This window comes from Pyrus communis, chromosome 12, assembly GCF_963583255.1.
Source record: "Pyrus communis chromosome 12, drPyrComm1.1, whole genome shotgun sequence".
Classification (NCBI taxonomy): domain Eukaryota; kingdom Viridiplantae; phylum Streptophyta; class Magnoliopsida; order Rosales; family Rosaceae; genus Pyrus; species Pyrus communis.
The window spans coordinates 2,559,222-2,629,279 of record NC_084814.1 but is presented as its reverse complement, the minus strand read 5'-3'; the positions used below and the strand labels follow the sequence as shown (position 1 = coordinate 2,629,279).

The following is a 70,058-nucleotide window of genomic DNA, read 5'->3' as shown; positions in this document are numbered from 1 at the left end:
TATTGACGTAATCAAGCCACATTGATCCGGCTATGTGGTCTCTAACATCATTCATAAAATTGTCGTCATTCAAATGCATGTTTTCCCCTTCTGAACTTGAACCATCCAAATCAGATGATCAATCACTTTCTGAACTTGAACCAGTGTTGTCCACTTCATTTGAATCCATCCTATATAGACAAACCAATAATTATATTCACTTATGAATGTACAAAGCTAAAAGCTACATTCACTTATGAATGTACAAAACACATATATACTCAGTTCTATGTAGTATGTACTATGTACTCAATTTTCACGAACTAGATGATAAATAAAAAGGCATTTTATGCATGCGAATATCAAATAAAATAAGAGCAGTGTGACCTAAGAGTAACTCATTTACCTCTTCCAAAGACACAGGCATGATAATACGACTCCACGCAAGTCCACAGTTGAAAAGACAAGGTTAAAGGAAATCCCAAAAGAAAGGGGACATAGTTTTTGTATTGCAAAAGTCATACAAATTTACCAGAAAAATGAAAGATCAAAACTTAAGTAGCATTCAGTTCTAATTAGCTAAATATGTAATGAACAAGAAGAATAAGGGCAACCCTAAACCAACAAGTCTCCCGCTTTGCGAGGAACATAAACCCCCATGAATAACAAAAAAGATTGGAACTTTGCCTTCCTATTCATTGTTCTTCATTCACCAAATTAACCCTTAATTTGTAACAGATTAACAAATTTAAAAACAAGATATTCACAAAGGCTCCTATTGAAATTTGTAGGTAAGTAGATGCTATTTGTACCAAAGAATCCAATGTATCTAATGAATAAAAACAAGATATTCACAAAGGCTCCTATTGAAATTTGTCAAGTTCGGTTAGATGGGAAGTGCTTCGACCACTGCACTCATCCCGTCTTTCCAGCCTTTGAACATGATGAATCAAATGGAGAATCAAAGCAAATCAAGGGTTCCAAAAAACAGAAGGGTACATGAGAACACAACTGAAAATCACTACCCTTGTTGAATTCCAAGGGTTAAAATCCAAATTGCACAATTTTCGACACCAAAATGAAAACGAGACTTCTCTTATTAAATCCAAACAGGAACTGTCGCTAAAAAACACAATGTAATTCAAAGACCAAGTCTGTCATTAAAGCATTCACAGAGAAAATATGAAAAATTCATTTTTGAACTCAAACATTTGACATTTTGGCTACTCCAAAGACCCATCCAATGAAACAAGTATATCACATAATATTACTTGCTACATACATGTAGCAAATGTCAGAAATCCATTCTATGAAACAAGCAACCATATGAATTTTGTAACCAACCACATATTTACCATGTCAGCATAAAAAAAGGATATGAACCCATCAGCTAATTCGTGCCATCTATCAATTCAAGATAGCAAAAATCCAGCTTAAAAAGATGATTTTCAAGCACGTAGCCATCTAATAAACAAACCCCACTTCCAAAAACTCCTCAAAAGTTGAGTTTGAATGGAAAAATGGATAGCAAATTATGACCATCAGACTAACAAAGAATGGATTTTTTAATACACTTTTCATGTAAATTAATCACAACCAGATGGTGGTTCCCAATCCTTTTCTGAAACTAACTACGTAAAATGCGAGTGATGAACAATCAAAGCATTAAAGCATGGTTTTTTTTTTTTTTTTTTTTAATATATATATATATCTATATATCAAAGAACAGAGAAGATGAGGAGGAGGACCTTGTTCGATGATCGGATTCTTGAGCTAATAAGGCTTGTCCAGAACGCTCTCCATCGAGAACGAAAACGACCGAGTCCGATTTGATGTCCTTGTGAACAAAAGCTTGTATTTGTTCTTCCTGGAACCGAAATCGATCAATTTGGATTGCGATTTGCAATGCCACACTGTCTCTGCTCCGCTGCTAGGAACATATATACAGTACACAAATGAATCGCACCAATTAGATAGATAAACTCAATTTCTCACAACCCAACACATAAATCCAACTTTCTGATCATTTTCTCCATTCCAAGGAACCAAACAAAATAGTAAGAGAAAGACCCATTACCTTGATTGTTCCTGACAGTGAAGAGAATGACCTAGTCTCATCCCCAATCAACCACTCAGAGATTCAAAGCTTAAAGCTATTCGCCGGAACCTTCACCCTACTGGCCGAAATCTCTTGGTCGTTCATGGTTGGTGAGGCGGAAGGCTTGTTCGTGGTCTGCGCGGCGCAGGTCACTCAGACCTCCATTGCGATCTGAATCTGTGAAAAAGAAAATACTAAAACCTGACTTTTGTTGTTTTCAAATTATAATGGGCTGTTCTTAAATTTTTTTGAGTCCAGTTTTGCAAAATGGGCTTACCAAACGGGTTTTTTTACTTTAAAACTTAAAATTTGTTTTTGAGTTAAAAACTTTGGACTCAAATCCAATACCAAACAGGCCCTTTTAGCTCCTGTCCAGATTATAGCCCTACAAAAAATTATTTTTTAATGCAATGTCAAGTCATATTTATATATCATCTCCAACCGAAAGAGGCTATTTTTTAGCCCCTCAATAATTTATTGTTTTTTAAGTTTGTTCTTTAACTTTATTGGTTAATTGAATTAAACTATCATATTTATAAATGAGTAACTCTTCATATTTTTTTATCTTTATTTATGTAATCTTACTAATTTTTCAGAATGCTATGTTTGTTTTGCTTGAAAAAAATAAAAAATAAAAAATAAAAAAATTGGATAGGAGTTTACAGAATGCAAAAAATTGAAATAAAGTGAGGTAAGATACTATGGAAGGGTGAAAAGGATGTGAGAAATGGCTTAGATATTTATAGGAAAAAAAAATAGATTTTTAATTTCATCTTAAAAAAAATCTCAAATCTAACTGCTAGTTGACGTCAGCTAGCATGTGTGCTACTGACAACTAGACCCAACTTTCGGGCTGGCTAGTTGGCTTCAAACGTCCAGCCTGATGACCATGGGCTAGAGTTTGGCCCAGTGGGTCCCCTTTTTTCTTTGCCTTGAACCTCTGGTAGAGAGGGTTTTTTCTTCATTTCGCGCTATAAAAGAGCCTATAGCCCTATGGCATGATCCATTTGAGATGACCTAACATTTTAAACTTGGAGCCATGTAAAGGGCAATCAAAACCTAACTTGGACCGCAATGCAACTACAGGAAACAACTTTTCTAGTGGCTTTTTATTCAAAATAGTCTATGAGATTGTCCACTGTCAATCATTTTGGTCATTATGTGAAAAACTCAGTTACATTGAAGATCACCAATTCAAGCAGAGGGGTTGATTTGACAAAAATACCTTCAATTTAATGGAGTTTTTTTACAGAATGACTAAAATAATTGACAATGAATAATCTCAAAAACCAAATTCAGAAGTTTTGAAATTTCAGGACAATTTTGTTTAAAACCTCCTTTGTAGGAGTGATGGATGAGATCTCCACCACCATCTGAGAGCCTATGACTTGGCAAAACCCAATTATAGAAAAACCAACCGTTGGATCACTTGAGAAGTTGAATTGAGGGTCGACAGCCACTCACGTTTTACGATCAATTTCTCAAGTCAAACAAAGTATGCAAGTTGATCATCTCTTGTCTCCGTATCCCGATATAGTATTAGGCATCTGGTTGTATCTTGAAACTCGATTTTCCAAACTCTGAACCATCGCCGCCGCTGCCACAAGTGGCAGCAGTACATAGGGCCCACAACTATGACCTATTTTTCGAAAAAAGAAATCCATGTATTTTTTGAAAGATTTATTAATGTGTCGGTAATATGTTTGTTACACCAAGTGTAATAATATAATCAGTTTGAATTCTAAAAAATTTCTAACAAATTATATTATGACATTTTGTGTACTGAGTTGTGTTTTCAGCTATCTTAGCTTAGTTTTTGGAGATGTGATTGATTGATTGTTAAAATGTATTTAGCTGACACCTAATTTGTGAGTAGTGAATATCCAACTATTGGTTCGATGTTAAATTGTTTGAGTTATGACCTATAAGTCAAATTTGTAACATTAGTCAATGTAACAACTCCATTTTATGTAATTAATAAAAAGAAAAAGTTTTAATAATCACGAGTTTAGCTTCATATTATGTCGATAATATCCTATGAATGAGTTAATCGGACTTAAATGTGTGGAAACAAGGTCTTAAACGATGGTAGGGCAATGAAACTTGTATTTCATAGATATTTAGTCTTTACACAGTTTTTTTTACTCTCATTACGAAGTCGATTGGACAATAATTGTCTGAAAAGGTATACTGCACCAAGGTTAGTATGACCTCATGCTACCATTCTGGGGCGGTGCCACCAACGAATTAGGGTAGTCTCAAGCCCATCCTGACTTCTGTGAAAGGTGTATGAAATCAACCAATGACCTCAAGTTTTTATTTGCAGAGGTGTGAACCTCATGGAAGAAGATGAAGCAAACGACATCATTAGGTTGCTTTGGTTTTGAATTTATTTGACTGTTTAATGAAACGATGAGTTTGGTAGGGGAGTTTTTAGAAGAGAGGTGCAATTTCATTTTAAATGGAAAAATCAACCCCACTACTGGTTTGATTCTCTTAGCTAACGGTACTATACACCCTATAATTTTCTAAAGCAACCCCCCTTTCTCCTTACTTGCAGACCTCTTCCCCTAATCCTTATTTTTCTACTTCTTTGTATTTTCTTTAGCCTTCCACAGTCTACCTCTTACTTGGTTATCTAGGTTTGTACATATTTTTCTTCTTAGTATTGAATTTAATAGAGGTTTTCGGTTTTGTGAAGATTACACAAATTGCATGTATTAACATGTTATGAATTCAACTTTTACACACATGCATATATATATATATATATATATATATGTATATATATATATATATATTTGTGAAAGGCTCATCCTCACTCAGAATTCTAGCTCCGCCGCTACTATTATTTTGTAAAAATGTATTATACCATTCACTCAATAAGTTATAGATGGAAACAAGGATACTTGAGCTTCAACTCCCATTTATGCTTACTCTTTATAAAGGAGTCTAATGAGATGGAAATAATACTCTAATTTGTCTTCACTATCTCTCTTTTTCTCTCTCGATTTTATACTTTATTTTCAAAAATTTTGACAATTTTATGTTTTTTGCGTTTTTGATAGGTAAAGAACAGTCACAAAGAAAATGCCCGGAAGGGAGGGCAAGCAAAACCACAAAAAAAATTCAAAGTCAAGAGAAACACACCACAACGCGAACAGTTCGCCACAAGACCCAGCTCTCAAGGAAGACAAACTGACAATGGCAAGAACATCCTCCACGAAATTTACTTTACAATAATTGTGACGGAAATAGATAGTCCTGAAATTTGCAAGCCAATTTTGAATATTTTCTGCTGGTTTTTTAGGAGTGAGGACCCTTGCAGGTTTCTCTTTGTGAGGATTTTTGGGATTCTCAAATCACATCTGTTCATCATACATCATAGGATAAGAAATCATTGTAAATTTTTTTATTTAAAATTAAATATAACCAGTACTTAACGAAAACTAATCGCACAATACACGATGAACGAATGTGATTAGAGGATCTCCATAATCCTGACAAAGAGGATCTGAAGAGGATCCTCTCTCTCTCTTTTGGGAGTTTACCATTAAACGCTTTGACTACTTTGGACTGATTTTTTTTTTCCACCATGAAAACAAAGAACTTTGTTTTTGGGCCTATTTGGTGGGCTGGGTAGGATTAGGTAATAGGGATAAAATTGGATTGACATGATTTGTAAGACAAACTTGTAACTCATCATGTCCGGTCATATTTATCTTATAGAAAAACCAACCGTTGGATCACTTGAGAAGCTGAATTGAGGGTCAACAGCCACCTCGCGTTTTATGGTCAATTTCTCAAATCAAACCACGTGTGCAAGTTGATCCTCTCGTCTCCGTATCTCGATAATAATATTAGGCATCTGGTTGTATCTTGAAAATCGATTTTCCACACTCTGAACCATCGCAGCCGCTACCGCAAGTGGCAGCAGTACGTAGGGCCCACAACTATGACCTATTTTTCGAAAAAAGAAATCCATGTATTTTTTGAAAGATTTATTAATGTGTCGGGAATATGTTTGTTACACCAAGTGTAATAATATAATTTGTTTGAATCTTAAAAAATTTCTAACAAATTATATTATGACATTTGGTGTATTGAGTTGTGTTTTTAGCTGTCCTAGCTTAGTTTTTAGAGATGTGATTGATTGATTGTTAAAATGTATTTGGCTGACACCTAATTTGTGAGTAGTGAAGATCCAACTGGTGGTTGGTTGTTAAATTGTTTGAGTTATGACCTATAAGTCAATTTTGTAACATTGGTCAATGTAACAACTCCATTTTATTTAATTAATAAAAAGAAAAGTTTTAATAATCACGAGTTTAGCTTCATATTATGTCGATAATATCCTATGAATGAGTTAATCAGACTTAAATGTGTGGAAACAAGGTCTTAAACGATGGTAGGGCAATGAAACTTGTATTTCATAGATATTTAGTCTTTACACAGTTTTTCTACTCTCATTAGGAAGTCAATTGGACATTAATTGTTTGAAAAGGTATATTGCACCAAGGTTAGTATGACCTCGTGCTACCATTTTGTAAAAATGTTTTATACCATTCACTCAATAAGTTATAGATGTAAACAAGGATACTTGAGCTTCAACTCCCATTTTGTACAAATTTTATTTTTTTTTTCGTTTTTGATAGGTAAAGAACAGTCACAAAGAAAATGCCCGGAAGGGAGGGCAAGCAAAACTACAAAAAAAAATTCAAAGTCAAGAGAAACACACCTCAACAGGAACAGTTTGCCACAAGACCCAGCTGTCCAAGGAAGACACACTGACAATAGCAAGAACATCCTCCACGAAATTTACTTTACAGTAGTTGTGACGGAAATAGATAGTCTTGAAATTTGCAAGCCAATTTTGAATATTTTCTGCTGCTTTTAGGAGTGAGGATTCTCGTTGGATCCTCTTTGTGAAGATTTTTGGGATTCTCAAATAAATCCGTTCATTATACATTATGCGATCAGAAATCATTATAATTTTTTTTTATATTTAAAATTGAATATAAACAGTACTTGACGAAAACTAATCTCACAATACACGATGAACGGATGTGAGTAGAGGATCCCCGGAATCGAGGATCCTCTCTCTTTTGGGAGTTTACCATTAAACGCTTTGACTACTTTGGACTGATTTTTTTTCCACCATTGAAAAAAGAACTTTGTTTTTGGGCCCATTTGGTGGGCTGGGTAGGATTAGGTAATAGAAATAAGATTGGATTGACATGATTTGTAAGATAAATTTGTAACTCATCATGTCCGGTCATGTCTATTTTATATTTTAACACAATAAATACAGACTAGATTCAAATGTATTTTAATTGATTATAACCTACTCCATTTAGCCAATCAAACAAGGCATTTGGTGAATAAGATTCCATTTTAGTTGGCAAAAGATAGAAACTAGTAACAAAATTCTAGCCACCCAAGACAAAACTATCACCAGTCACTCAGTACTACGGTATGATGGTATTTCTTTTCGCCTAGAAGTGAGAGGTCTTAGGTTTGAATCTCGTGGATGACAAATTTAATACCAAATTTGGCTACCCATTGTGTGGCTTAACCAAAATTTTCCTTCGTTTAGTATAAAAATATCGATTTACTCAAAAACAAAAATATAGAAACAAAAACAAAAACAAAACGTACCACATTTTTCATACCAAAAAGGCAAGAGTTGTGTCCTTTTAAAAAAATTAAAAAAAAAAAAGGAAATTGTGTGTGTGAATAGGAGAAAAAACATAAAGGGAAAACAAAATATGAAAACATTAAAGTACATGGAATTGGGACTTGAATCGATTGCCGTTCATCCATTCAAGATTCCCGGCGTCTCACTTCACTTGGATTCGCTGGCCCCATCTCCCTTTGGATAACGACAAAACCTACCCTCAGCCACTCAAAACGGTGTCGTATTCTTATTCCGTGTTCCCACCGTTTATATCTTAAGAGAAAAAAAAACATGAAAAATCCGAAATTCGTGGAAAACAGAGACCCCCGCCATAGATAAACAGCCACCGAGTTCTTAAAGTACACAGAGAGGCAGGCTCCTTCTCCTCTTTTCCAAAACCCTAACCCTAACCCTAATTGTTGGATTGATACAGGAATGGCTGCCTCATCGTCTTCAATGTCCTCGTCGTTTTCGTCTCTCTTCTCTCGCTGCTCCGTCAGCCATAGAACTCTGCTGCCCAATGACTCTGCCTCTCGAATCTACGCTCCTAATAGCGTCGTAAGCAAGCTCATAATTTTATGTTCTTATTCGGCTTTAAATTCCTGTTTATTATTTTCTGCTTTACTTGTTTGGTTTTAGGCTTACAGCAAATATTTTTATTTTGTTTTTAAAAAGTAAATTTCTTTTAGGTGTTGGATTTCTCCATTTTTAATACGAATTTTGTGCAAATTTTGTGAGTTTTTGACATGTTGGGTGAAATGCTGGTAGTGGGTATTGGGGTGCAGCTAAAGAAATTTGTTGTCTTCGTTTTCATTTTCTACATAAAATTCTAATGAGGTATATGAATTCCTTTTCAAATTTTACTAATTTGTGTGTGTATATAATTGTGGTAGAAATGTGGTATGCCGGAACCAATTAAATACGGAAATGGGAAGCCAATCATTCCGATTGTTAACGAACCAACACTGCCTAAGTTCTTGGAATCGGCACGCTTGGAGAAATCGGTGAACAGAGATAGTTCCCGGCTCAAACTGTTTTCTGGAACAGCAAATCCTGCTCTCTCTCAGGTAATCAAAATTTCGTTTATAGTTTAGTGTATGTATGCTTTCAATGAGCATTTCCGCTTTCCCCGTTGGCATATAGAGCAAAAAATGTTTAGTGTTTTAATGACGATGATATACTTAAGTAACTAGCACTCTTACTGAATTCTTGCTACACATAGAACCAATATTTATTAATTTTCCAGAAATTGTTTTACGTTCTTTCCTGCATTTTCTGCCTGTTCAGAGTATACCCGGTTGAGAATATAAACTATTATGCCTTGTGTTGTAGAATATAATGTCTTGGACCTTCCACTTAGTAGTTTCAGAATGTGCCCTTAAGGCTTCCAGTCCAGCCCCTTAGTGGTTAATTGTCGTCGTTCTTGCTACTGTACATACTTGATGTTCTTTGCACAAGAAAGAAGCTTATCTGAGTTTGATGCACTATTTCAAACCTTCATTACAAATACAAGACTGAACTTCAACATTATCTGCCATCTTAAATTTATGAAGCTGTTTTTGACATTGAATTACAGCAATACAGAAAGTCTTTGTATATGTATATGTGTGCACACGTTGCGTGGGCATGTGTGTTTTTGTTTGTGTTTGCTTATTGCTGCATATACTCGGTACTGTTCTCTTACCAGATGTCTCGCATGTTAAGAATCTGGACCACATCCTTAGGCATGATTTGATATAATCAATGGTTTTGATTCGAAATGTAGCACCATAACACATTCTTAGGCATGTGTACGAGAGGCTAAAATGGTGCGTGTTTATCATTTCCATATTTATATCTTGAAAAGATAAGGATGAGCCATGCATTGTATGTCTTTTGTTTTTGAACTATTGTGTATTGTTTCAAATATTTGTTAAGTTTGTCATTTCAACACAATAAATCTCTTATAGCTCTTGAGGCCTTTTTCATATGATTTCTAACTCTGAGATGATGCGCAGGAAATTGCTTGGTACATGGGATTGGAGCTTGGTAAGATCAACATAAAGCGATTTGCTGATGGTGAAGTTTATGTTCAATTGGGAGAGAGTGTTAGAGGATGTGATGTATTCTTACTGCAGCCAACCTGCCCTCCTGTAAATGAGAACTTCATGGAGCTACAGATAGTAATTGATGCTTGCCGGAGGGCATCGGCCAAAAACATTACTGCAGTAATTCCATATTTTGGATATGCCAGAGCTGATAGAAAGGCAAGTTTATATTCATCTGTGTTGTACATGAACTTGTCTTGGATATCTATCTGTCGGAAATATATGGAGATCAAAGATTACAAACAAAACTTGGGAAGTGTTGCAGTCTCAGTGGTTTTATTCATGCTTTATCAATGGGAGGGGATATCAATTAAGTTTGCGACCAGAGCAAAGTTTCATATTTACAGTTATTCACATCTATTTTAATTGAGGCATGGCTTGTCTGTCATTTGAACTGAATTATACTTATAGAGACGGATAAAGTATTATTTCTTAATTTGTATTCTTCTATTTTTCTCTAGACTCAAGGGCGTGAATCCATTGCAGCCAAACTGGTTGCTAACCTCATAACCATAGCAGGTGCAGATCGCGTTCTTGCTTGTGACATTCATTCTGGGCAGTCAATAGGTTACTTTGATATACCAGTGGATCATGTATATTGTGAGGTATTCAGCTCAAGGATTTTTTTTCTTCACTTGTAATAGTTTCGTGTTCTGTAAAACTTACGGTGTTTGTCTCGTGCAATGAAGCATGTGATCCTTGATTATCTTGCAAGCAAGACAATTTGTTCAGATGATTTGGTAGTGGTGTCCCCTGATGTTGGGGGAGTTGCAAGAGCACGTGCTTTTGCAAAAAAGTTATCTGATGCACCTTTAGCCATTGTAGACAAAAGGCGTCACGGCCATAATGTTGCTGAGGTAATCTCTTCACCATAACCCTGCTTAGATCTTTGTATAGCGTATAATGCTTGACATGCAACATTATATTAGGAGATAGATATAATAAATTGTGTGCAGTCGTTCTCACAGAAGTTTTTATTCTCATCAATTGACTTCAAGATATAAATCATGTTACTTGTCACATTTCTCTGCCGTTACCCATCCTCTTAAAAGTAGTTTCCACACCCATGACTTTCTATGAGGTACATAGTTATTTTGGGATATTACAAAATGTGAGGACAATCTATTGGTGCACAATGGCATGATTGTCAAAGTTATAGCTCCTAGTGTAACTCACAATTCATAAATAAATGTCTTGGATATTTAACTCAAGTGTCTTACAGAGTGTGAAACTGACTGATGTTAACAGCCAGATGTAGCGTGTCTGTGAACTAGTGAATATTGTCAACGCCCTTCTTCTTACTTGTATGAATAAACATCTCCCAATCTTTCCTCCCAAGTAGTTTAGCAGGAAGCGAGGGAACATTTTCTATTTTGACATATCAGAAAATGTATGACTAGTATGGTTCAAAACTGCTAATGAGCGAAGAATTGTTGCATTTTAATATTTACCTTTATAGGTGATGAACCTGATTGGCGATGTAAAAGGAAAAGTTGCGGTTATGGTGGATGATATGATTGACACTGCTGGTGAGTCAAGTGACCTCTCTTGAACCATTTCATGTGGCATATATCATTCAAAAGTGCTGGCAATTCTCACTTTCTAAACGAGTTATACGTTGTAGGGACAATTTCAAAAGGTGCAGCTCTATTACATCAGGAGGGGGCAAGAGAAGTCTATGCTTGCAGTACCCATGCTGTGTTTAGGTACCAACTTCCTTTGTAGTGTTTTATCTTCTTAATCTATTTCACTAAATAACCTTCGTTGTTATTACTTCTTTCTAGAGGTAACCTTCGTCCCCTCATTTGACTGGTATAACTTGGATTTTGGTTTTCCTTTTTAAGTTGATAAAATGGCTTGTAATTCTAGCTGGCAGTTACTGATCCAAGTTCCACCTATACTAAATAAGAATTGATAATCTACCTTATCTACTAGCACCTGTTAATTTTCAATGTGATATCGATATGAATCAACAACTGAGTTTATTTTGCTAGTTTTTTAATCATTGTGTAACGTGGTGGTGTTACCGTGTCAATCATAAGATAATGATCTTGTTGGTTTTTCTTCACAGCCCTCCTGCAATCGAAAGGTTGTCAAATGGCCTGTTTCAAGAGGTGATTGTGACAAACACAATCCCTGTTGCAGAGAAGAATTACTTTCCCCAGTTGACGGTCCTTTCAGTAGCAAACCTTTTGGGCGAAACTATATGGCGCGTGCATGATGATTGTTCTGTGAGTAGCATATTTCAGTGACCGACACCCTTTTGGGCAGAACCATATGGCGCATGGACGATGATAGGCAATGCCAGTGACTGACTCCTTTTAAAATCTATATTATGCTGTTTTCTATATTTCGATCCACATTGGTTTACCCATCCAAGGTTTCTGATTTATTAGTTCTCCACAGATTTTTCGGGTGGGGGTGGGGGGAGGAGCTAATGTCCCCAAGTAGGTCTCAGAATATAGGTTGCGTTAAGAATTGTAAGAGTTGGAAGATTTGGAATGGACTAATGTAGAAAGAAATGTCAATTCCAGGAGGTGGGCTCCTAAAGGACATCCTGCTTTCAAACCCAAATTTTGACCTAGTTCAGTGAGCTTATAGCTTATACAGCCCTGGAACTTTCAGCTGTTAGGGTTGATGGAAAATCATAATTTGTTATCAGGTGTGTATCCTATACAGAGTGGTTGTTGGCCATTAGATCTCGGGCATTGGATCCTTAACCAAGAATTTTAATGGTCAAAATCCTATTGTACCATATTTCGAAGAAAAGAAATTGTACAATGCTCTGGTGTATCTTATACATCGAGATTTTTGACCAATAGATCTTGATTATTGGAACCTAACCAAGAATTTGACTTTGCAAAATTTGGTGTATGGGTTACTACGGAGCATATTAGAAACTCTTACGAATTTGATATGTGATGGAAGTTGCACTTATTAGTACAAGATGACTATTTTGAAGTGGTGATGAATTTATTTAAATATAGCAACATTAAGGACATAATTCAATTTGTAATTGAAAACAAACACACAACATGGTTGCTAAAATAAAAAAGAAAAAGCACAAAACATTTTGAAAGAGAGAGACGGTAGGGGATAGGCTAAGCTTGGAGCCTTTGAGCCTTTGAACATGGAAATCAAATTCCGCAATATTCCTTGACAGAATACCCTACTCCAACATTACGATGATTGTCCAGAAAAAATTGAACGTAATCCAACATATGCAATGGCTTGTACTTCAGGGGGTGGTCCTCGGCGGTAAGCTCGTCCGGTGCGCGTATCACCCCTTCCAAGTACGAAAATAGTCCAAAAGAGGATCTTACCTCATTCCTGTTCAAACTGACTTTATGTTTACAAAATGATATTCTGTCGTTGCTCCAAACCTAGGTAATAAAAAACATAGATTATTTACGAGATTTGAACTTAAGATCACTCATATAGGTGAAGAGGGAAGTTAATCCATATAGAAATAGAGCCCCTTTTAGCCTATGACATAGCCGCGTTTATATCCATGAAACAGAAAGATTACTGGAAGTGTATGGTGGCATACCTGAAATCCTTCGCACGCCATGACCAGGAAAGATGAAGGCAAAGGATCAAAACCAATCCATTTGTTATCTTTTGTACATAGTTCAAGACCCTTGACATGATTTTGGTGGAGTATGGTAGTAAAAGTCTTGTCTGCATGCGCGGGTAGACCCTGTCCAGTTCCGGTTTTCTGGGGTTTCTTATATTTCATAAAGCGGAGAGCGGATACAATCGATTGGACGTGATCATCATGGTATTTTTCTACATTATAGTTTTCGAATACCATTCTTGTCACCACTTGATGTAGTTCCGCCAACACTTTTGTATACGCATCAGCACTCTCACTAGACAAAACAACAATGTAAATGGTGAATCGATATATTCCGAACTCAATCATTTAACAAATGTAAACAAAACCATACCGATATTGATCATTTCCATTAGGCCAAAAGTGATGTTCGAATGTGCGTGGCTTTTCACTGTCTGTACCAGCTGTCAAGCTTTCATGGAAAGGCGTAGATGTATAACCATCAGTTACAGGTTTTTCCTGCGGAGTTTGAGCTTTAGTTTCAATTGGGAAATCAAACAGCTCTTTTAATGTCCCAAACATGCTGTCCTGAAGCTCAGGTGAAACTTTGTTGGGCAGGACTGCCATGAAACAGCCAAACTCTTCGAGTGCGCGGCAAACATTCCCACGTACTGAGAGCCAAGAACTTGTCCCTGGCTTCAAGCAACCCTCTTGGGAGAAATCTACTACTGGAATTTTGGGTACCGTTTGAGTAACACTTGTGACACTCCTCTTTTTTCTTTTCACAAGTTAAGAGGTTTTGAGGGCTCTAAGGATATTGAACTGGAAGCTGTAAGTTCTCAACCGATTAAACTGATATTTACAGAGTAGCTAAGTTGTGTGTTTCTGATTTTTTTGTGAACTATGGTTATCTGTTTGCTCACAACTTAATTTAGAACTTCAACATCTGCGCCAATGCCAAATTAGGGTTTGATACCAATTGTTGTGTCAGAGCTTCATGAGCGTAGGATTTTATCTTAAAAGACCTCGGTTTAATCAAAAGCGAACCACCTACATTGTCGTAATTTGTACTTCTTCGATGTTGGATTCTCTTGAAATCCATGTTGCCGCCAACTTAACACCAACATGAACATCAAAACATGTGATTTATGTCGAATATTATTAACTAGCTACCTACTTTCCTTTATAAGTCAACTTGTGTTCTAATATAGGGAGTTATTTTTGGCACTCCAAAAATATCATGCACTTCGAATTTGTAAAAATGTAAGAAAGCATTTGTAAAGAAATAGTGCCAGATGACATTTTTTTAATGTTAACGACAACATCGGAATTATATACTGGCTGCAAATTGAGTTGACTTGTGCTCTTGTAATTTAGTGACCAATCCCTTTAGTTTAGTTCTGGGGCCAATTTACATTGTTAGATTATTTTTGTCTATCAATTAGTGATGCGTTAAGGAATAAAAAGTCGGCATATTTTGGTTGAAGCATTTGGCCTTCATAGCTTATATATTTGTTTTACAGAAACCATCCGGCGATGAAAAGCAAGGGCGCGAATAAGGGCAAACCCTAAAGCCCAACTTTGGCAGGATGTTCTCAATGAAACAAGGGTGAACAACCAGCAAAGTAACAATCACTAATTTATAGATAAAAATAATCTAACCATGTAAATTGCGAGGTACTTTGATATTCATTGTGGGCAGTCATTGGGTTACTTTGATATTCCAATGGATCATGTATATTGCGAGATAATTCATCTTAAGGATTTTTTTTCTTCACTTGTAATAGTTTCGTGTTCTCTAAAACTTATGGTGTTTGTCACGTGCAATGAAGCATGTGATCCTTGATCTACAAACCAAAAAAACAAAAAAAGGTTATTAGCGAGGGTCAAATGTTGTCGGTAAGCCATTTTGCCGTTGCAAATACTTATTCTGACGGAAAAAAGTCCTCGCTTGGATGTGTAAATTTTTCCATGTAAAATACTTTTTTTTGACCAGCAGTTGAAAATAATTTTTTATCGACGCACAAAACTTGTCCTTAGTAGTTAGTTTTCGTCAGATCAAAATTTGAAAACAACAAACTTCTTCATTTCCGACATGTTAATATGGTCACAAATACTTAAATGATTCTTAAAATTACTTTCCATATGACATCTATTTTTTTGCGATGATATATTTTTGACAAAAACTCGAGTGTCAGAAATTTTATTTCCAACAGTGAAATATGTATTTTTGACAGCCTAGCTTGTTGTAAATATTTATTTTTGACCATGTTCAGTATTCTCCAAAATTTTATTCTCCCGCCTCTTTCAATTTTTTTTTAATTATGTATAACTTTTTTTTTTTGTCAAAATGTATGATTTTGTTTGAATCCATCGTTTTGACAAGATACACAATTTAAAAAAAAAAAAAAAATCAACGGTCCAACCGTCAAAATTATTTGTTTATACTCCGATATCACACACATCAAAAATCACAAAAGATAAATATTTAGAGGTTAGGTAACGGGACAAAAAAAAATTCATGGTTATAAACGAAAAATCACGATTTAAAAGTTATTTTAGATCCGATTTTTATGATTTTTTTATTTTTTAAATATTTTTTTATAGCTACACTCCTCCACTCTATAAGAATACAATGAACGAATTCGATCTTCAATTTAAAATATATACACTATCGGATACCACAAAATCTTATGTTATACCTAATGAAAATATTGTTCTAAAAATTGGCCTAGGTGGCTGCCTAGGCGTTGGATGGTCAGCGACCACTATGATTTACACCGAATCGGTCACAAAATTGGAAACCATATTAGGCGGATGCCTGGGTGGGATTAGGCGGAGCTGACGGGACTGGCGGTTAGCTAGGCGAAGAACTTATTCTTACAATTTTAATCCAGGCCATGAACCAAGATCATTATTGCATGAACTTAGTGGCAGCTATGGCATTAAGGGATTAAAGTGATAGTAAAATACATGCATATTTAGAGATAATGCATGTATCCTGCTTTAATTTGTGACTTATGAGATCTAGTTTAACTGAAATCTTTTAGTATTTTGGGAGTTTTCTTGTAAGTTTATTTCATTTGTCTTTTCATATTTTTCACTTTAAGTTGTAAGCCTATAAATACTTGTATTTGTAGGGCAGATAAAGTTGAAGTTGTTTGTAGGGCAGATATTGAAATTAGAGTTGTAAATTCGTTTTTAAGTGTCTTTGAGCTCGTTTGAATGTGCTTTTAAAATGATTGAAAGTACTTTTAGAATAAATTAGAGTTGTTACTTTGTTCTTCTAGTTGTCTACGTCGTAGGCATCTAGGGTTTTTAGGTCTCTCATCGCACTAAGAGATAGGGGACCCTACCTATCCATTTCATCTTTTCATTTTCTCCCTGCTGCGCCCTGCATCAAGTTCAATTCGGTTTTCTAGGTTCATATTCCAATAAATTCGTAAGTTTATGTATGATATTGCAGCATTTTATACTTGAAATATGGACTTGTAATTGCACCTAAACTTGAGGATGCAAAATATAAGTTACCTTTTAATGTTATTTTGCTGATTAATTTATTTTTGAGGATTAATTTATTTTGAAGACAAGAACCGAAGAGTGATTGTTACTTCGCCGGTTGTTCACTCTTGTTTTCATTAAGAACATCCTGCCAAAGTTGAGCTTTAGGCTATGCCCTTGTTCTCGCCCTCGCCTTCATTGCCGGATGGTTTCGGAAAACAAATACATAAGCTCGGAAAGTCGGGCCAAAAATGGTATGAAGAAAAGTAGTCGCCTAAAGGAAAAATATGAAGAAAAGTTAGGCCATAGTATGCCGACTTGTTATTCCTTAACGCATCATAATTGATAAGAGAAAAAAATAAAATATGCCGACTTGTTATTCCTTAACGCATCATAATTGATAATCGATAGAGATAAAATAATCTAACAATGTAAATCCACACCAGAACTAAGGGGATTGATCACTAAATTACAAGAACACAAGTCGATTGAATTTGCAGCCAGCATATGATTCGGGTGCTGTTGTCACCACTAAAAATGTCGTCTTGCACTTTTTTCTTTACAAATTTATTTTTCATATTTTTACAAATTCGAAGTAATGACGATATTTTTAGAATGCTAATAATAGCTCCTTGTAATAATATGAACACAAGTTGACTTATAAAAGAAGTAGTAGGTAGCTAGTTAATAATATTCGACATAAATCACATTTTTTGGTGTTCATGTTGGTGTTAAGTTGGGGGCAACATAGATTTGAAGAGAATTCCACATCGAAGAAGTGCAAGTTACGACAATAAAGGTGGTTCACTTCTGATGAAACCGAGGTCTTTTAAGATACAATCCTATGCTTATGAAGCTCCGACGCCACAACTATTGGTATCAAACCCTAATTTGGCTTTGGTGCCGATGTTGAAGTTCTAAATTAATGTTTTCTTTGGTATCTTCTATAATCATGAAAACGTGTATGGCCGTCTTCTGTCCACAGAGCAATAACTGTTGTGAGCAAAAAGTGTTAAAGCGATGGGCCCACTCCAACAACACCGATATTATCCCCACTTGGTCAATTGTCCGTCAGGTGTGGGGTTTTATTGCAAAAAGTCTCGATATTAGTTAGAGTGGGGTAATTCTATTTAAATGGCTTGTTCTCAAGCCTTTTGGCCGATGTGGGACAAAGGAATTCTAACAAAAAGATAACCATAGTTCATAGACAAATCAGAACCACACCACTTAGCTACTCTATAAATATCAGTTTAATCGGTTGAGAACTTACAGCTTCTAGTTCAATACCCTTACAGCTTCTAGTTCAATACTCTTAACTTGTGAAAAGAAAAAGATGAGTGTCACAAGTGTTACCCAAACGGTACCCAAAATTCCAGTAGTAGATTTCTCCCAAGAGGATTGCTTGAAGCCAGGGACAAGTTCTTGGCTCTCAGTACGTGGGAATGTTTGCCGCGCACTCGAAGAGTTTGGCTGTTTCATGGCAGTCTTGCCCAACAAAGTTTCACCTGAGCTTCACGACAGCATGTTTGGGACATTAAAAGAGCTGTTTGATTTCCCAATTGAAACTAAAGCGCAAACTCCGCAGGAACAACCTTTAATTGATGGTCATATAACGGGGCCTTTCCATGAAAGCTTGGCAGTTGGTACAGACAGTGAAAAATCACGCACATTCGAACATCACTTTTGGCCTAATGGAAATGATCAATATCGGTATGGTTTAGTATACATTTGATAAATGATTGAGTTTGGGATACATCGACTCACCTTTTACAATGTTCTTTTGTCTAGTGAGACTGCTGATGCGTATAGAAGAGTGATGGCAGAACTAAATCAAGCGGTTACAAGAATGGTATTCGAAAACTACAACGTAGAAAAACACCTTGACGATCACCTTCAATCGACTGTGTCCACTCTCCGCTTTAACAAATATAAGAAGCCCGAGAAAATCGGAACTGGACAGGGTCTATCCGGGCATACAGACAAGACTTTAACTACCATACTCCACCAAAATCATGTCAAAGGTCTTGAGATATATACAAAAGATAACAAATGGATTGGTTTTGATCCTTTGCCTTCGTCCTTCCTATTCATGGCATGTGATGGATTTCAGGTATGCCACCATACACTTCCATTAATCATTCTGCTTCATGGATATAAATGAGGCTGTCATAGGCTAAAAGGGTTTCTATTTCTAGTGATCAACTATAATCTATGCTTTTTCTTGCCTAGGTTTGGAGCAATGACAGAATACTATCATGTACACATAGAGTCAATTTGAAGGAAAATGAGGAAAGATACTCGTTTGGACTATTTTCATACTTGGAAGGGGTGACACGCGCACCGGACGAGCTTACCGCAGACGACCACCCCGTGAAGTATAAGCCATTGCATATGTTGGATTATGTTCAATTTTATGTGGCCAATTATCGTAACGTTGGAGTTGGGTTTTCTGTCAAGGAATATTGCGGGGTTTGATTTCCATGCTCGAAGGCTTAAGGCTCGAAGGCTCCAAGCTTAGCTTATCCCCTACTGTCTCTCTTTTTTTATGTATTGTGTTTTTTCTTTCTTGTTTTAGCAACCATGTTGTGTGTATGTCATTAATGTTGCTATATTTTAAATAAATTTATCATCACTTGAAAATAGTCATCATCTTGTACTAATAACTACCAATTTCCATCAAATATCAAATTCATAAGAGTTTTTAATATGCTCCATGGTATCCTAGCTATATATACACCAGAAATTTTGCAAGTCAAATTTTTAGTCAAGTTCCATTAATCAAGATTTCACGGCCAAAAATCTTGATGTATAAGATATAATAAAGCTTCTTGTATAACTTTTTTCGAAATACAGTACACTAGGGTTTTGACCATTAAAATTCTTGGTCAAGGATCCAAAACCCGAGATCTAGCGGCCAAAAATCACTCTCTATAGGATACACTCCTGATAACAATCTATGATTTTCCATCAAGCCTAACAGCTGAAACTTCCAAAGCTGTTTAAGCTATACGCTCACTGAACTAGGTCAAAATTTGGCTTTGAAAGCAGGATGTCCCTTTAGGAGCCCAACCAGCTCCTGGAATTGACATCTCTTTCTACATTACTCCATTACAAATCTTCCAACTCTTGCAATTCTTAAAAAGCAACCTAGCTATATCCTGAGACCTACTTGCGGACATTAACCCCTCCCCCCACCCCCACCCAAAAAACACTTAAACATATGTGGAGAACTAATAAATCAGAATACTTGGATGGGTAAACCAATGTGGATCGAAATATAGAAAACAGCATAACATAGATTTTAAAGGGAGTCCGTCACTGGCATTGCCTCACAGAACAATCATCATGCACACGCCATATGGTTTCGCCCAAAAGGTTTGCTACCGAAAGGACCGTCAACAGGGGAAAGTAATTCTTCTCTGCAATAGGAATTGTGTTTGTCACAATCACCTCTTGAGACAGGCCATTTGACAACCTTTTTATTGCAGGAAGGCTGTGAAGAAAAACCAACAAGGTCACTATCTTATGATTGAGACGGTATCACCACTACGTTACACAATGATTAAACAACTAGCAAAATAAACTCAGTTGTTGGTTCATATCGATATCAAATTGAAAATTAACAGGTGGTAGTACATAACGTGGATAATCGATTCTTATTTAGTAGAATTGGAACTTGGATCAGTAACTGCCAGCTAGAATTACAAACCATTTTATAAACTTAAAAAGGAAAAACAAAATCTAAGTTATACTGTTGTACCAGTCAAACGAGGAGACGAAGGTTATCTCTAGAAAGAAGTAATAACAACGAAGGTTATTTAGTGAAATGGAAGAAGAAGATTAAACACTAGAAAGGAAGTTGGTACCTCAACACAGCATGGGTACAGCAAGCATAGACTTCCCTTGCCCCCTCTTGATGTAATAGAGCTGCTCCTTTTGAAATTGTCCCTACAACATATTACTTGTTTAGAAAGTGAGAAATGCCAGCAATTTTTTAAAGATAAAATCTCAGATGAAATGGTTCAAGAGAGGTAAACACTTCACTGACCAGCAGTGTCAACCATATCATCCACCATTACCGCAACTTTTCCTTTTTGCCAACCAGGTTCATCACCTATAAAGGTAATTATTAGAATGCAACAATTCTTTGCTCATCAGCAGTTTTGAACCATACTAGTCATACATCTTCAGATATGTCGAAATAGAAAATGGTCCCTTGCCTTCTGCTAAACTACTTGGGAGGAAAGACTGGGAGAAGTTTATTCATACAAGTAAGAAGGGTGTTGACATTATTCACCAGTTCATAAACACACTACATCTGGCTGCTAACATCAGTTAGTTTCTCACTCTAAGAGACTTGAGTTCAATATCCAAGACGTTTAATTGTGAATTGTAAGTTACATTATGAGCTATAACTTTGACAACCATGCCATTGTGCACCAGTAGACTGTCCTAACATTTTGTAATATCCGAAAACAACTATGTACCTCATAGAATGTCATGGGGGAGGAGACTACTTTTATGATACAACTCGGCAGACTTGGCAATCAATGAAATTTTTTTTTTTCCCAGTAAATACAAGAGAATTTGCAATGTAGAGGAGAGCTTGAACTCAAAATCCAAATCAACGCTCAACGCAAAATCTCTCACACCTTTTGAGAAAACTAAATTGTTTACTAACCATCAGCACAAAGTATGTCTAGTTAGGCGAGTTTGGGTTGGCAGCCGACGAACGACGATCGATTGGGTAGACGGGACTTTCTAGAAGCAACCAGCAAAGGCGGCCGTCTGGTTAAACAGGGCTGGTGTTGTAGATTCAGTTTACCATAGGAGTTTCGACTGTTTGGTTAGACAGGGATTTTTCCAAGTCTATCTGACTGTTTATCCAAGTCTTAGCCGCCAAAGAATTTTTTATTCTTTTGCTGAAAGACGTCACTTCATCAGCTTTCTTGATGAAGCGAGGTGTTACTTTCATGTTACTTTTAAACTTCGGCACACAGATAGCCGAATCATTATTAAACTTCACAGCAATTGGCATGACCTTGTCTTCAGGTTATAGAATCCAAGGCCTAGTGTGTGAAACTAAGGTTATGCCAATTGGCATCACTTAATTCATAAATCAGCATCACATTTCACCACATTCACCATTCAAGACCTTCGCCTGACCAAGTTTTGGTAGCAAATAGGCATGCCCGCATCAGCATTCAAGCACCAAAGAACGAATTAACTCCTAGTTACTTTGGCGGTCCATGTAGGTTGTGTAATTTTTAGAATCAACAATGTTATATCATTCAGAATATCAATCTCGTGGTTGACATTAATTTGATAAAGTTTCATTTAAATAGGTTACTAATTAAATTTAATTATTGTCTTGAAATACGCATATATATAGCTAGTTGAATGCAGAATGCTACTACCACTCTATGCCTATATATTACATGTGCATGCATAATATTACTACAGCTACAACTTGGCGATCGCTGCACGTTTGTTTCTTGGCCTGACCCAAAGGACATAGACAAACTAGGCCATTCTTTGTATTTGGCTAACGCCGGAGTCATATCGATGCCTATTGACATTCCGGGGACCCCGCTTCGCAAAGCCATTGAGGCCTCCAAATCCATCAAGGGGGAGTTGACAGAGATCATAAAGCAGAGGAAGGCTGATTTGGCTGATGGCAAGGCTTCTCCGATGCAAGACATTTTGTCACACATGCTCATGACATGCGATCAGGATGGAACCTACACGAAGGAATTGGATTTCAATAGTAAGATTTGATTGGTGGTTATGAAACTGCCAGCGATGTTTGCTCCCTCATTGTCAAGTTTCTTGCACAACTCCCTCACATCTACAATGCAGTGTACAATGGTAAGTAATTGCACCAGATGCCCCAGAACTTAGGCACTTGGGTTAAACGACAAACATATTACTAAAAATAGTATTACGTGTACACATTTAGGGGTTTCGTACTTCTTTTTCAAGTACTATATAATCATTTCAGAGCAGATGAAATGATTGCAAACTCGAAAGCCCCGGGGGAGTTGCTGAATTGGGATAACACTGAGAAGATGAAGTACTTGTAGATCGTAGATCAAGAAGTGATGAGAACATACACAGATGTTCCATTTAAAGGAGAGTCAAGGATGTGCCCGGCAAAGAGTATGCCCGGTTGGAAATACTTGTGTTCATGCACAACCTAGTCAAGAGGTTCAAATGAGAGAGACTTGTTCCCCAAGAGAAGATTGTACGGACCCATTGGCCATGTCCGCTAAAGGACTTCAAATCCGTATCTACCTGAAAGCACCATAACCGTCAATTTGTTTGATCAGAATAAGACATGTCAATAATTTGTAATTTTTACTTTGTACAACGACAATGATGGAATAACGTGAATATGAACTACACATTCTAGCAAGAATGTATTATACATTGTGTTGATTTACTGCTAGACAATTATCTATCTTACCAAATAATTTCTCATAAAACTACACAGTACACACACACATATAAGGAAAATCATAACAGGAAAAAAATAAATAATATCTTCTCTTTCAAGAAACACACAGAAAAATAGACTTAATATTGAGGTCTGCATATCTCATTTTGTTTAAGGAGCACACTGCAGTTTGCAATGCTCACGAACTTTGTTGGGGGACTTTTAGGTCGAAGTGGAGTTGGGTTTTGAGAATGTCCTCATATCTCTCTTGACTCGGATTCATACCAAGCTCCAGAATAACTAGAAAGAGTTAACTTGTCTTAGGAAATACCCCGGTGATATCAACGACTCGAAGACAAAATGATTGATCAAGATAAAGACTTGCTCAAGCGAAGTGTGGTGTGGAAGCTAGAAGATTACTGGCTCAAGTGAAGTGTGGTGTGGAAGCTAGAAGATTACTGGTTTAACATGAGAGATAAGGAGTATGTATGATTGCATGGCATTTTTGGTTGGATGATTTAGGCCTTCCTTGGGTGATAGCAAGGCTTCTAATGGCTGGGATCTTTAGTGGAAGGTTGTGGGAATTTCTAAGGTAGAATGGACAATGATTCTTGAGGCTTGGAGTCTGGGCTAAATGGAGCTCTCTGCGTTTACTTCATGGGTGGTGCTTCTTGGCTTTGTCTCTCTGCGTTCTCTTTATCCCCCCTAAATGGTTTCTCCCTCTCCTTTTGTAAATGAAGGGTTCTTCTCTAGACTGCAAAGGAATCTCTCTGTGTGGCTTGGTCTTCCCTTTCCTTTCTCCCTAACCCTCCTACTATATTCCTTTCGGTGTAAGGTAGCTGCTTTGTTGAAACTTGCATCCTTCTTCTTCCCGAGGCGCGGCTTTCCCAGGCCAGCTTTTCGCAAGCACTACTTCTGGTAACGTTCCTCATGGCTTTTGCGCGTTGGTTGTCTGTGCAAGCTGGGAAGGGAAAATTGGCATTAAATGTTTGACTTGCTGGGCTTATCATACATTTAATGTACGAATCTAGTTTAGTCCTAACTAAAACAGTTGACTTGCTAGGGAAAGAGGTAACCTAGGCTAGTTCTCCCTCAATGCTTGCCTGCATGAAATGCAAAGGGTATGGGCTTGGATCCTAGGCCCCAGGCAGCCCAAAATCTTTCATAATCTTGATTTTGCGTAGGCTTAATAACCTTAACCGTAACGCTTCAATCTCTACCAATCTAACGGTCTGAAACTTTTGTAGAAAATATGGTGTCATAGAACAACAGTTCTCGACAAGTATTTTGCTATAATTTTATTTGAAATTAATTTAATTTTAAAAGACTTTAGATACCGTTTGAATCTGATTGCTCAATTATCTCCACAAATAAATGAAAATTTAAAAGACCTCGGTTTAATCAAAAGCGAACCACCTACATTGTCGTAATTTGTACTTCTTCGATGTTGGATTCTCTTGAAATCCATGTTGCCGCCAACTTAACACCAACATGAACATCAAAACATGTGATTTATGTCGAATATTATTAACTAGCTACCTACTTTCCTTTATAAGTCAACTTGTGTTCTAATATAGGAAGTTATTTTTGGCACTCCAAAAATGTCATGCACTTCGAATTTGTAAAAATGTAAGAGAGCATTTGTAAAGAAATAGTGCTAGATGGCATTTTTTTAATGTTAACGACAACATCAGAATTTTATACTGGCTGCAAATTGAATTGACTTGTGCTCTTGTAATTTAGTGACCAATCCCTTTAGTTTAGTTCTGGGGCCAATTTACATTGTTAGATTATTTTTGTCTATCAATTAGTGATGCGTTAAGGAATAAAAAGTCGGCATATTTTGGTTGAAGCATTTGGCCTTCATAGCTTATATATTTGTTTTACAGAAACCATTCTGCTGTGCTGTGAGAATAAGCAGCTGTGAAATAAAGCAGTAGAGTGTTTGGTAAACTTTTTTGTAAAAGTGCTTTTGAAAAAAAAAAAAAGCAGTATTATAGTGTTTGGTAAACTTTTATGTAAAACAGATGTGAAAAAAAACCGGTTTTTCAAAGCTAGGTTTTGCAGCTTCTTGTTTTTGGCTTTTTTTCACCCAAAACTGTGAAAAAAAGGTAAAGTTGAATGTTTACCAAACACAAAAACAGCTCCCAGCTTTTTTTTATACCAGTTTTTTTTCAGAATCACCTCAGTACCAAACCAGGCCTAAGGATATTGAACTGGAAGCTGTAAGTTCTCAACCGATTAAATTGATATTTACAGAGTAGCTAAGTTGTGTGTTTCTGATTTTTTTGTGAACTATGGTTATCTGTTTGCTCACAACTTAATTTAGAACTTCAACATCTGCGCCAATGCCAAATTAGGGTTTGATACCAATTGTTGTGTCAGAGCTTCATGAGCGTAGGATTTTATCTTAAAAGACCTCGGTTTAATCAAAAGCGAACCACCTAAATTGTCGTAATTTGTACTTCTTCGATGTTGGATTCTCTTGAAATCCATGTTGCCGCCAACTTAACACCAACATGAACATCAAAACATGTGATTTATGTCGAATATTATTAACTAGCTACCTACTTTCCTTTATAAGTCAACTTGTGTTCTAATATAGGAAGTTATTTTTGGCACTCCAAAAATGTTATGCACTTCGAATTTGTAAAAATGTAAGAGAGCATTTGTAAAGAAATAGTGCTAGATGGCCATTTTTTAATGTTAACGACAACATCAGAATTATATATTGGCTGCAAATTGAATTGACTTGTGCTCTTGTAATTTAGTGACCAATCCCTTTAGTTTAGTTCTGGGGCCAATTTACATTGTTAGATTATTTTTGTCTGTCAATTAGTGATGCGCTAAGGAATAAAAAGTTGGCATATTTTGGTTGAAGCAATCCCTTTAGTTTAGTTCTGGGGCCAATTTACATTGTTAGATTATTTTTGTCTGTCAATTAGTGATGCGCTAAGGAATAAAAAGTTGGCATATTTTGGTTGAAGCAATCCCTTTAATTTAGTTCTGGGGCCAATTTACATTGTTAGATTATTTTTGTCTGTCAATTAGTGATGCGTTAAGGAATAAAAAGTCGGCATATTTTGGTTGAAGCATTTGGCCTTCATAGCTTATATATTTGTTTTACAGAAACCATCCGGCGATGAAAAGCAAGGGCGAGAATAAGGGCAAACCCTAAAGCCCAACTTTGGCAGGATGTTCTCAATGAAACAAGGGTGAACAACCAGCAAAGTAACAATCACTAATTTATAGATAAAAATAATCTAACAATGTAAATTGCGAGGTACTTTGATATTCGTTGTGGGCAGTCATTGGGTTACTTTGATATTCCAATGGATCATGTATATTGCGAGGTAATTCAGCTTAAGGATTTTTTTCTTCACTTGTAATAGTTTCGTGTTCTCTAAAACTTATGGTGTTTGTCACGTGCAATGAAGCATGTGATCCTTGATCTACAAAAGATAAATATTTAGAGGTTAGGTAACGGGACAAAAAAATTTCATGGTTATAAACGAAAAATCACGATTTAAAAGTTATTTTAGATCCGATTTTTATGATTTTTTTATTTTTTTATAGCTACACTCCTCCACCCTATAAGAATACAATGAACGAATTCGATCTTCAATTTAAAATATATACACTATCGGATACCACAAAATCTTATGTTATACCTAATGGAAATATTGTTCTAAAAATTGGCCTAGGTGGCTGCCTAGGCGTTGGATAGTCAGCGACCACCATGATTTACACCGAATCGGTCACAAAATTGGAAACCATATTAGGCGGATGCCTAGGTGGGATTAGGCGGAGCTGACGGGACTGGCGGTTAGCTAGGTGAAGAACTTTTTCTTACAATTTTAATCCAGGCCATGAACCAAGGTCATTATTGCATGAACTTAGTGGCAGCTATGGCATTAAGGGATTAAAGTGATAGTAAAATACATGCATATTTAGAGATAATGCATGTATCTTGCTTTAATTTGTGACTTATGAGATCTAGTTTAACTGAAATCTTTTATCATTTTGGGAGTTTTAGTGTAAGTTTATTTCATTTGTCTTTTGATATTTTTCACTTTAAGTTGTAAGCCTATAAATACTTGTATTTGTAGGGCAGATAAAGTTGAAGTTGTTTGAATTATCATATTGAAATTAGAGTTGTAAATTCGTTTTTAAGTGTCTTTGGGCTCGTTTGAATGTGCTTTTAAAATGATTGAAAATGCTTTTAGAATAAATTAGAGTTGTTACTTTGTTCTTCTAGTTGTCTACGTCGTATGCATCTAGGGTTTTTAGGTCTCTCCTCGCACTAAGAGATAGGGGACCCTACCTATCCATTTCATCTTTTCATTTTCTCCCTGCTGCGCCTTGCATCAAGTTCAATTCGGTTTTCTAGGTTCATATTCCAATAAATTCGTAAGTTTATGTATGATATTGCAGCATTTTATACTTGAAATATGGACTTGTAATTGCACCTAAACTTGAGGATGCAAAATATAAGTTACCTTTTAATGTTATTTTGCTGATTAATTTATTTTTGAGGATTAATTTATTTTGAAGACAAGACCCTAAGGGGGTGTTTGTTGCACCGGACTGTTTCGGACTGTACTAGCTGCAGGGATTAAGCTGGACTGTCTTAGACTAGACTAAGCTGGACTAGCTTAGTAAAGCGTTTGGTGCAGTGTCGGACTAAAAAGAAGGATAATAACAAACTATAATATTATATTTTTTAATTCATATTTAATAATATTATATTAATTAATTCTACCTTTTTTATTCTAATAATACTCTCCCTCTCTCTGGAAGCCTCCATCTTTTTCTCCCTTTTTATCTCCTTTGTTCTCTCCATCCCATGCTCTCCACCACGTCCGAAACCTCTTGATCGAGATCCCATCGGACGATCTCCGGTTTGGGAGGGAGCGAAAACCGGCAAAGCTGTGCAGATCGGAGACAGAGGCATCGAGATAGAGAGAGAGAGACTGGGGGAGAAAGATCGAGAGGGAGGAGGTTGAGAATCGATAGATCCGAAAGGTGTGAGAAATTGGAGATAGAGGAGTCGGGAGAGAGAGACTGAGGGAGAGAGAGATTGAGAGGGAAGAGACTGAGGAGAAGAGAGTCTTCGAGAAGGTGTGAGACACTCTGGTGGAGGTCGCGGTGGGGTGTGGGTGTGGATGTGGTGTGTTTGCTTCGGGAAGGAGAATTGCAGAGATGGGGGAGAAGAAACAAGGAGAGGAATGACGGAGAAGGTTCGAGAGATTGAGGAAGGGGGAAACACGGGGAAGTGGTGGAGAGAGCTTTCCAAGGTTTTCTCTCCGTCCCACGCTCTCCTTCCCTCCCCTATTTTTCAGGTTTTTATTTGGTGCAAGATTCGAAGGTTTTTATTCGGTGCAAGATTCAAACTGGAGAGAGCTTTCCAAGTCTGTGGATTCAATCGGAACCGCAAGTTTGTGGAGCGGCGAAACCGGCCTGCAGCGATGCCTGGCGAGCTGACCGGCGACGAGTCAGGGTTTGTGGAGTTAGGGAAGTGAGAGACAATGATGGCTTGGATTTCTTGGATCCGTTTCTGTCAAACCCAATATTGCAGACTTGGAGATCCTCTGAGATGGAGAAGATGAAGGAGGAGAGAAGCAAAGCAAGCAACACGAGGTGAAGCCTGAGGTGAAGAACAGAAATGGAGGTGAAGCGGTGAATCGAAGAACAGAAACACGAGGTGAAGCGAAGAACAAAAACGGGACTACGAATCCCCTCATTTTTGGTGGCTCTCGCTAAGCCCACCTAGGGCAGGATTTAGTCGGCACAAGTCCGGCTTAATCCCATTAAACACAATCCTAATTTACACCAAACACTGGACTACTAATCCTAGCCAAGTAGTCCAATCCAGTGAAACTTAATCCGGCCAAACAAACGCACCCTAAGAGTGATTGTTACTTCGCCGGTTGTTCAACCTTGTTTTCATTAAGAACATCCTGCCAAAGTTGAGCTTTAGGCTATGCCCTTGTTCTCGCCCTCGCCTTCATTGCCGGATGGTTTCGGAAAGCAAATACATAAGCTCGGAAAGTCGGGCCAAAAATGGTATGAAGAAAAGTAGTCGCCTAAAGGAAAAATATGAAGAAAAGTTAGGCCATAGTATGCCGACTTGTTATTCCTTAACGCATCATAATTGATAAGAGAAAAAAAATAAAATATGCCGACTTGTTATTCCTTAACGCATCATAATTGATAATTGATAGAGATAAAATAATCTAACAATGTAAATCCACTCCAGAACTAAAGGGATTGATCACTAAATTACAAGAACACAAGTCGATTGAATTTGCAGCCAGCATATGATTCGGGTATCTTCTATATTACTAAATTACAAGAACACAAGGGATTGATCACCTAATTTGGCTTTGGTGCCGATGTTGAAGTTCTAAATTAATGTTTTCTTTGGTATCTTCTATAATCATGAAAACGTGTATGGCCGTCTTCTGTCCACAGAGCAATAACTGTTGTGGGCAAAAAGTGTTAAAGCGATGGGCCCACTCCAACAACACCGATACTATCCCCACTTGGTCAACTGTCCGTCAGGTGTGGAGTTTTATTGCAAAAAGTCTCGGTATTAGTTAGAGTGGGGTAATTCTATTTAAAAGGCTTGTTCTCAAGCCTTTTGGCTAATGTGGGACAAAGGAATTCTAACAAAAAGATAACCATAGTTCATAGACAAATCAGAAACACACCACTTAGCTACTCTATAAATATCAGTTTAATCGGTTGAGAACTTACAGCTTCTAGTTCAATACCCTTACAGCTTCTAGTTCAATACTCTTAACTTGTGAAAAGAAAAAGATGAGTGTCACAAGTGTTACCCAAACGGTACCCAAAATTCCAGTAGTAGATTTCTCCCAAGAGGATTGCTTGAAGCCAGGGACAAGTTCTTGGCTCTCAGTACGTGGGAATGTTTGCCGCGCACTCGAAGAGTTTGGCTGTTTCATGGCAGTCTTGCCCAACAAAGTTTCACCTGAGCTTCACGACAGCATGTTTGGGACATTAAAAGAGCTGTTTGATTTCCCAATTGAAACTAAAGCGCAAACTCCGCAGGAACAACCTTTAATTGATGGTCATTTAATGGGGCCTTTCCATGAAAGCTTGGCAACTGGTACAGACAGTGAAAAATCGCGAATATTCGAACATCATTTTTGGCCTAATGGAAATGATCAATATCGGTATGGTTTAGTATACATTTGATAAATGATTGAGTTTGGGATATATCGACTCACCTTTTACAATGTTCTTTTGTCTAGTGAGACTGCTGATGCGTATAGAAGAGTGATGGCAGAACTAAATCAAGCGGTTACAAGAATGGTATTCGAAAACTACAACGTAGAAAAACACCTTGACGATCACCTTCAATCGACTGTGTCCACTCTCCGCTTTAACAAATATAGGAAACCCGAGAAAATCGGAACTGGACAGGGTCTATCCGTGCATACAGACAAGACTTTAACTTCCATACTCCACCAAAATCATGTCAAAGGTCTTGAGATATATACAAAAGATAACAAATGGATTGGTTTTGATCCTTTGCCTTCGTCCTTCCTATTCATGGCATGTGATGGATTTCAGGTATGCCACCATACACTTCCATTAATCATCCTGTTTCATGGATATAAATGAGGCTGTCATAGGCTAAAAGGGGTTCTATTTCTAGTGATCAACTATAATCTATGCTTTTTCTTGCCTAGGTTTGGAGCAATGACAGAATACTATCTTGTAAACATAGAGTCAATTTGAAGGAAAATGAGGAAAGATACTCGTTTGGACTATTTTCATACTTGGAAGGGGTGACACGCGCACCGGACGAGCTTACCGCAGACGACCACCCCGTGAAGTATAAGCCATTGCATATGTTGGATTACGTTCAAATTTATATGGCCAATTATCGTAACGGTGGAGTTGGGTTTTCTGTCAAGGAATATTGCGGGGTTTGATTTCCATGCTCGAAGGCACCAAGCTTAGCTTATCCCCTACTGTCTCTCTTTTTTTATGTATTGTGTTTTTTCTTTCTTGTTTTAGCAACCATGTTGTGTGTTATGTCATTAATGTTGCTATATTTTAAATAAATTTATCATCACTTGAAAATAGTCATCATCTTGTACTAATAACTACCAATTTCCATCAAATATCAAATTCATAAGAGTTTTTAATATGCTTCACAGTATCCATTAACCAAGATTTCACGGCCAAAAATCTTGATATATAAAAAATAATACAGCTTCTTGTATAACTTTTTTCGAAATACAGTACACTAGGGTTTTGACCATTAAAATTCTTGGTCAAGGATCCAAAACCCGAGATCTAGCGGCCAAAAATCACTCTCTATAGGATACGCTCCTGATAACAATTTATGATTTTCCATCAAGCCTAACAGCTGAAACTTCCAAAGCTGTTTAAGCTATAAGCTCACTGAACTAGGTCAAAATTTGGCTTTGAAAGCAGGATGTCCCTTTAGGAGCCCAACCAGCTCCTGGAATTGACATCTCTTTCTACATTACTCCATTACAAATCTTCCAACTCTTGCAATTCTTAAAAAGCAACCTAGCTATATCCTGAGACCTACTTGCGGACATTAACCCCTCCCCCCACCCCCACCCAAAAAACACTTAAACATATGTGGAGAACTAATAAATCAGAATACTTGGATGAGTAAACCAATGTGGATCGAAATATAGAAAACAGCATAACATAGATTTTAAAGGGAGTCCGTCACTGGCATTGCCTCAGAGAACAATCATTATGCACACGCCATATAGTTTCGCCCAAAAGGTTTGCTACCGAAGGGAGCGTCAACAGGGGAAAGTAATTCTTCTCTGCAATAGGAATTGTGTTTGTCACAATCACCTCTTGAGACAGGCCATTTGACAACCTTTTTATTGCAGGAAGGCTGTGAAGAAAAACCAACAAGGTCACTATCTTATGATTCAGACGGTATCACCACTACGTTACACAATGATTAAACAACTAGCAAAATAAACTCAGTTGTTGGTTCATATCGATATCAAATTGAAAATTAACAGGTGATAAGGTGGATAATCGATTCTTATTTAGTAGAATTGGAACTTGGATCAGTAACTGCCAGCTAGAATTACAAACCATTTTATAAACTTAAAAAGGAAAAACAAAATCTAAGTTATACTGTTGTACCAGTCAAACGAGGAGACGAAGGTTATCTCTAGAAAGAAGTAATAACAACGAAGGTTATTTAGTGAAATGGAAGAAGAAGATTAAACACTAGAAAGGAAGTTGGTACCTCAACACAGCATGGGTACAGCAAGCATAGACTTCCCTTGCCCCCTCTTGATGTAATAGAGCTGCTCCTTTTGAAATTGTCCCGACAACATATTACTTGTTTAGAAAGTGAGAAATGCCAGCAATTTTTTAAAGATAAAATCTCAGATGAAATGGTTCAAGAGAGGTAAACACTTCACTGACCAGCAGTGTCAACCATATCATCCACCATTACCGCAACTTTTCCTTTTTGCCAATCAGGTTCATCACCTATAAAGGTAATTATTAGAATGCAACAATTCTTTGCTCATCAGCAGTTTTGAACCATACTAGTCATACATCTTCTGATATGTCGAAATAGAAAATGGTCCCTTGCCTTCTGCTAAACTACTTGGGAGGAAAGACTGGGAGAAGTTTATTCATACAAGTAAGAAGAAGGGTGTTGACATTATTCACCAGTTCATAAACACACTAATCTGGCTGTTAACATCAGTTAGTTTCTCACTCTAAGAGACTTGAGTTCAATATCCAAGACGTTTAATTGTGAATTGTAAGTTACATTATGAGCTATAACTTTGACAACCATGCCATTGTGCACCAGTAGACTGTCCTAACATTTTGTAATATCCGAAAACAATTATGTACCTAATAGAATGTCAATGGGGGAGGAGACTACTTTTATGATACAACTCGGCAGACTTGGCAATCAATGAATTTTTTTTTTTTTTTTTCCAGTAAATACAAGAGAATTTGCAATGTAGAGGAGAGCTTGAACTCAAAATCTAAATCAATGCTCAATGCAAAATCTCTCACACCTTTTGAGAAAACTAAATTGCTTACTAACCATCAGCACAAAGTATGTCTAGTTAGGCAAGTTTGGGTTGGCAGCCGACGAACGACGATCGATTGGGTAGACGGGACTTTCTAGAAGCAACCAGCAAAGGCGGCCGTCTGGTTAAACAGGGCTGGTGTTGTAGATTCAGTTTACCATAGGAGCTTCGACTATTTGGTTAGACAGGGATTTTTTCAAGTCTATCTGACTGTTTATCCAAGTCTTAGCCGCCGAAGAATTTTTTATTCTTTTGCTGAAAGACGTCACTTCATCAGCTTTCTTGATGAAGCGAGGTGTTACCTTCATGTTACTTTTAAACTTCGGCACACAGATAGCCGAATCATTATTAAACTTCACAGCAATTGGCATAACCTTGTCTTCAGGTTGTAGAATCCAAGGCCTAGTGTGTGAAACTAAGGTTATGCCAATTGGCATCACTTAATTCATAAATCAGCATCACATTTCACCACATTCACCATTCAAGACCTTCGCCTGACCAAGTTTTGGTAGCAAATAGGCATGCCCGCATCAGCATTCAAGCACCAAGGAACGAATTAATCCTAGTTACTTTGGCGGTCCATGTAGGTTGTGTAATTTTTAGAATCAACAATGTTATATCATTCAGAATATCAATCTCGTGATTGACATTAATTTGATAAAGTTTCATTTAAATAGGTTACTAATTAAATTTAATTATTGTCTGAAAATACGCATATATATAGCTAGTTGAATGCAGAATGCTACTACTACTCTATGCCTATATATTACATGTGCATGCATAATATTACTGCAGCTACAACTTGGCGATCGCTGCGCGTTTGTTTCTTGGCCTGACCAAAAGGACATAGACAAACTAGGCCATTCTTTGTATTTGGCTAACGCCGTAGTCATATCGATGCCTATTGACATCCCGGGGACCCCGCTTCGCAAAGCCATTGAGGCCTCCAAATCCATCAAGGGGGAGTTGACAGAGATCATAAAGCAGAGGAAGGCTGATTTGGCTGATGGCAAGGCTTCTCCGATGCAAGACATTTTGTCACACATGCTCATAACATGCGATCAGGATGGAACCTACATGAAGGAATTGGATTTCAATAGTAAGATTTGATTGGTGGTTATGAAACTGCCAGCGATGTTTGCTCCCTCATTGTCAAGTTTCTTGCACAACTCCCTGACATCTACAATGCAGTCTACAATGGTAAGTAATTGCACCAGATGCCCCAGAACTTAGGCACTTGGGTTAAACGACAAACATATTACTAAAAATAGTATTACGTGTACACGTTTAGGGGTTTCGTACTTCTTTTTCAAGTACTATATAATCATTTCAGAGCAGATGAAATGATTGCAAACTCGAAAGCCCCGGGGGAGTTGCTGAATTGGGATAACACTCAGAAGATGAAGTACTTGTAGAACGTAGATCAAGAAGTGATGAGAACATACACAGATGTTCCATTTAAAGGAGAGTCAAGGATGTGCCCGGCAAAGAGTATGCCCGGTTGGAAATACTTGTGTTCATGCACAACCTAGTCAAGAGGTTCAAATGAGAGAGACTTGTTCCCCAAGAGAAGATTGTACGGACCCATTGGCCATGTCCGCTAAAGGACTTCAAATCCGTATCTACCTGAAACCACCATAACCGTCAATTTGTTTGATCAGAATAAGACATTTCAATAATTTGTGATTTTTACTTTGTACAACGACAATGATGGAATAACGTGAATATGAACTACACATTCTAGCAAGAATGTATTATACATTGTGTTGATTTACTGCTAGACAATTATCTATCTTACCAAATAATTTCTCATAAAACTACACAGTACACACACACATATTAGGAAAATCATAAGAGGAAAAAAATAAACAATATCTTCTCTTTCAAGAAACACACAGAAAAATAGACTTAATATTGAGGTCTGCATATCTCATTTTGTTTAAGGAGCACATTGCAGTTTGCAATGCTCACGAACTTTGTTGGGGGACTTTTAGGTCGAAGTGGAGTTGGGTTTTGAGAATGTCCTCATATCTCTCTTGACTCGGATTCATACCAAGCCCCAGAATATCTAGAAAGAGTTAACTTGTCTTAGGAAATACCCCGGTGATATCAACGACTCGAAGATAGAATGATTGATCAAGATAAAGACTTGCTCAAGCGAAGTGTGGTGTGGAAGCTAGAAGATTACTGGCTCAAGTGAAGTGTGGTGTGGAAGCTAGAAGATTACTGGTTTAACATGAGAGATAAGGAGTATGTATGATTGCATGGCATTTTTGGCTGGATGATTTAGGCCTTCCTTGGGTGATAGCAAGGCTTCTAATGGCTGGGATCTTTAGTGGAAGGTTGTGGGAATTTCTAAGGTAGCATGGACGATGATTCTTGAGGCTTGGAGTCTGGGCTAAATGGAGCTCTCTGGGTTTACTTCATGGGTGGTGCTTCTTGGCTTTGTCTCTTTGCGTTCTCTTTATCCCCCCTAAATGGTTTCTCCCTCTCCTTTTGTAAATGAAGGGTTCTTCTCTAGACTTCAAAGGAATCTCTCTGTGTGGCTTGGTCTTCCCCTTCCTTTCTCCCTAACCCTCCTACTATATTCCTTTCGGTGTAAGGTAGCTGCATTGTTGAAACCTGCATCCTGCTTCTTCCCGAGGCGCGGCTTTCCCAGGCCAGCTTTTCGCAAGCACTACTTCTGGTAACGTGCCTCATGGCTTTTGCGCGTTGGTTGTCTGTGCAAGCTGGGAAGGGAAAATTGGCATTAAATGTCTGACTTGTTGGGTTTATCATACATTTAATGTAGGAATCTAGTTTAGTCCTAACTAAAACAGTTGACTTGCTAGGAAAAGAGGTAAACTAGGCTAGTTCTCCCTCAATGCTTGCCTGCATGAAATGCAAAGGGTATGGGCTTGGATCCTAGGCCCCAGGCAGCCCAAAATCTTTCATAATCCTGATTTTACGTAGGCTTAATAACCTTAACCGTAACGCTTCAATCTCTACCAATCTAACGGTCCGAAACTTTTGTAGAAAATATGGTGTCATAGAACAACAGTTCTTGATAAGTATTTTGCTATAATTTTATTTGAATTTAATTTAATTTTAAAAGACTTTAGATACAGTTTGAATCTGATTGCTCAATTATCTCCACAAATAAATGAAAATTTGAAAGTAAAAACAAAAATATTCATGAAGCAGCAGCCCGTTAAAGCCCAAGAAAATTATTTCTGCACCCTAATCCTGGTACCCAATGCAGCCCAGCGTTTCAGCCCATAGGGTTTACAAAACTAGGGTTTTCTCATAGTCTATAAATTGCCTCTTCCGCGACAACTCTCCCCAATTTGAAGCATCCGCCCACCTCCTCCTCCTTCAAGTCCATAGCCGCTTCAACAAACCCCCTCCACCCAATCCCCGTTTCCCTTCATAACTCATACTTTATTTGTGTTTCCATGTAATTCCCTGCAATGATGGCCTTGATGAAGCTCTTTGTGCCAAAGGCGGCAGCTTTCGAGCTCCGTCGATGACGGTCACAACCCTCTAAGAAGTTCTGAGCCTCCTTTTATTCTATTGGTTTCATGTTTTAGTTGGTTTTATGATTTTTTAAGCTGTTTTAGGAACTGTGTTTGATCGAATAAAGCGAGGTGACGATAGAAATTCATGTCTGTCAATCCACTGACTGGTAACAGTTTGATGTTACTGTGAATCCCGACAGGTTCCGATCGCTTTCTTTCGAAATTCCATCACTTAAACACACTTCACTCCCACACACAACCCCACTTGTTTTTGTTATTTCTTTGTTGGAAAAGAATGTGGGCAGGTGATGAATCAAACTGGTATTTATGGGTAATTTGCGTCTGAATTTCATTGATGTTTTATCTATCACCTTGGAGAACTGATGCCCTTGTTCTTTCTCCTTGTCTTATAATTGTGGGTTTTTGTTGAATTTTGATAATTTATTGTCTATGATGATAAATCCAAAGGCTTGTTTCTCAAGAACATTCGCAGTGGCCGCCTAAGAGCTTTCGCCTTTCGCCGGGCTTGAGAGCTTATGCTGCTTTTATCCTTCCTTGGATGTCTGAGACACTAAATCTTATTGTTTCTGTTTTGGTTGTGTTGATAATCTAATGGAGTGTATTGCTAGTTACATTGTATTGGGTCAATCATCTGCCCTGGAAGAATGTCTCGGTGCAGTGTTAGCTGAATAAGCTTCGTTTGCGATGGCAAATTCATGTGCCATGTGGATGGTTTTTTTATAATGGTAAATATTTTGTGTTATGTTGAATGTGGCAAATACGTTTATGTTGGATAGAATGTGGCAACATTTGGAACTTCAACATATTTGCCACATTCTGTCCAAATGTTGCTCTTCTGATTTAATTCCAAACCCTTTGTGTTTTTTTTTATTGATTTCCATCAATGTAATTTGTTTTTATTTTTTATTGATTCTTGGTCATCTTCTGATTTAATTCCAAATCCTTTGTGTTTTTTATTATTGATTTCCATCAATATAATTTGCTATTTCCTTTTTATTTTTATATTTTTTGTTTTTGTTTTTTATTTTTATTAACCATTGCTCACTGATGTTGGCCAGTGAACGCCTCCATTATTTTATTGTGAAGGCTAGAAGAAATGGCTCGAAGATCGATATGGCTCGAAGATCGAAAAGAAAGAATATTTAATATTCTTTGATACATAATAAACTGATCAAACATGTTGTAATTGGTTTTATATGCATCTTGTGGATTAATGAGAAAATGTAGCCGCCTCCATCGTCTCCGTCTCGCACAGATCCACCATCTCCGACTTCCCCGCCATTAGATCACCAACATGGTACAGAAACAACGATGCCATCAGCAGGGGCTGCTATTGAATTTGCTGCACCCATGTAGTGTTCTTCTACATATGTATTTTGAGAGATTATATTCACATCCTTCAAAATACTTCTCCCATTGCCTCGAATGTGTCCGACGCATCGCCGCTGTGAGAGCCGGTTGTCATAATCAAAACAAAAACAACAAAGCTTTCTGGGGTTTTAATGGCGACGAAAAACAGAGAGATGGGTCAGTACAATAATTTGCAATATCAAGGGACTGATTGGATGACACGGGCAAATTCATGTGTCATGTGGATGGTTTTATTACAATGGTAAATAATGTGTTATGTTGTAAATGTGGATGGTTTTTGGTTATGATATTGGATTCATTTATGAAAAACACAAAGCATGAGCCATTACTCAAAATCCACCATTCCATGCTTTGATGTTTCTACACTCGTGTTATTCATAGATAAATTTAATATTATTAGATATTACCACCCGCATTTACAACATTATTCAAGCTTTATTTAATTGAATAACATTTGCCTTTCTAATCTCACCTCCGAGCTCTGAAATGGTTGTGGCAAAGGCCCTTTGATTTCCTTTACCAGTTACCTTCCCCAACAGCTAATAATGTGACACAATCTAGATCATTTGATTTCTAGATCAAAGGTTTACGTTGTTCGACTTTAAAAAATAAAAAAATAAAATGCTATGTTGGGTCATGTGTCACAATCTAGACTGTTGGATTTCAAATTTTTTGTTATCCAACGGTCTAGATTAATTAAGTTAATAAAAATTAAAAATTAATTAAAAATCCAAAAAAGGTACCTTATCATTTTCTCCCACCTTACACCATATTTGAATATTTTCAACGATTCTAAACATGTAAGGATATGAGACGAGACGTAATTGGTTAAAAATCTTATCGAAATATATCCACAAAAATCATACTTTTGGATGGTGACATGTGGCGTGACGTGATCGGTTAAAAATTCTATCCGAAATTAAAAATAAATTTTTTTTTCTTCTTATTTTATAAAATAAAAATACTAACATTTTAAGGCTTATTATATTAATATCCCACAAATTGTTGAATAAACTCCACATACTTTCCTATAATACTCTCACACTCCATATTCTTAATATATACCTTACATGTTCTATATGCGGGCATATTTTCTACACACCCCACATTTCTATCTTATAAAGCTTTTAATTTGGACAAATAATGCTGACTAAAATTTTGACAAAAGATGCCGCTTGGGATTTAAAGCATATGTGGATTGTTTCCAATTACACCATTAAAACTCATGTTGTCTGTTTTTAATATTTGGTGGTAATTTTAGGTGATTAATTCTTCATATAATCCATGTGATTCCTAAAAGATGAATACGAACATAGAAACTTGAATAATGCATCAAAAAAAAGATTAAATAATTATTGATGTCGTCAAAATCACTAAAACAATAAATAATATAAAGTCTTACCTCATGTGAAGCTTCTAAAACATCGATTTCGTGTTTCATTCGTCAAAAATAATTTTTCTCAATCAACATGTTTGTAGTTTCATTGGTTAGAGTTTTGTTCAACAATGGAGGGTCGGAGGGGTTTTGATAGTTGAAGAAGATAAATAATACGTTAAAAGTGATTTGGGGTGTATATAGAACTTTATAATTTTTTTTTAACCTAATAAGGTCAAAATTGTCATTGCATGGTAGGATAAATAAGTTATTTAATATTAAATTTTAATGTGAGATGCATTCACCATTTTGTGGGGTGCTAATATACAAAGCCATATTTTAATACGAATTGCATAGGCTATTCAGCATATGTGGAGATGTAATAAACAATTACTGTTCATTAAAGACATTTACTATTTACTTAAGGGGATTGAACTGTCTATTGCCAAAGGGAGCCTTTACACATTGGAAGTGCTCTTATTGCTTGACTTCTCTATCGGGCTCGCCTTAAACCCAATTGCCCGAGTGAGTTGGAGTGTTTGGGGAAGGGAATCGAGTGGATTGAGTTGCCTATCCCCAAGGCAATAAACAAAAGTAGAGTTGCTCTTAAAGTGGCTACCCTTCTTTCAGGTTATATCAAGCGCAAGGCAATTCTTTGATCATTTACGGCCTTTGGCTATTTAATTGATGGACGCGTGCCCTATTGGAGCTACGACCTTACTTCTTAGTTATGTATGGCAAATGAGAATCCATTGATACAGAGCCAATATCAAATGACTTATTGGAGGTGGTGAAGTTAGGATTTTCAAATAGTGAGATCATAATTTTGACAAAAAAACTTCAATGGACCAATTCATCGAGCACCTGGTGGGCAAATGTCGATTCTTGCCGACATTTTCCAAAAGCTTACACTTACGTATATCGACAACTACTAGGATCGATAGAGGGTTATCAAGGACAACTGTACGAAATTGTCGAGTAATGTTGAAGACTGCCAAGGTTGTCAACTGAGAGAAGATTTTGCATCTAAAAGTGGTTAAGCTGCTTCTACAAACATATTTTAATTCCACTAATCTTGATTAGGTTGCGGTCTTTCATCCAAGACACTACCCTTTTTTTTTTTCTTTTTTCTTTTTTTTTTCAGTTTAAAACTCTTATCCCCTCTGCATGTTGGAGCTGCAAATAATGTGAAAATTTGTTGAGAAACTTTCAACTGAGCACATTGGAGCTGCAAATAATGTGGAAATTTGTTGAGAAACTTTCAACTAAGCACATGGATGGCTGCTGTGCGGGTGACTATTTGAAGCTTACAGCTAGGAAGTGCCTCAATTTTCTGAAGAACCACATGCATTTTTTCACTAGATTTTCTAGTTGAGGAACACACCATTTTATTTTTAGTAGAATACAAGGAATGAAAAAGGAAGTGGATCGCACGTTAAAATTAGGTATGCCATAGTCGAACAATGAGGTTATCTCATACCCAAACTAGGTTTGATTTCCAAATAATTTTCATTTGTGATTTTTCCATTGCAAGTAAGAAAACATGCTCGTACAAAAAAAAAAATTTAAAAAAAAAAAGAAAAAAAGAAAAGAGATTTTTTTGCAATTTTTCTTTTGGGTGTTGGTATAGAACCAATATCAAAAGACTTATTTGAGGGTTCAGTGGCAGAGTCAAGATTTTCAAATAATGAGATCATAATTTAGACAAAAAAAACTTCAATGGACCAGTTCATCGAGCACCTGGTGGGCACTTGTCGATTCCTGCCGACATTTGCCAAAAGCTTACACTTACACATATCGAGAATTACTATGATCAATAGAGACTTATCAACGGCAGTCGTACGAAATTGGTGAGTAATGTTGAAGACTGCTAAGGTTGTCAACTGAGAGAAGGTTTTGCATCTGAAAGTTGTTAAGCTGCGGTCTTTCATCCAAGACACTACACTCTTTTTTTTTTTTTTTTTCAATTTAAAACTCTATCCCTTCCACATGTTGGAGCTGCAAATAATGTGGAAATTTGTTGAGAAACTTTCAACTGAGCACATGGATGGCTGCTGTGCGGGTGACCATTTGAAGCTTACAGCTGGGAAATGCCTTAGTTTTCTGAAGGGAAGAGGATCCACTCCGGATCCTCTTTGTGGGAATCCTAAGGATCCTCGAATCATGTGCGTTCATCGTTCATTGTGCAGTTAGAAATTATTTTAAATATATGCATTTAATATTAAATATGAACAGTACCTGATAAAAATTAACCGCACGATGAACGATGAATGCATTGGATTCGAGGATCCCCAGGATCCCCACAAAGAGGATCTAGAGGGGATCCCTTCCTTTCTAAAGAACCACATGCATTTTTTTTCACTAGATTTTCTCCTCGAGGAACACAACATTTTATTTTCAGTAGCATACAAGGAATGCTAAGGGAAGTGGATCGCACGTTAAAATTAGGTATGCCATAGTCGAACGATGAGGTATATCTCATACCCGAATTATGTTTCATTTCCGGATAATTTTCATTCGTGATTTTTTCTATTGTAAGTAAGAAAACATGCTCGTAAAAATAAATTTTGAGATTTTTTTTTTCACTTTTTCTTTTGGGTGTTGGTACAAAGCCAATATCAAAAAATTTATTGGAGAGTCCAATAGCAGAGTCAGAATTTTCAAATAATGAAATCATAGTTTTGACAAAAAAACTTCAATGGGCTAGTTCGTTGAGCACCTGGTGGGCACTTGTTGATTCCTGCCAACATTTGCCAAAAGCTTACACTTATGTATTTCAACAATTATTATGATCAATAGAGGCTTATCGAGTGCAGCTGTACGAAATTGTCAAGTAAAGTTGAAGACTGCTAAGGTTGTCAACTGAGACATTTGTCGAGCAATTGGTTCGCACAATAGAGTAGCACATAAGAAGAGAGAAAAGGAAAATATGGATGACAAAAGAAAACATAATTAATAGAAAGAGGTTATTATGATTTAGTTTTCCATAACTATTCATAGAAGTGAAATATAAATACAAATTCAAATGTACATAGAAATTTTGAAGCTGTTGGGGGGTCATGGGCAACCAGTGACTCCAACATTGGCTCCGCCACTGAGAGAATCCCATCGGCTTTCATCTAGTAGGTGGACCCCTTGTACTCCGTCTTCCCTCCTTCCCCTTGAGTTCTATGTCTCATAGGAGAATCCGCACACAACAATATCTCTTTGTTATTTCAACATTTACCCATAAACTTAGTACTGTTTTAGAAACATAAAAGCAGAATAATAAAATACATGGAAGAAAATAGAAAGAGAAAACCATAGCGGAATGACTTGGAGCGTTGGACCAAAGAAAATGTCAAATGGCACAATATGCCTTTGCGGCATACTCAGTTTCACCAGTATGTCTCTGTGCCATGAGGAACTCAACATGATTCAAGGGCTTATACAGTAGCGGGTGGTCTTCGTCCACGAGCTCATTCGGTACATGTATCACCCCTCTCTTGACAGAGAAGACACCAAATGTGTATCTTACAACATTTTCAGTTAAGGTCACTCTATGTCTACAAGGTCGGATTCTGTCATTGCTCCAAACCTAAGCCAGTAAAAGAACACAAATGTCCTCGTTGAAATATAATTACTTGCATCGTAGACAACTAGTAATTGGTTGCTAAAATATTTGTCAAAAAAAAAAAAAAAAATGGAAAGCCAAATTTTGAAAACTCAAATAACTAATAGAAAAAGGTGAAAATGAAATGGTTATCAAATTACTCGTGTTCAAAGGGTAAATAATATGTGACATACCTGAAATCCGTCAGCTGCTATGAATATTACGGATGAAGGTGGAGGATCAAAAAGCACCCACTCATCATCCTTTGTATTTATCTCCAGACCGTTGATATGGTTTTGATGGATTATGGTGGAGAAGTTCTTGTCCGTATGAATCTTTAAACCTACATCACCATCAAGTTTCTCGGGTTTCTCGTATCTAATCATTTTCAAATTGTAAAACATCGATCGAACGTGATCGTCGTGGTACTTCTCTACACCGTAGTTTTCAAACACCATTCTTGTCACAGTTTGATCTAATGCCGCCAGCACTTTTGCATAGAAGTCAGCACTCTCACTGGCCAACAAAGAACACATTATTTGTATAAATTGATGTATATGATCAATATAATATATATATATATATATGTATGTATGTATGTATTGAGATCTATATGTTTGAGAAATGCAGAAGTGATCGGTCATACCGAAATTGATCGTTTCCATCGGGCCAAATGAGATGTGTGAATTGTTGAACATCTTGAGGGTTTGTGCCGTTGATGATCCCGTAGGTTCGTTGCCCGGAATTAGAAGTTGCATAGAAGAAGGGCTTTTCAGGAGTACCGGTTGGAAAATCAAACAAGTCGTCAAATGTAGAGAAGAAGGTGTTGGCAAGTTCCTTTGGAACTTTGTTGGGAAGAATTGCCGTGAAACAGCCGATATCTTCCAGTGCACGGCAGACGTCCTTGCTTGCCGAGAGCCAAGAACTTGTCCCCGGCCTCAAGCAGTCATCTTTCGAGAAATCTACCACTGGAATTTTGGCCATTGTTCTGTTGGCCTAGGAGGGGCAGGAGAGGCTTTATCTTTTGTGAGTTCTGAGTGATGATGGATCTATCTATATATACATTACGTGGTTAAACAGTGGACTTTCCCCTAATCAATCACACAAAATATTGTTCAACTTGCATGGACGAACAATAATTTTGACCCATTTTTTCAAGCAATTAAGAACTGTATTATTATTTGAAAGTAACTTCGCTCATCAATGAATGAGTGGAGATCATTATTGAAAATATGGACCATTGATAGAGAAAAGTCAACGGTGAGCCACCTCACTATTGATAAAAAAAAAAGTCAGCATCTGTTGAAAAAGTCAAACCACCCATAAGCTTCAGCATTGGCAACTTGACTAAACTATTACATTTATAATGACAGTCTTGTCTTTTCCTCCTTTTTGTTTTTTTTTAAAATTTTTGGAAATTCCAATTTCTTTTAGGAAAATATAGGGTAATACTAAAGAGATCAAAACTCTTAAATCAAATTTATCAATCAAATGATATGGTAGTTGGTCATTGGATTACTAGTTAAGTGTTGATTAACGTGTTTATTTGCTATTGGTAACACATCATTTGATTTAAAAGTTTGACATCTCTATCGTTATTCAAATAAATAACATTAAATAAAGTCACTCACATTACAGTCGGTGACTCAGTATCAATAAAGTCGAATAACAAAGTCTTCCCTATAGACGTGGTTCCAAGTGATCACATCAAAAGCTGAAGCCAACCGTATGATATCTTCTAAAATGTTCCTCAGACGCCAAGGAGCAGAACAAACACCTTTCATAGCATCGATGACCAGCTTCGAGTTGGTAAACATGATCCTATTTGTTATTGTCGTTCCAATTTTGTGAGGCGTCCCCGAGATGTCGTTCATGTTGGTTCATATACTCGTTTCATTACCAAACCATTTTTATGAAAAATTTCATTAAAGTAAAATGCCAAATTCAAGATGTATAGCATATGTTACCTGTAACACAAAATCCCTTGTGCGCTAGCTTGGTGTGTCGAGCATATCTAATGCATGCAAGCTAGTTTAGGTAAAAATGTTGTACATGATAAAATTCAAATTTTAATCGGACATATCTAGTTTATGCTAAACTAGCTCAGGACCCTTTAAAAAGCCAGTTTAGCCCTGAATCTTGCCGATGGCCCTTGAAGGGTCAACTTAAGAACAAACCGGTAGCTAATGAAAATCAGTCACCTAATACTTTTTAATCTCTAATCTCTCACATCGTTAGAACAACAAAATTGTGAGATGGCTGAATTTCATAAATGATGATACTTTGAGAGGCCAAATAAAGCCTCTAACCCCTAACCCATGTCGTTTCCACTAGACTTGCTCTTATGTACTAGCCACCCTGGCCCATAATAGCCGCACCATGGAGTTTGTTTGATACCGAAAACGAGGATATGGCTCTTCAAGAAGGAGAAGGATCCTCGCCGGATCCTTTTCCTGGAGATTTGGGGAATTCATAAATTATGTCTGTTTATCGTACATCGTACGGTCAATTTTTGTTAGGTATTATTTATATTTAATTTTAAATTTTAAATGATTTCTGACCTCACGATATACCATGAATGGGTATGATTTCTGAATTCTCCGGATCCATAGGAAAAGGATCCGACGAGGATCCTTTTCCCTTCAAGAAATTAAAATTAAGGGATTTTTGTGAAATCTATATTCAATATATGGCACCAAAAATGGCAGGGCGGTCCTGAGATTTTTTAGGTCCAGGTGGTGACACCAAAAAATGTCTTAACTCTATATAAAAAAATTAAATTTTTTTTTATATTTGTTTTGACATGTAAGACTTAGATAAAATTACACTTAAAAAAAGTTTCAAACTCAAGAATTTAGAAACACGAAAAAAATCTAATTTATTTGTATTGAGAAAAAAGAACCAAAAAACCCCGGCTTACATCCAGTAGTGGACTCTTTGTATACGTCTTCCCCCATTCCCTTTGAGTGCTCTGTCACATAGGAGAGTCCACACACAAGAATATCTCCTTGATATTTCAACATTTAATCCTAAACAGAGTTTTGATTTGGTAAAACAAAAAGTAATAGAACAAAAATACTGGAAGAAAAAAGAAAGAGAAAACCAAAGCGGAGATACAAATTAAACCGTTGGTAAATCCTTGTGCTCATCTGACGGAGATTACAAATTTGAAAATGACTGATCAAACTAATAAACTAAGTGCAAACTTCGAATTATAGTCAAAATGTCCCTTCGGTGACATCCAATAAAATTGAAACAAATATCGAAAAGATTAGTCAAAATGAAAATGGCTGATAACAAAAATTGGAGTTCAGCAAGTGAAACTTCAAAAAGATTTTGGAAACCGTGCTATAGAGGATGGGTGCAGGAGTTCTTTTTCCTCAAAGTTGTGTTAAATCGTGCTTAAATTTGAATCGGTGGCAAGTTTTAATGACTGGTAGTGTCGTCCAGCATTATCCTGCATCAAGTTAATATTCATACAAATTTTTCTCGTATATTAGATATGACCAACTACATTTACAACATTATTCAAGTTATATTTGATTGAATAACATTTGCCTTCGTAGTCTCACCTCCGAGCTCTGAAATGGTTATGTGGCAAAGGCCTTTTGATTTCCTTTACCAGTTACTTTCTGAATTGAACGGATCATTTGATTTTTAGATCAAAGGTCCACGTTTTTCGGCTTTAAAAAAATTAAAACATTTACGTAGGGTCATGTGTCACAATCTAGACTGTTGGATTTCAAATTTTTTGTAATCTAACGGTTTAGATTAATTAAGTTAATAAAAAAAATTAATTAAAAATCCAAAAGAAAATACCTTACCATTTTCTCCCACCTTACACCACATTTCAATATTTTCAATGATTCTAAATAGGTAAAGACATGAGGTGCTACAAAATTGGTTAAAAATCTTATTGAAATCTATCCACAAAAATCGTATTTTGGGATAGTTACATGTGGCATGATGTGATCGGTTAAAAATCCTATTCGAAATTAAAAATAAAAATAATTTTTATTGTTTTAAAAAATAAAAAAAATACTAATATTTTAATGCAAATTGTATGGGCTATTCAATATAGTTGGAGATGCAACATGCAATTAGTGTTCATTAAGGGCAGTTACTATTCACTTAAGGGGATTGAATAGCCTATTGCCAAGGGGAGCCTTTACACACTGGAAATGCTCTTATTGCTTGACTTCTCCATCAGACTCGCCTTAAGCCCAATTGCACAAGTGAGTTTGAGTGTTTTGGGGAGGGAGGGAGTGGATTGGGTTGCCTATCCCCAAGGCAATAAGCAACGATGAAGTTGCTCTTAAAGTGGCTACCTTTCCTTCAGGTTGAATCAAGCGCAAGGCCATTATTTGATCATTTACGGCCTTTGGCTATTTAATTGATGGACGTGTGCCCCATTGGAGCCATGGCCTTACTTCTTAGTTATGTATGACAAATAAGAATCCATTGATACAAAGACAATAACAAAAGACTTATTGGAGGGTCTAGTAGCGGAGTCAGGATTTTGAAATAATGAGATCATAATTTCAACAAAAAAACTTCAATGGACCAGTTCATCGAGCACATGGTGGGCACTTGTCGATTCTTGCCGACATTTGCCAAAAGCTTACACTTACATATATAGACAACTACTATGATCAATAGAGGCTTATCGAGGGTAGTTGTACGTAACTGTTGAGAATTGTTGAAGACTGCTAAGGTTGTCAACTGAGAAATTTGTCAAGCAATTGGTTCGCACAATAGAGTAGCACACAAGAAGAGAGAAAAGGAAAATATGGATGACAAAAGAAAACATAATTAATAGAAGGAGGTTGTAATGATTTATCTTGTCATAACTATTTATAGGGGTGAAATACAAATACAGAGTTAAATGTACATAGAATTTTGAAGTTGTTGGGATCATGGGCAACCAGTGACCTCAACGTTGGTTGCGCCACTGGAAGAGTCCCATTGGCGTTTATCCAATAGGTGGACCCCTTGACCCCTTGTACCCCATCTTCCCTCCTTCCCCTTGAGTTCTATGTCTCATAGGAGAATCCGCACACAAGAATATCTCTTTGTTATTTCAACATTTACCCATAAACTTAGTACTGTTTTAGAAACATAAAAGCAGAATAATAAAATACATGGAAGAAAATAGAAAGAGAAAACCATAGCGGAATGACTTGGAGCGTTGGACCAAAGAAAATGTCAAATGGCACAATGCCTTTGCGGCATACTCAGTTTCACCAGTATGTCTCTGTGCCATGAGGAACTCAACATGATTCAAGGGCTTATACAGTAACGGGTGGTCTTCGTCCACGAGCTCTTTCGGTACGTGTATCACCCCTCTCTTGACAGAGAAGACACCAAATATGCATCTTACGACATTTTCAGTCAAGGTCACCCTATGTCTACAAGGTCAAATTCTGTCATTGCTCCAAACCCAAACCAATAAAAGAACACAAATGTCCTTGTCGGAAAATAATTACTTGCATCGTAGACAACTAGTAATTGGTTGCTAAAATATTTGTCAAAAAATAAAAACGGGATGCCAAATTTTGAAAACTCAAATAACTAATAGAACAAAGTGAAAATGAAATGGTTATCAAATTACTCGTGTTCAAAGGGTAAATAATATGTGACATACCTGAAATCCGTCAGCTGCTATGAATATTACGGACGAGAGTGGAGGATCAAAAAGCGCCCACTCATCATCCTTTGTATTTATCTCCAGACCGTTGATATGGTTTTGATGGATTATGGTGGAGAAGTTCTTGTCCGTATGAATCTTTAAACCTACATCACTATCAAGTTTCTCGGGTTTCTCGTATCTAATCATTTTGAAATTGTAAAACATCGATCGAACGTGATCGTCGTGGTGCTTCTCTACACCGTAGTTTTCAAACACCATTCTTGTCACAGTTTGATCTAATGCCGCCAGCACTTTTGCATAGAAGTCAGCACTCTCACTGGCCAACAAAGAACACATTATTTGTATAAATTGATGTATATGATCAATATATATATATATATATATATATATATAAGTATTGAGATCTATATGTTTGAGAAATGCAGAAGTGATCGATCATACCGAAATTGATCGTTTCCATCCGGCCAAATGTGATGTGTGAATTGTTGAACATCTTGAGGGTTTGTGCCGTTGATGATCCCGTAGGTTCGTTGCCCGGAATTAGAAGTTGCATAGAAGAAAGGCTTTTCAGGAGTACCGGTTGGAAAATCAAACAAGTCGTCAAATGTAGAGAAGAAGGTGTTGGCAAGTTCCTTTGGAACTTTGTTGGGAAGAATTGCCGTGAAACAGCCGATATCTTCTAGTGCACGGCAGACGTCTTTGCGTGCCGAGAGCCAAGAACTTGTCCCCGGCTTCAAGCAGTCATCTTTCGAGAAATCTACCAGTGGAATTTTGGCCATTGTTCTGTTGGCCTAGGAGGGGCAGGAGAGGCTTTATCTTTTGTGAGTTCTGAGTGATGATGGATCTATCTATATATACATAAACTGTGTTACGTGGTTAAACAGTGGACTTTCCCCTAATCGATCACACAAAATAATGTTCAGCTTGCATGGACGAACAATAATTTTGACCCATTTTTTCAAGCAATTAAGAACTGTATTATTATTTTAAAGTAACTTCGCTCATCAATGAATGAGTTGAGATCATATTCAAATCTCTGTGTCCAGAGCTCAAGGATCCAGAGGTTCGAGCGGTTGAAGAGATAAAAGAGAGATTTAGACTCTTGACTTGTGTGAGATGGGTTAGTAAAATATACTAATGAGAACCGCATGATTTAAAATGAGGGATTTGGATATCCGGGTGCGTTGACTCTAGACAAAAAAGTTCGGAGAGGATCTTAATTCGCATTGAATTGTTACATCTTTTGTCAAAATATTAATAAACTAGTATAGTTCCAAAAAAATGCCACATATGAGGGCTTTTGATTAACGCTAGTAGACTAAATTTGCAAACAGAATGATGTGTCATCATTAAGAAATAAGTACGGTAATCGACACTTAAGTATAATCCAATCATTGACTTCCATGTCATTTATTTTACAAAATTAAGTTTACAAATTTAGTTTTCCTTGTTATATTTTTTCAAAAGGAGACCAACTAGTGACTTCGTCACGGAAGTTCACCATTTTGAGGATCAGGAAGACTCACAGAAATATTTCAATCGCCCCTAACCACCATTATACAATTCACCAAACATTAAAAATCGAACTCAGAATATGCCGTATAAAAAACGAATCTAAAATTCACCACCAACATCACTCTTTATTTTTAAACACAAAGGAGACGACCAAGTGCTGCACTCTATTACAGACCACGGAACGAAAGATATGAATAGCACGGTTTCACGAAAGTTTGACCTTTATTCTAACAATTTGCCTGCACCTTGTGAACCATACTGACAAGAAGGTCTTTTGTCAGACAGCGGCCAAAACCAATAGAAAGGTGCGAGGGTTCAAAAAGTAGGGCAGTGATGGGTGGTGAGTCATGGGAGTTTTTATAGTGTAACCCGTGGAGAGTATATTTGCTTACCGTCATTCTATAACCCAGGTTCATCATGTATCTAACCATATGTAATTTCACGTTAACAAAAATTAAATGAATGACATAATAGAAGAATAAGTATATAGGAAGCATGCATCATAATTTATAACGGTAAATAATAATGTTCGCTAAGCTGTAGGTTTCTAGTGGGCCGGACGCCGGACACTATAATTTCTCTATACCGACACTGTGAACAGTGCGCGAGAGCATTAAATTTTATTGAAAATATGAACCATTTATAACTATACGTAGGACATCAAACAGTGAGCCCTCGCACTTCTGAACAAGAAAAGTCAGCATCTGTTGAAAAAGGCAAACCACCTTCAGTATTTGGCAACTTGAATAAACCATTGATGACAACCTTGTCTTTTCCCCTTTTTTTTTTTTGTTTTTTTTTTTTCTTTCAGATTTTTGGAAATTCCAGTCTTTTAAAAAAAAAATAAGGTAATATTAAAGAGATCAAAACTTTTAAATCAAATTATGTGGTGATTGGTCATTGGATTACTAGTTAAGTGTTGATTAACGTGCTTATTTACTATTGGTAACACATCATTTAGTTTGCAAATTTGATTTAAAATTTTGATCTTCCAAATATTATCCAAATAAGTAATATTAGATAAAGTCAATCATATTACAATAAGTATCAATACAGTCAAATAACAAAGTCTTTCCTATTGACGTGGTTCCAAGTGATCACACCAAAAGTTGAAGACAACCGTATGATATCTTCTAAAATGTTCCTCAGACGCCAAGGAGTAGAACAAACACCTTTTATAGCATCGATGACCAGCTTCGAGTTTGGTAAACATGACCCTATTTGTTATTGTCGTTCCAATTTTGTGAGGCGTCCCCGAGGTGTCGTTCATGTTGGTTCAAATACTCGTTTCATTACCAAACCATTTTTATGAAAAATTTCATTAAAGTAAAATGCCAAATTCAAGATGTATAGCATATGTTACCTGTAACACAAAATCTCTTGTGCGCTAGCTTGGCGTGTGGAGCATATCTAATGCAGCAAGCTAGTTTAGGTAAAAATGCTGTGCATGATAAAATTCAGTTTTTAATGGGACATATCTAGCTTATGCTAAACTAGCCCAGGGCCCTCCAAGGAGCCAGTTTAGCCCCAAATCTTGCCGATGGCCCTTGAAGAGTCAACTTAGGTCATTTCCAACTAAGGGCTGATCAGATGGCTCGTTTTAGTCATCTGGTTCTCTAAAATATTAATATTTTAATGAATCATGATCATATTTGTCTTCATTTCCAACCGAGGGTCATAGGGCCAAACATAATTTATTATTTAAATTTAAAAACTACAACAACTTAAAGTTGAAAACAACAACTTATATTTAAAAACTACAACTTCAATTTAAAAACGACAAATTATATTTTAAAAACTACAAATTAAATTTAAAACTACAAATTAAATTTAAAAACAACATTAACTTAAATTTAAAGACTACAAAAACTTAAATTTAATATCCATAATCAACATCATCTTCATCATCTGTCATTGTAGGAGTATAGTTAGAGGTAAACAACTACCGTAGAGTCATAATTTCTTTTTTTTTTTCCTTATCAAAATAGGCCTTACTCATTGGAGTGTAATTCGAAGTGTTCATTTCCATATTCTTATCATCCATCTCTTCTTGTATTTGTTTGGCCCGTTCTTCATGCCTACACTTCCTTTCTTTCGCCTCAAGTGCATTTTGATCCGCCATTAATCGCAATGAGGCCGCCACTTTATGTTGAGCGGCATAATCATCATTTGCCTTACCCTTTTCCTTTAACCTTCGCACCTTGTTTCGTCCCATAGCCCTAGGTATGGAACATTCACCCGAAGATGAATTTTCTACCCTTGTTTGTTGAATGGTAGGAGATCCATCTTCATCCATATCTACAGCTGAGGATGTAGTTCCAAACACCAGCGTAGGAGCTCTATGTTGAGGTGGATCTTCAAATAACACCCACCCTTTACAAATTTCCCAACAACTGTGAAACTGAAAGGGTTTTGAGCTGCTCTCCATATACAATTCCTCCGCTTAGCATACCTAGAAAATATAATTACAAAAATTAAAAGAAATTAATTTATGAAATTAAATGTAATATAATTAAATATTTAAAATAAATTGTGAAAACACTTACTTCGTCGTAGTAATTAGTGCCGCTTTCATGTCTACTTGTGGCTGCTAACAATGTTTGATGTCATTTGTTCAAACTTGGCTGAAGATGTTTCTTCCATCTTGAAGAACAACTCTCGTGGTTTCAGATATTCAGTGGAGTGGTGACACACCTCGACCCGGAATATCCACTAGGACTCCGAATCGAGCTGTGCTGGCCGACATCTGAAAAGTGACGAATAATGTGGACAAAGTGAATAAATTTAAATCTAAAAGTGCCTAAGGACTAGAGTACACTGCGAGCGGGAACGAGTCCGTTTCACATGCAACGTTAGAGCATAAGTAAAGTACAGTAGTGTGGGTAAGGATCATACCCTTAGAGGTAACTAGCTATACTAAGATTCGCCACAAATCCTCGTCGATACGAACTTCCAACAGCTAAAACTTGGAAGGGCACAAAAACAAGTGTGAGTAGGCCTGAAAATAAAGTTTTTAATAAAAACCTTTTGAAAACATTATAACCGCTCACCGTAAAACCCGTATAATTTTCCAGAAAATAATAATACATACATATATAGAAATCATGCTCGAGAATAGTGAAAACCAAGTATATGCCATGTCAAGTATCTCAACAATGAAATAAGTAAGCCAGGTGAACTAAATCAATGTAAAATGATATGCTAGCTGGAGTCACCTAACGTGACCTGTACAGAACTAAACCTGCACATGAGTCAGAACCACCTAATGTGGTATGTACGACAGGCTGGGTGTAAATAAATACGCTTAAGTGCTACGATCACGTGAAGGCTGTGCGAAGTAATGAAAGTTACCTACGAGTCGAAACCACCTAATGTGGTCTGTACAATAGGTTGGCACCTGCCTTAGATCCAAGGTGAGCATACGGTGTGGGAGGTGAACGATCAAGTGAAGGCTAGCTCTGACCTCAGGTGGAGCACTAACACCAGGGTGCAGGATAATGAGTACCAAATGCATCCAGGCATAACCATGTACATCACAACCACTAACATCATAATGTAGTCACCTGTAGCTTACCTGGGCTCTGCAGCATTATGCAACATTATACATGACTACACCAATGCATATACTAAAATATAACGCAAGTATGACATGACATTTCAATCACATTTCATTTAAAACAATTTCTAGGAAAAACGTAAAGTATATATACGTATATATATATATATAGAAAACCAAAAGCCCACTCACCTGGAGCCCGCACTACAACTCCCTAGCACAAACATCAAGGCGTCACGAATGATCGGCGCCTAGAACAATTATCAAATCACGACTTAGAATTCTTATCAATAGAACACTTAACTTACATATCTTATTCGGGAAGATCCGTACGTCAGATTCCGGATCCGTAAGTTTCTAATATCCCCAAATATTACGTATTATAATGTATCAAAGTTTGGTGACGATCCAATGGTTGGATCGTTAATTGTTATAATAATCAAGCGGCGGACACAATACTCAAATCCACATCATATGGATATCAAATCTGAGATCAGGATATCAATTTAGTGTAAAATAGCATCGGCGGCCCATTGGCCATGCGCCGCCACACGCGCCACCGCCGGTGGCGGTCGGCCGCCCCATCTTGCCGGAAAATTCCACTATTTCTAAAAATTCTTCAACTTCACAGAAATGAAGATCTCAGTGAATGGAGCAACTTTCATACATGTGACTATGGACAATTTGGCCGGGAAACACCTCAAATTCCCTTCGATTTGTCAGAAACCCTATAAAGGGTGATTCTTGATTCGTCCTTAAATTGACTCCGACGATGCAACCAATGATTGGGCATTGTTTCTAGACTCAAGGGAAGTATATTGGTGGTGGAAATTGAGAGAAATCATTGCAGAAATGGCGGATTTCCACCAAGAACACCACCGTGCCGCCGGTGCTCTTGCCACGAAACCAAGTCCAAATCTTGTCCAATTTGTGCAGAAAATCGAAAAGGAATGATCGATGAGAAGTTCCCAAGTAATGGGCCGGTGCAATACGCCGAAATTTGACCAGAGAAAGCACAAGATTTCATGCATTTCCACCGGGTTGGGTACGGGTCATGGTGAACCTGGCAGTTCTCCTTCTCCTCTTCCTCTCTCCTTTCTCTCATTTCTCTCTTCCCTGATTGGTCACCCTCACATCTCTCATCTTCTGATTCGCCTCACCTCTCCCTCCTTTCTCTCCTTTATCCTTCATCTCCACCGCCCAACTTTCTTCCTTTTAATCTGGGCCACACATGTGGCCTTCCTGATTTGGCTTCAGAAATCTAGAGCATTCCAGAAGATAACCAATTTACTAAAATGCCCCCGGCTTTAAAGATTAATATCTCATTCATTATAATTCCAAATCACGATCTGTTTGCGCCCATGTGTTCATGGGGACGAGTACTACGAGGATACGCCAAGAAAATGAACCTTACGTGACATGACATGGCAGTCAACAAAAGTCAACACTTTACCTCGAAGGGCATTTTTGTAAATTCATGTTTAAAAATTATAAAAATCGCAATAATTGGGGACTGTTAAAGAGGAGGCGACAAATTTACTTTGTAAAAGTGGTATTAAAGTGGTGTTGGAAGTCGACAAATTTATACTGGCAAAGAATTGTGTATTTGTTAGCAAGGGTCATTCATTTGATGGAATGTTCAAACTCAGTATCAATGAAGTGAATTCTTTTGTTTATTTTGTTGACTCTTCTTCTACTTTATGGCATTCTCGTTTAGCACATTTGAATTATAGATCTTTAAAATATTTGTCTAAACATGGTTTAATTTCTTATAAAGATTATGCATTTAAAAATTGTGAAATCCACACACAAACTAAAATTACGAAGAAACCTTTTCAAAAAGTAGAAAGAAATACTAAAATATTAGATTTAGTTCATTCTGATATATGTGAGTTTAATGGTGTTTTAACTAGAGGAGGAAAACACTATTTTTTTTTACTTTTATTGATGACGGCTCTAGATTTACTTATGTTTATTTAATGTCTAATAAAGATGAGGCCTTTGAGTTTTTCAAACGATGTCAGGCAGAGGTTGAAAACCAAAAGGAAAGGAAAATTAAAATCCTTCGGAGTGATAGAGGTGGTGAATATTTTTCAAATGAACTCTCTTTGTTTTGTGAAGACCATGGAATCATTCATCAGAAAACTGTACCTTACACTCCACAACAAAATGGCTTAGTAGAAAGAAAGAATAAGACACTTACTGATATGATTAATTCAATGACATAAGTGCAAATGTTCCTACATATTTATGGGGTGAAACTCTTCTTGTAGCATGCCATATACAAAACAGAATTACCCCTAAGAAAACTCATGAGTCACCATATAAAGTATGGAAAGGCAGAAAGCCAAATTTGGATTATTGAAGAGTTTTGGGGTGTTTGTCCTTTTATAGGTCTCACGACCCTAAAAGATCCAAATTAGGTCCTAGAGGCATAAAAAGTATTTTTGTGGGATATGCCCAAAACTCTAAAACTTACAGATTGCTTGATGTGAACTCAAATATCATTGTAGAGTCAAGAGATGTAGAGTTCTTTGAGGATAAATTCTATAATGACCCTAGTCCTAGTTCTATTGAAGAACATAATCAACAATCAGCGTCGAAAGAAAATCCCAGTTCAGTTTCGGGCACCAAAAAGAGAAAGGAACTGGAAGAGGTTCTAGAACGTAGGAAAAGTCAAAGGGTCAAAAAAGAAAAGAATTTAGGTCCTGATTTTATATCTTCAGAAGCCATTTTATTTTTGGTGGAAGGAAACAAAGAAAAGGTTCTACATAAAATACCCTTCATTTTAAATGTAGAAGGAGATCCTATAACCTTAAAAGAAGCAATGACTTTTAGAGATGCTGCTTTCTGGAAAGAAGCTGTAGATGATGAGATGAACTCATTGTTATCAAACCAAACATGGACTTTGGTTGACTTACCACATGGATCCAAACCAGTTGGTTGTAAGTGGGTGTTTAGAAGGAAGTATAATACTGATGGTTTTCTGCAAACATTCAAAGCTCGATTGGTAGCCAAAGGTTTTAAACAGAAAAAGGAAGTTGACAACTTTGACACCTATGTACCAGTTGCAAGAATCACCTCCATTAGAGTGTTGTTTTCTTTAGCATTCGTATATAACCTATATGTACATCAAATGGACGTGAAAATAGCCTTTTTAAATGGGGATTTGGATGAAGAGGTATATATGGAGCAGCTGGAAAGATTTGTTCTTCCTGGTAATGAAAAGAAGGTTTGTAAATTGGTGAAATCACTATATGGTCTAAAACAAGCGCCAAAACAATGACATGAAAATTTTGACTTTGTCATTTTGTCAAATGGTTTTAGACATAATAATGCTGATAAGTGTATTTATTCTAAATTCACTGATGAATATGGTGTTGTCATACGCTTATATGTAGATGATTTACTAATATTTGGGACCAACATGAAAGCTATATCCGAAACTAAGAAGTATCTAAATACAAATTTCAAAATGAAAGATTTGAATGAAGTGGATACTATCTTAGGGATAAAAGTAAGGAGACATGATGGGGGTTTTGCATTGTGCCAGTCACACTATGTTAAAAAAATATTGCAAAAGTATAAGCATTTGCAAATAAAAGAAGCACCAACCCCTTATGACTCTAAGATCAACATGCTAGTAAATTCTGGCAGATAAGTTGCTCAACTTGAATATGCTAGTGCAATTGGAGAATTGATGTATGCTTTGCATAGCACAAGGCCAGACATAGCATTTGCTGTTTGTAAGCTTTCAAGATATACTAACAACCCTAGCACCTTACATTGGAAAGCAATTTGTAGAGTTTTTGATTATCTTAAAAAGACTACTAATTTGGGTCTATTTTATTCACAATTTCTAGCGGTACTAGAAAGGTACTCAGATGCTAGTTGGATTATTAGCGCAAGCGATAATAAATCTACAACATGATGGATATTCACTATTGGGGGAGGTGTTGTTTCTTGGGTATCAATGAAACAAACTGTTATATCACACTCCACTATGGAATCTAAGTTCATAGCATTAGTAGCCTCATGCAAAGAAGCAGAATGGTTAAGAGATTTATTGTTCGACATAGAGTTGTGGCCCCAACCAAGGCCATCTATTTCTTTGTATTACAATAGTGAAGCTACATTGTCTAGAGTTTATAGCAAAGTATATGATGGTAAATCTAGACATATTAGCTTTAGACATGAATTTGTCAAATAGTTAATAACACAAGGAGTTGTTAACATAACTTATGTAAGGTCAAATAAAAATTTGGCAAATCCTTTTACTAAGGGACTCTTGAGAGATATGGTACAAAGTACATCTAGTGGAATGGGGTTGAAACCCTTTACTATAAATCACCAGTAATGGTAACCCAACTTTGCCTAGAACATAACTACACCAAAGTTCAATGGGAAATAACAAGTTATTGATAAGTGATTCAAATAAGCACTGAATAATTTATATAGTCTATTCCAAAATGTCAGTGCATACTGCTATGATATAGAGGATGAAATTTAAATTCTTAATGAGGTATAATAATATAAGATGTTCAAATAACAGGAACATATACAAGTTACCTCACCTGTATAAACATAAGGAGTGGTGCCACTTCTACCAAGAGTTTTTTTGGGTTTTCTCTTGTAAATGTTTATGAAACCAGGGTGTAGCACATGGCCATAATAGTGCTAACTAGATACAAAATTTTCTCCAAGGAAGCTATAATATGATCATGTGTGTAGCATTTTCTGGTTTTGATTGATAAATACATAGTTTAAGGTATGGAGATGCCATTATTGTATTTGTAAGAGCCTTGAGACACTTACAATAATTGAAGGTTAAAATTGACGGATACCTTTTTGTATGCATGAACATATGTGTATGATTAAAGTTTATGATAGAAAGATTAATTCATTATAATATTTCTAGTTTTATATGTTTTGAGATAGAGGAGAATTGTTATCTGTTTCCAAGTATATGAGCATTTATGAAGCCAGTGAGCTCCCAAAAGGCCTTGTGCTAGGTAAGGATGGGAATATACATTTAAGGATCACTCCCTTGGGCGATGTGGGATGTTACATTCTTAGCCAGCCAGGTAGCCCATTTAATGGGCCCTTTCTTTTTTAAGGCCGAAATTAAAAAATAAAAAATTCTAATTTATTTTTCCTATAAATACCTAAATGACACTATTTCTCACATCATTTTCATAAACACCCCTCCCTTACCTCTTCCAATAATCTAAATTTAATTTTTTTCAAAGGAAAAATTAGTATTCGTTCCCTAGTTACTAATGTTCATTGACTAAGATCTTATTAGTTTTCAAATTTTGATTGAAATCCCTAGCATTAATGTGATAATGAGTTTACATGTTTATTGCATATTTTTTTTAAATAAAAATTATTAATTGATTTAGGATTTTAATACTCACACCTCTATTAAACTCCTAATTAATTTTCAATTCAAACATTTTCAAAATAAAAAAAAATTAAATTAGAATAAGTTTGTACCCATTAGTTTTTTTATAAAAAGATTCAATTTTTTAGTCTTCAATGTACCCATTCTATAATTTTCAATTATTTTTAATCTTAAATGTACCCATTCTTAAATATACCAATTTGTTATATGTAAAATGTACAATTTTTTAATATAAAATCCATTCAAATTTTTTTAAACTTATATGGGTACATTTTTTTTCCGTTGATTTGAGAATGTATCTATATCAAGTTTAATCAAATAAATTTACTATGTTATTAAGCCCAATATCTTCTTCTTCTTCTTCTATTTTTTTTCTCTTTTGTGTGTGTTTTGAAGAATGTATCCATGTTTTAGTACAATAGTTTTTTTTTTTCTTAATTTTGATGAATGTAACCATATATCTACACACACACACACACACACAATATAATAGAGAGTATAATTTATATTTTATTATTTTTAATCCCACAAATTATGGGTTATATTTAAAATCTCATTAATATAAACAAATACAAATTTCAATTTTTAATTTTTAATTTAAAAATATAGTAACTTACACTATTACACTAATGTCAAGGACTTCGATAAAAAAACTAAAAAACAAACAAGGTTTCAGTCAAAGAATACCGATAGCCATGGACCGCATCCAAAGTGTCCTTTTTTTAAATGACCATATCTTCAACCAAAGAATAACCCCTTCGGTTAGAGATGATACATGATCCTATTTGTTATTGTCGTTCCAATTTTATGAGACGTCCCCGAGGTGTCGTTCATGTTGGTTAATATAATTGTTTCATTACAAAACCATTTTTATGAAACATTTCATTAAATTTATAAGCCATATTCAAGATGTATTACCTGTAACATAAAATCTCTTGTGCGCTAGCTAGCTTGGTGTGTCGAGTATATCTAATGCATGCAAACTAGTTTAGGTTAAAATGCTTTAAACGATAAAATTCAATTTTTAATGGAACATATCTAGTTTAAGCTAAACTAACTCAGGGCTCCTCAAGGAGCCAGTTTAACCCCAAATCTTGCCAGACGGCCCTTGAAAGGTCAACTTAGGAACAAACCGGTAGCTAATAAAAACTAGTCATCTAACACTTTTTAACCTCCAATCTCTCACACCATTAGAACAACAAAATTGTGAGATGGTTGAATTGCATAAATAACGATATTTTGAGAGGTCGAGTAAGCTTCTAACCCTTAACCCTTGCCCTTTCCACTAAATTTGCTCTTACGTGCGCTAGTCACCCAGGCCCGTAATAGCCGCACCATGGAGTTTGTATGATACCGAAAAACGAGGATATGGCTCTTCATGAAATCAAAATTAAGGGATTTTTGTGAAATCTATATTCAATATATGGCACGGAAAATAGCAGGGTTGGTCCAAAAAAAATTTAGGCCCAAGGCAACATCAAAAAAATATGCTCTAACTTCATATAAGAAACATTATTTGTTTCGACATGTAAGAGTTCGATAAAATTACACTTCAAAAAACACTTCGAACTTAATAATTTAAAAACACGAAAAAATTAATTTATTTGTATTGAGAAAAGGGAACTAAAAAAAACCCCGGCTTACATCCAGTAGGTGGACTCTTTGTACCCCGTCTTCCCCCTTCCCTCTGAGTTCTCTGTCTCATAGGAGAGTCCGCACACCAAGAATATCTCCTTGATATTTCAACATTTACTCATAAACAGAGTCCTGATTTGGTAAAACAAAAAGTAATAGAATAAAATACTTAGGAAGAAAAAAGAAAGAGAAAACCCAAGCGGAGATTGCAAATTAAAGTCAATTAGACATGAACCGTTGGTAAATCCTTGTGCTCATCTGACAGAGATTACAAATTTGAAACTGACTGATCAAACAAAAAAAAAATCTAGGTGCCAACTTCGAATTATTAGTCAAAATGAAAATGGCTGATAAAAAAATTTGGAGTTCAGCAATTGAAACTTCAAAAAAATTTACGAAACCGTGCTATAGAGTATGGGTGGAGGAGTTCTTTTTCCTCAAAGTTGTGTTATAGTCATAGAGTATGGTAGGACCCGTTAGAAATTCATGCTTAAATTTGAACAAGTGGTAAGTTTTGAGTGAATAGTAGTGTCGTCTCAACATTGTCCTTAGCAAGTTAAGACACATACAAGTTTTTCTCGTATATTAGATATGGTTGGAGTCAAAATCCAAAATACTATTTTTAATGGTTGAATAACATTAAAATTTGAAGTCACTTATCTAAAGTATTATATTAAAACTCAAATTAAAGTCTCATTTTAATGAACAAACTTACAAGACTTATATGTGTTTAAATTAATCACCATCTCGATGGTTAAATGGTAATTGTATTAAATTTCTGAAGCCGGATCGAGATGGTCGTTGTTTTAAGCTTCTGAACTCGGATTGTAGTGACTGAGATTTCTTTCTCTTTGACGTCAAAATATGGAGGTGAGGATGATCCAGATGATGATGAGTTTGTTGATCTCTATAACTTCAAATGGACGTCTCTGATGATAGCACCCATAACATTCATGATGACAAACTTGATTGGAATTGATGTTTCCATCTGTTGAACAAGATACAGTGTGAAATCACTGTAAACTGTAAAGCCGCTTGCTTGTAGGTCTGTTCTTCAGCTTCTGGGTCTTCGTTCATCTATATAGTGAGAGGGTGGAGAAGACGGAAAACTCGCTTTTTAATACGACATCACAAAGCACTGCATAAAAAATCTTACATATTTTTAACGAAAATCACAATCTCTCTCCTTTCGGTTCTATCAGTCCTCTTTCAGGCAGTAATCCAGTTCCCTTGATTTATTTTGTCCATCTAAATTCAACTTCAAGGCTGAACCTCCTCTAGGAATGTTTCATATTTGAATTTGAGGTTCAAACTGAAGGCGTCATTTCCATTATCCAGTTTAATTTCTTCGATAGCTCATTTTACTCATTCATATTTTCTTATACATGCATGAGAACGTGCTAATGGATTTGCACTACAATGGAACATAGGTTGTATAGAAATTCGTACCTGGTTCGAGGATAACACTCTTTGGTGCAAGATACTTGTTTTCCTTAAACGAGATTTGAATTCCGGACAAAATTTACACGAGGCAAGCAAAAAAAAAAAAAAAAAGACCTGCATATATTCCATCCAATAGATTGGAAAACTAATGATCAATAATAACACATCAAGGGTTGAACTTACATTGGAGAGAGACAGTGTGTGATGTACAAACGTGTGGAGTATGATGGTACACTAGTACAAGCTAGGGTTGAATTTACATGCATGACTCATGAGATGTATGAATTGAATCGTAAATAATGTCTGAAAAAATTGAACTGTGTGATCCATGTACCATCATCACATGTCTGCAGCGTTGTCGGAGTTAGGGACGGCTCGGTTGCGTTTGCGGGACTTCCGCTTGGACTGTCGTTTGTGGCTGCCGCCAAACTTCAACCTGCCAGTGTCCTTGAAGCGTGCCTTCTCAGCAGGAACGGTAACGCACTCGGGTGGTGGCACTGGGTAACGCAGCGAATCATAGCAATATGAGTAGTACATGTAACGCTGCCGAAATCTGCTCATAGCAGCTCGCCGCTGAGGCGTAATGACGGAGTAGTCTTGGGTGGCGAGGTGGGTGTAATGTTCCGCACACGCTTCAGCAGGAGGGATTTGCTGGATTGGATCGGCAGGGCAGCCCTCTAGGGCTAGGTCTATGAATTCTGCCACGAAAGGGGCATATTTGTAATTCACCTTGTATTTCCCACCGGACGTAGCCCAACTGCTAGCATCCCATATAGTCGTATACAACGACATTGGCTTCGAAGGATAGTCAGCACCCATTTCTTCATTTCGCACCACCTCTCTAATTGGAACTTCATCCACGTAGAATCTGAACGTTGAATTTTCAGTCGTATATTTAATCACAATTATAATGGGAAGAAAAATTAAAAATAAATTATATATTACCCTTTCCATTTCTACGTCAATAACTACTATAAGAAAACAATTTTAAAAATGCATAGATATTGAAATATATAAGTAGGCAATGATTCTCAATGGTGGGTGCATTCGTTAGTTTGGTAGCCTAACAAAATATGGTCTCCCATTTTTCAAACATGGGATGTTTTTTCTCACACGGTTTCTTTCTTTTAACTCAAGAATTTTATAACTTATTAACCACTATGCAGTGGCACAATGGTGGGAAACGAATTTCAAACTCATATTCCACATTGCACATCTAGAGTTCGATTTTTGGGGCTTGCGAATCACACAATAGTGGTCAAAGGGAGACTGAAATGTCTCTTTGAGTCTTTCCAGACTCCAAAAAAGTGGATCTTCGTGGTGAAGCAACCAGTTGGTTTTTTTTTTTTTTTTTTTTTTTAAATAACTTATTGTGTATAAGAACCTGATTTTCAAGCAATCTGTTTAACCTATCACATATTTTATTTATTTATGACTATTATATCAAATAAATCAAGCTAAGAGAATGACCATAATTAAACAAATTTAGTGTGTGTTTATCATATCCAATTTTGTTGTAATTGTTTTCAAATACTAATACATCAATGTCGTACATTAACTTTACACAGTGACTTTGTAGAATAACATATTTCAGTTCATATATATACTCCTCACATGACATAAAGTATTGTGTGCATCACACATAAGAAATGTCACTTTCAGTATGTGACGTTTTTTTAATCAATAAATATGTGACATTATCTTGCTATTAAATTTTAGTCCATACCTGTAATTCAATATATAATTCTACATTACCAATCATTTAATTGATTAAATTCATAGGTTGATCTGGTACAAACACAACATGTTGGACTTTGTCACGAGGAGGAGATATATCATTTATAATTTATGTAATGTTTTTAGGTCTAAAAGAGAGACGTATTTTTATCGACTAGTAAGTAGAAGCAACCCATACGCAATCCCAAAGTGTGTATGGCCTCCCGTGAGGTCAAATAAAGCATACAACAAAGTCTATAAAGCATGCGTATTGCCTACCAGCGTTAACAACAAGAATCATCATGATCCATAGGTATACTAAAACTTTCTCAAAACTTTCTTTTCATCTTTCTACGCTTTCTTGTTTATTTTTAAGTATTGAATTGAATGAAATAAAAAATAAAAATAAAAATCAACAAACAGAAACGAACATGAACAGAAGGAAATTAAAAACAAATGTTAAAAACATTTCTCTAGAGAGGAAAAACAACAAAACAAAACTAAGAGGAAAATGAAATTAATACTAGATTAGATGAGAATTGAAAAAGAAAAGGATCGATCGGGCATACATGATTTTTTCGGGGGTCCAAAGGATGCTGTAGCGGTGGAAGTCTTTGGTAGGGTCGAACCAGAGGCGGTAACGCTCTTCGCGGCCGCGGTTGGTGCTGCCATTTCCGTAGAGGTTGGTTTGGAATCTCCATGGCTTCCCTTCTGTGTTCCCTAAGAATTCTATGTCCAACTCATCGTGGCTCTTTTCGAATACGTCCGCGTTTGATGTCTGTTTGTTTGGTCATCGCAGCCATACAAATTTAGAAACAAATTATAATTACATCTACTTATTTAGAAAATATCAACGAATCTCCCTTCATTTCCTCCCAACAAAAAACGGATCATTTTTACGTAAGAAAAAAGGTCGTTTCAAATTAATTTACCATACATATGCTTGTGTTACGTGGAAATAATAAGAAAACTTACGTAAAAAGCAACACAGATACCGGCAGTGTAATCGGATGGCAACTTAATGTTAGCGCTGAAGAAACCATGGTTGTAAAGATTGGAGGAGATGAAGCCAGAACCTTCATTAATTTAAAATAAAGAATTCGTTAGTATGAATAAAAGAGAGTATTTCAAGAGACAATTAGAGAATTCCAAATTATGAATCGTAAATGATAAAACTATTAATACAGCCTCTCAGTGCCCACGCACGCAAAACACAAATGAAGGAAAGAAACAAAGAACGAACCTGTGAAGCGATCAAGGAGGAGACGAACACCTTTTCCGTCAGGGGAGCGGACAAGGTTGCCGTCGCCAAAGAGAGGGATATAGCCTTGGTCGAAGGGGATGGTGGTCAGGTTATAGAAAGCTGCGCCTACGTTTCCAAAACACACAAGGATCAATAGTACCAACCTCAAAGGATGGAAAAAGAGAGAAACTCCATTAAACCAATATCTACAACGTTGTAACCCCTCCATTTGCTTTCGATATTTTTTTTTCTTTGTGATTCAAATTTTGATCGATATTTGCCTATTTTTGTTTAAACTTCTCTCTCTCTCATCCGATCCCACCTCTTTCGATTTTTCTTCCAAAGTCTGTTTATATATATCCAGCAGCTAAGAGGCCAAGAGGAATTCAATGCAAAGGTTACGAGAGAAAGAAAGGGGCAGAAAGTATACGGTCAGCCTGCGGCTGCTGATTAGCCATTGAATGTTTTAATTAATTATTGCGGATGTTCGAGAATGCCCATATTTCGCTGGGGTATTACCCGATTGCCACTGGACGGTGGTGATTGATGGTTGTGAGAAATAATTACATACAAAAAGAAGTTGGTCCATGGTGGTTACAACCAACTTGCAAAAAGAAAAATATTTGGCAAACTTCTTGTAGTATAGGAATTTCTACATTTTTGTAATTATAGTTTGATATATACAATAAAAAAAATATTGGTGTGTCATTTTTTTTTGTGAGAAATATTATTTCTGCGATATATTATTTCTGGACACATTTTTTTGTTGTTGAATATTTCTCCAAACATATCAAATTTTGTAAATTATAAAGACTTGTCTGAAAGTACTATTAAATTACCGAATGCGTTTTTAGTGGAAGTATTTATGGTCTTACAAGAAGCACTTCAAGTGTTTTTTTCAAGATTCACTTGCATTTTTACTCATGATTGATTCTAAAAGTACTCTCATAAAAAACGTTTTCAATCATTTTAAAAACACTTCTAAACGAGTCGTAAATTTCTACATACAATGCAAACTAGAATTTAAATTTTAAAAGAGATTTGAATACATTAGAATGTAGCAACTTTTATTTTATTTAAAATACAGTAGTGTGTGTATATATATTATAAAATGATAGTAATGTATACTGTCACATCCCAGTCCGGGGGGACCACTTCCCAGGCCCGCTCCACCACCGTAGCACGATATTGTCCGCTTTTGGTCCCGACCACGCCCTCACGGTTTTGTTTCTGGGAACTCACACGAGAACTTCCCAGTGGGTCATCCATCCTGGGAGTGCTCTCGCGCGCTACTCGCTTAACTTCGGAGTTCCGACGGAACCCGAAGCCAATGAGCTCCCAAAAGGCCTCGTGCTAGGTAGAGATGGGAATATACATATAAGGATCACTCCCTTGGGCGATGTGGGATGTCACAATCTACCCCCCTTAGGGGCCCGACGTCCTCATCGGCACACCACGCCCAGGGTTAGGCTCTGATACCAAATTGTCACATCCCGGCCCAGGGGGGACCACTTCCCAGGCCCGCTCCACCACCGTAGCACAATATTGTCCGCTTTGGGTCCTGAGCACGCCCTCACAGTACTTCCCAGTGGGTCACCCATCCTAGGAGTGCTCTTGCGCGCTACTTGCTTAACTTCGAAGTTCCGACAGAACCCGAAGTCAGTGAGCTCCCAAAAGGCCTCGTGCTAAGTAGAAATGGGAATATACGTATAAAGATCACTCCCCTGGGCGATGTGGGATGTCACATATACAGTAGGTGATGGATAACAAAATCTAACAACTACATATTCATGCACAGGAATAAAGATCCAAACAACTAAATAACAAATATGATATGGATCCTTGTGGGGTTGTAATGGGTTTAATTGATTATGCCAAAAGAAAAATTACTAAAGCTGATATTCCATTTATAATTAACTAATTTATTCATATTTGTTATTATTCTAATCGGGAGGTCCATACAAGAGAATAAACTTACACCTATATGTTTTTATTCGAACTATAAATCTAGCAACGTACGTATCGTCGTTTATCGTTTTTGTATGGTGCTAAGAGAAAATGTTAGAGACCCTATGTTTTGTAAATTACATATTATAGAAATTATAGCTTTAATTTGTGATGTATATTTCATATGTGCAATGTACAATGGTTCGGGTATATATGAGGAAGGAGACTAAGAAAAAACAAAAAAACATTCCCCTTAAAACAAGGAATAAAACAAGGAGTAAAACATGGAATAAAACAAGGAATAAAACATTCCTTAAATCAAGGAACTCATTATTTTCAACATTCCCCCTCAAGCTGGATCGAGGAGGTTCACTGAGCCAAGCTTGCCCAATAACCGATGAAACTGAGATGATGCTAGTGCCTTTGTAAAAAGATCTGCTAGTTGATCATGGCTTCGTGTGAACATGGTCCGGATGATTTGCGTTTGAACTTGAGCTCTGATGAAATGACAATCCACTTCAATATGTTTGGTTCTTTCATGGAACACAGGATTGGCAGCAATGTGCATGGCTGCCTGATTATCACACATAAGCGTCATAGGGGTAGAACTAGGAAACCCTAAGTCTGAAAGAAGCCCTTTAAGCCAAATGAGTTCACAAGCAGTGGCTGCCATGGCTCGATACTCAGCCTCTGCGCTGGAACGAGCAATTACCTGTTGCTTCTTACTCTTCCATGTGACAAGGTTTCCACCAACAAATGTACAATAGCCTGTGATTGATTTCCTATCAATTGCATTACCTGCCCAGTCTGCATCTGTGTAGCCACTAATGACAGTGGACTGATTGTTATGCATTGTAATTCCTTGCCCAATTGAACCCTTAAGATAACGAAGGATTCTCTCGACAAGGTTAAGGTGATCAACAGTGGGAGAGTGCATGAACTGACTAGCCAAGCTCACTGCATATGTGATATCTGGACGAGTGATAGTAAGGTATATGAGCTTGCCTACTAATCGTTGATAGTAGCTTACATCATGCATGGCTTCTCCATCTATGCTGAGCTTCAGTTTACAATCAACGGGAGTGATAGCAGGCTTGCAGTCAAGCATTTTTGCTTCTTGAAGGAGGTCCAATACATATTTCCGTTGATGTAGAAACAGTCCTTTTGAAGATGTTGCCATTTCGATCCCCAAAAAATACTTTAACCTTCCCAAATCTTTGATAGCGAAAACTTGATGTAGTGAGAGTTTTAGTGCCTCAATCTCCACGGTATTATCTCCAGTGATGATAAGATCATCAACATAGATGAGGACCACCAACTTCCCCCTGGTGCCAGTTCTTACAAATAGCGAAGAATCAGCATTACTTCGCATGAATCCAGCCTTTTCCAGAACAGAACTGAGCTTGGCATACCAAGCTCTTGGTGATTGTTTCAATCCGTATATTGCCTTGTGCAATTTACAAACCATGTTGCCTTTAATACCATCATAGCCTGGAGGAGGTTGCATATACACTTCTTCCTGCAGCTCGCCGTGAAGGAAAGCATTCTTCACGTCCATTTGGTAGAGTGACCACCCACAATTGATTGCAACTGACAGTAAAACCCTGACTGAGTTCATCTTGGCCACCGGTGCAAATGTTTCCTTATAATCTACACCAAAGGTTTGGGTGAAACCTCGAGCAACAAGTCTAGCCTTGTGTCTCTCGATAGATCCATCAGCTTTGAATTTAGTCTTGTAAATCCAACGACTTCCAACAGCCTTCTTTCCTAGTGGTAGGTGAACTAGGCTCCAGGTGCAATTCTCTTCCAGTGCACGAAGCTCTTCTTTCATGGCTTGGTTCCATTGTGGGAGAAGAAATGCTTCTTAAAAGCTTCTTGGTTCATAGTGCTTATCAATTTCACTGAGAAATGTAGCATGAGATGTTGAGAACTTACTAAAGCTGATACATTCATTGATTGGATGTCGTGAGGCATATGTAACATAGTCCTGCAACCTGACTGGAGGTTTTCTAATTCGAGGAGGATTTCTTTTAATCACCTGAGACTCTGTAGAGGGCGGAGAATGATCAGAGTAGAACTCGTCTTCACTCTCACTGGCAGTAATTTGGTCAGTTTGAACTTCTTCACAATCTGGACTTACAATGACTGATCTATTTTCCAACATCGGATAATTAAAGTTTTGAGGGAGTGGGAACATGTCAACTAAATCCTCCCCCTGACTTGTAAAATAGGGATAGTCTTCTTCGAACTTCACATCTCTTGAAACTGTGCACTTCTTAGTGACTGGATTGAAGCACTTGTATCCCTTTTGAGTGGTCGAGTATCCCATAAACACACACTTGGTTGCCCTGGCATCTAGTTTGTCACGGTTCAAGGTTTGGATGTGAACAAAACATACACAACCAAACACCTTGAGATGTGTCAAATCTATTTTCCTCCCCTTAAGAACTTCATATGGAGATTTAAAACCTAGCACACGACTTGGAAGTCGATTGATGAGATAAGTGGCAGTAAGGATGGCAAACGACCAAAATTTCTTTGGAACGTGCATGTGAATCATGAGAGCACGAGTTTTTTCCAAGAGATCTCTATTTTTCCTCTCGGCTACTCCATTTTGTTGGGGAGTCCCCACACAGCTGGTTTGATGTATGATACCCTGAGAACTTAT

The 70,058-nt window shown here is 36.8% G+C and overlaps 6 protein-coding genes, 4 non-coding genes and 1 pseudogene across 10 annotated transcripts; 7 read left to right on the top strand and 4 right to left on the bottom strand.

The window, feature by feature from the left end:
• Window positions 1-8,046: 8,046 nt before the first annotated feature.
• Window positions 8,047-12,191, top strand: LOC137710739 (ribose-phosphate pyrophosphokinase 1-like). Its single transcript, XM_068449849.1, has 8 exons — window positions 8,047-8,312; window positions 8,648-8,821; window positions 9,752-10,000; window positions 10,303-10,446; window positions 10,531-10,698; window positions 11,301-11,370; window positions 11,466-11,547; window positions 11,913-12,191. The coding sequence occupies exons 1-8, from the start codon at window positions 8,190-8,192 to the stop codon at window positions 12,091-12,093; spliced, it is 1,191 nt and encodes a 396-aa protein (XP_068305950.1). The 5' UTR covers window positions 8,047-8,189; the 3' UTR covers window positions 12,094-12,191.
• A 787-nt stretch (window positions 12,192-12,978) lies between these two features.
• LOC137711297 (deoxypodophyllotoxin synthase-like) lies at window positions 12,979-14,499 on the bottom strand. Its single transcript, XM_068450526.1, has 4 exons — window positions 14,336-14,499; window positions 13,792-14,175; window positions 13,392-13,713; window positions 12,979-13,224 (listed from the first exon to the last, which is right to left on the bottom strand). The coding sequence occupies exons 1-4, from the start codon at window positions 14,497-14,499 to the stop codon at window positions 12,979-12,981; spliced, it is 1,116 nt and encodes a 371-aa protein (XP_068306627.1).
• Window positions 14,500-18,195: 3,696 nt separating this feature from the next.
• LOC137709871 (deoxypodophyllotoxin synthase-like) lies at window positions 18,196-19,373 on the top strand. Its single transcript, XM_068448848.1, has 3 exons — window positions 18,196-18,608; window positions 18,687-19,008; window positions 19,128-19,373. The coding sequence occupies exons 1-3, from the start codon at window positions 18,232-18,234 to the stop codon at window positions 19,371-19,373; spliced, it is 945 nt and encodes a 314-aa protein (XP_068304949.1). The 5' UTR covers window positions 18,196-18,231.
• Window positions 19,374-30,120: 10,747 nt separating this feature from the next.
• On the top strand, window positions 30,121-31,501 carry LOC137709792 (deoxypodophyllotoxin synthase-like). The gene is made up of 3 exons (XM_068448776.1): window positions 30,121-30,533; window positions 30,612-30,933; window positions 31,053-31,501. Exons 1-3 carry the CDS (start codon window positions 30,157-30,159, stop codon window positions 31,296-31,298), a joined length of 945 nt encoding a protein of 314 aa, XP_068304877.1. The 5' UTR covers window positions 30,121-30,156; the 3' UTR covers window positions 31,299-31,501.
• Window positions 31,502-36,878: 5,377 nt separating this feature from the next.
• Window positions 36,879-36,965, top strand: LOC137711799 (small nucleolar RNA U61). The gene has a single exon (XR_011065144.1). It is a non-coding gene; the product is annotated as a small nucleolar RNA U61 (small nucleolar RNA).
• An 81-nt stretch (window positions 36,966-37,046) lies between these two features.
• On the top strand, window positions 37,047-37,133 carry LOC137711800 (small nucleolar RNA snoR14). Its single transcript, XR_011065145.1, has one exon. It is a non-coding gene; the product is annotated as a small nucleolar RNA snoR14 (small nucleolar RNA).
• Window positions 37,134-37,218: 85 nt separating this feature from the next.
• Window positions 37,219-37,314, top strand: LOC137711791 (small nucleolar RNA Z101). The gene has a single exon (XR_011065137.1). It is a non-coding gene; the product is annotated as a small nucleolar RNA Z101 (small nucleolar RNA).
• Window positions 37,315-37,367: 53 nt separating this feature from the next.
• On the top strand, window positions 37,368-37,493 carry LOC137711756 (small nucleolar RNA SNORD14). The gene has a single exon (XR_011065104.1). It is a non-coding gene; the product is annotated as a small nucleolar RNA SNORD14 (small nucleolar RNA).
• A 5,178-nt stretch (window positions 37,494-42,671) lies between these two features.
• LOC137711595 (probable 2-oxoglutarate-dependent dioxygenase AOP1) lies at window positions 42,672-44,376 on the bottom strand. Its single transcript, XM_068450850.1, has 3 exons — window positions 43,928-44,376; window positions 43,476-43,797; window positions 42,672-43,266 (listed from the first exon to the last, which is right to left on the bottom strand). Exons 1-3 carry the CDS (start codon window positions 44,263-44,265, stop codon window positions 43,030-43,032), a joined length of 897 nt encoding a protein of 298 aa, XP_068306951.1. The 5' UTR covers window positions 44,266-44,376; the 3' UTR covers window positions 42,672-43,029.
• A 3,922-nt stretch (window positions 44,377-48,298) lies between these two features.
• On the bottom strand, window positions 48,299-49,737 carry LOC137709832 (probable 2-oxoglutarate-dependent dioxygenase AOP1; annotated as a pseudogene).
• A 12,846-nt stretch (window positions 49,738-62,583) lies between these two features.
• On the bottom strand, window positions 62,584-65,827 carry LOC137710489 (probable xyloglucan endotransglucosylase/hydrolase protein 30). The gene is made up of 4 exons (XM_068449525.1): window positions 65,444-65,827; window positions 65,176-65,276; window positions 64,770-64,978; window positions 62,584-63,352 (listed from the first exon to the last, which is right to left on the bottom strand). The coding sequence occupies exons 1-4, from the start codon at window positions 65,670-65,672 to the stop codon at window positions 62,824-62,826; spliced, it is 1,068 nt and encodes a 355-aa protein (XP_068305626.1). The 5' UTR covers window positions 65,673-65,827; the 3' UTR covers window positions 62,584-62,823.
• Window positions 65,828-70,058: the final 4,231 nt, after the last annotated feature.

What these genes read in the sequence shown, in the direction of transcription:
- LOC137710739 (XM_068449849.1), top strand. Translation starts at nt 8,190, where the DNA reads ATGGCTGCCTCATCGTCTTCAATGTCCTCGTCGTTTTCGTCTCTCTTC. An exon ending in CAAATCCTGCTCTCTCTCAG is followed by an intron (nt 8,822 to 9,751) that starts GTAATCAAAATT and finishes GATGATGCGCAG; the next exon opens with GAAATTGCTTGGTACATGGG. An exon ending in AGTACCCATGCTGTGTTTAG is followed by an intron (nt 11,548 to 11,912) that starts GTACCAACTTCC and finishes TTTTCTTCACAG; the next exon opens with CCCTCCTGCAATCGAAAGGT.
- LOC137710489 (XM_068449525.1), bottom strand. Translation starts at nt 65,672, where the DNA reads ATGGAGGGGTTACAACGTTGTAGATATTGGTTTAATGGAGTTTCTCTC. An exon ending in CCTCCTTGATCGCTTCACAG is followed by an intron (nt 65,277 to 65,443) that starts GTTCGTTCTTTG and finishes AAATTAATGAAG; the next exon opens with GTTCTGGCTTCATCTCCTCC. An exon ending in TGGACCCCCGAAAAAATCAT is followed by an intron (nt 63,353 to 64,769) that starts GTATGCCCGATC and finishes TTCAACGTTCAG; the next exon opens with ATTCTACGTGGATGAAGTTC.
- LOC137711595 (XM_068450850.1), bottom strand. Translation starts at nt 44,265, where the DNA reads ATGGCCAAAATTCCAGTGGTAGATTTCTCGAAAGATGACTGCTTGAGG. An exon ending in GATGGAAACGATCAATTTCG is followed by an intron (nt 43,798 to 43,927) that starts GTATGACCGATC and finishes TTTGTTGGCCAG; the next exon opens with TGAGAGTGCTGACTTCTATG. An exon ending in TAGCAGCTGACGGATTTCAG is followed by an intron (nt 43,267 to 43,475) that starts GTATGTCACATA and finishes TTACTGGCTTAG; the next exon opens with GTTTGGAGCAATGACAGAAT.
- LOC137709792 (XM_068448776.1), top strand. Translation starts at nt 30,157, where the DNA reads ATGAGTGTCACAAGTGTTACCCAAACGGTACCCAAAATTCCAGTAGTA. An exon ending in AATGGAAATGATCAATATCG is followed by an intron (nt 30,534 to 30,611) that starts GTATGGTTTAGT and finishes TCTTTTGTCTAG; the next exon opens with TGAGACTGCTGATGCGTATA. An exon ending in TGGCATGTGATGGATTTCAG is followed by an intron (nt 30,934 to 31,052) that starts GTATGCCACCAT and finishes TTTCTTGCCTAG; the next exon opens with GTTTGGAGCAATGACAGAAT.
- LOC137711297 (XM_068450526.1), bottom strand. Translation starts at nt 14,499, where the DNA reads ATGGATTTCAAGAGAATCCAACATCGAAGAAGTACAAATTACGACAAT. An exon ending in AATGGAAATGATCAATATCG is followed by an intron (nt 13,714 to 13,791) that starts GTATGGTTTTGT and finishes TGTTTTGTCTAG; the next exon opens with TGAGAGTGCTGATGCGTATA. An exon ending in TGGCGTGCGAAGGATTTCAG is followed by an intron (nt 13,225 to 13,391) that starts GTATGCCACCAT and finishes TTTATTACCTAG; the next exon opens with GTTTGGAGCAACGACAGAAT.
- LOC137709871 (XM_068448848.1), top strand. Translation starts at nt 18,232, where the DNA reads ATGAGTGTCACAAGTGTTACCCAAACGGTACCCAAAATTCCAGTAGTA. An exon ending in AATGGAAATGATCAATATCG is followed by an intron (nt 18,609 to 18,686) that starts GTATGGTTTAGT and finishes TCTTTTGTCTAG; the next exon opens with TGAGACTGCTGATGCGTATA. An exon ending in TGGCATGTGATGGATTTCAG is followed by an intron (nt 19,009 to 19,127) that starts GTATGCCACCAT and finishes TTTCTTGCCTAG; the next exon opens with GTTTGGAGCAATGACAGAAT.